Source organism: Olea europaea, unplaced genomic scaffold (assembly GCF_002742605.1).
Source record: "Olea europaea var. sylvestris unplaced genomic scaffold, O_europaea_v1 scaffold602, whole genome shotgun sequence".
In the NCBI taxonomy this organism is placed as follows: domain Eukaryota; kingdom Viridiplantae; phylum Streptophyta; class Magnoliopsida; order Lamiales; family Oleaceae; genus Olea; species Olea europaea.
Genome location: NW_019264368.1, coordinates 236774 through 303692, shown reverse-complemented (window position 1 = coordinate 303692; position 66919 = coordinate 236774). Strand labels below are relative to the sequence as shown.

At 36.3% G+C, this 66919-nt stretch overlaps 4 protein-coding genes across 5 annotated transcripts in view; 1 reads left to right on the top strand and 3 right to left on the bottom strand.

The window, feature by feature from the left end:
• Positions 1-2608, top strand: part of LOC111389621 — a 5430-nt gene extending 2822 nt beyond the window's left edge. The window contains exons 6-10 of the mRNA XM_023014547.1: positions 3-182; positions 259-328; positions 821-945; positions 1755-1861; positions 2298-2608. Of these exons, the coding sequence (XP_022870315.1) occupies positions 3-182; positions 259-328; positions 821-945; positions 1755-1838 (459 nt within the window). The 3' untranslated portion in view covers positions 1839-1861; positions 2298-2608. The remainder of the gene's footprint in view (positions 1-2; positions 183-258; positions 329-820; positions 946-1754; positions 1862-2297) is intronic.
• A 157-nt stretch (positions 2609-2765) lies between these two features.
• Positions 2766-7111, bottom strand: LOC111389625 (vesicle-associated protein 1-1-like). The gene is made up of 8 exons (XM_023014553.1): positions 6701-7111; positions 6443-6513; positions 6232-6313; positions 5914-6029; positions 5589-5756; positions 5428-5469; positions 3856-3933; positions 2766-3163 (listed from the first exon to the last, which is right to left on the bottom strand). Exons 1-8 carry the CDS (start codon positions 6750-6752, stop codon positions 3053-3055), a joined length of 720 nt encoding a protein of 239 aa, XP_022870321.1. The 5' UTR covers positions 6753-7111; the 3' UTR covers positions 2766-3052.
• A 37307-nt stretch (positions 7112-44418) lies between these two features.
• On the bottom strand, positions 44419-48432 carry LOC111389628 (titin homolog). Its single transcript, XM_023014560.1, has 7 exons — positions 48184-48432; positions 47578-47693; positions 47360-47478; positions 46941-47103; positions 46628-46848; positions 46127-46442; positions 44419-45904 (listed from the first exon to the last, which is right to left on the bottom strand). The coding sequence occupies exons 1-7, from the start codon at positions 48340-48342 to the stop codon at positions 44548-44550; spliced, it is 2451 nt and encodes an 816-aa protein (XP_022870328.1). The 5' UTR covers positions 48343-48432; the 3' UTR covers positions 44419-44547.
• A 1046-nt stretch (positions 48433-49478) lies between these two features.
• Positions 49479-54252, bottom strand: LOC111389624. 2 transcript variants are annotated; one of them, XM_023014552.1, is made up of 3 exons: positions 53632-54252; positions 52326-52369; positions 49479-51204 (listed from the first exon to the last, which is right to left on the bottom strand). In XM_023014552.1, the coding sequence occupies exons 1-2, from the start codon at positions 53956-53958 to the stop codon at positions 52337-52339; spliced, it is 360 nt and encodes a 119-aa protein (XP_022870320.1). In that variant the 5' UTR covers positions 53959-54252; the 3' UTR covers positions 49479-51204; positions 52326-52336. The 2 variants fall into 2 exon arrangements, with proteins under 2 accessions (XP_022870320.1, XP_022870319.1); XM_023014551.1 differs by lacking the exon at positions 49479-51204 and having other exon boundaries at positions 52112-52369; positions 53632-54251.
• Between the last annotated feature and the right edge of the window lie 12667 nt (positions 54253-66919).

Sequence of the window (66919 nt, the reverse complement as noted above, 5' to 3'; positions counted from 1 at the left end):
ATCATTATCTTCCTATGCAGGCAATTGCTCTATCCCTGAAAGATTCAGCAGGGTTTTTGGATGTGCCAACCAGCGTGCCTTCTCTAAGTCCTGGAGCACATGCAGTTGATAAAATAAGTAGTCATAAAGAAAGAAATTCCAATAGTCAAGACGATGTTGAAAAGAGAAAGAGGAAAAAAATGGTTTGTGTTGCCCAGGATTTGTGGTTTTATTTAACATTCTCTTCCTTGCTCATACATTTTTTTTTTATCCACTCAGGGGAAGCCGATAAATAGCCGAGTGCAAATGACTCTAGATGAAATGGTTATACACTTCTTTCACTTTGATGGTAATGACTAATGAGAAGTTTACTTATGTGATTTTTGCATGTTCCTAAATATATTATACTTCTAATTAAGCGCAAGAATAGATTGGGTGAATAGAAATTACATGATATGGAAACCTGTACCAGCTTATCACCTGTTGTGGTGTCATTGTTGATTTTCCATTGCCCTACCTAAGTTCAATTTGCTCGTCAAATGCAACTTAGGAAGATGGCTTCTCAGTTCTCAGCTAAGAATAATTAGTGTTAGAGGTTTACATCCATGTATCCAACAAGGAGATTTTTCTTCTTCACAATTAGCAAATAGCATAAAAGTGATAAATAATTTTACCTTGACATTCCTTACAGCCTTTCCAAAAAGTTGTGTATGATTGGTCCTCAGTAGTATTGCAAATTTGATAATAGACTTGTTAAAATACCTACATATGATCACAAGGTTATTTTAATTTGTTATATTGTGATGTCTGATCATTGATGAGTTCAAATATTGTATTGCAGAAGTAGGCAAAGGGAACATAACTCTCAGAGATATACAGAGAGTAGCTACAGCACATGATTTCACGTGGTCAGAGAAGGAGATTTCGGACATGATATACTGCTTTGATAGTGATGGAGATGGGAAGGCTAGTACAACTGACCCATTTATACTTTTTATGCCTCGTTGTATGTTTGAATTATGAAGTAAAAAATTAGGGTCTAAAGATTACCTCCGAATGATGTTGTGTCAGCTAATAAATTCGCGTATAATGTTTTTGCTGCTCATTAGAATATTGACCTAAGAAATCGACATGAGATTGTGATATAACAAGTGATTGAAATACTCAAAACATTTTGGTAAATGGTTGAAAATTGGAAAACTGTTTGCAGAGCCGAGCACTTTGATAGTTTGACAGTAAATGTAGTGCTGTCCTTTGTAATTTTGTTGTCATTTTTCTGTACACTACTATCTTTTTGTATGAATATGCCGAAGGAGTTAGTGTGACCTTGTATAGGAAGTCATGACTTTTTGTCGATATATCAATGCAAAGAGTTCCTCTGAGTGTTCGTACAAGATGCTCAAAGCTTTAGGAATGGGATGGATTTGCTGCATCAGACCATCCAAAATCTCAACACGACTTCTCAATTGATGAGAATATTATATTTTTGTCCACTTATGCTTTAGCATGAACAATTTGCATTCTGGCTAATTTGTCTGACTTTTTAGTTCTACATACACGAGTTACCTATTTCTCCAAACTCTAGACTCATTTATCGTTTATAATCATTTGCTAGAATTTCCGTTTTTGGAGTATAAGATTCTGTCCGTGTTTGTTCACAATAATTTTAAGTCATTTAGATGGTTCCCATGTCTCATAATATTCGTTAGATAATGAGCATTTTTCGTTTTTATTTATATCTTTAGTTTGTTCTTAACATGTAAATGGATTTTCAGCTAAACCTTGATGATTTCCGAAAGATTGTTGGTCGATGCAACATGATAAAAGATTCGGACAATGGTGCAAGGCGTGAGGCATGACAAGACAACGTGATATATTCCTGGTATGATATCTAGCAGCTGATGTTACAATACGTCGTATTGAGCTTCTAATGGTCATTGCTAAGCCCATAAAAGATACATAAGAGAAAGAAATGGAAAAATGGGATGGAAATCGACGGTTAAAATAAGATCCAGATTCTTTTATTAGATGAACTTATAAACTTCTTCTAGTTTGAATAGATACTCTTTTAAATCTAAATGCTTTCAATATTTTCTTACCTCTTTCCTGATCCTGGCCTGCTTCTATTCAAGCTATGCATTTTCTGTTTTTGATCACATAAATAGGAATATGTTTTCTTCATACGCTGAATAGTACATTGACCACGATTTTATCTGCTTTTCTTCTTTGTTTGTAACTGTAAAGTTTATCATTCCAAACGAGTCCTTACTCTGTTGTCTTGAGTGACGCCTTCATACTTTTGTCTCATTGGCTGACAGGTTATATATTTTGGGCACATGCTGTCTTACTCATCTCCCAGTTGCCACGTTACAAGACCCTCCAAAGCAATCAAGCTGCAAGCCTTGTGACTTAAATCTTGAAGCCAAGGATCGTGAAGAATTCTATACCAATTGGCTTGTTGTATAACTCTTCATTTGGTCTGGATTAACCTGTCAGTTTGAGCTTATTTCTCCTGTGTTAATGTCTTTCCCCTAAAAACTTGTAGCAAATAAAATAGTATTTATTGTTGATGATGACCCAACGGAAACCTAGGTCTCGTAATTCTTTAGAATAATGCTATTTAATACCATTGGTGCTTAAAAACCATTCTACAAGGCAAGGAAGCCCACCTAGTTTTGTCCAATAAATTATAATGTATTTATAATTTGTTAAAGAAGTTTAAGTGGATTCTATTGAGCTAGCCTCGCAACTTTGGAGCTTCTCGATCAAGGTGAAATGAAGCTAGCTTTTCAATAAGAAATATGGCAAAGAAAACAAACTTCCACAAGATAATAGTATATCTTTGTAAGTTACAGAGAGAAGCAAGTTAAAAGCAATTAGTCACACAATGAATGCTTTTAGAGCCTCACAAAGCCCCATTAAAAACCTAGTTCTTAAAAGGTTTAAAAAAAGAAGAAACTAAAATAGAACACACAGCTCTTCCCAATCAGTCATGCATATGTCCTCGACGTCCTACACTTTTTTAACAGCTGGAGCAAGAAATATAGCAGAAATGCAGATCAAGATCCATTGATCATGTTTTCTTCAACAGATATCCCAACAGCATGCCAACCAAGCCAACAATAATAACGTATAAAAATGGGATACCACCTCGGTTTCTGCTACTTCCCCGCCTCAAGATCTCCTGCATAATATAAGCTCATGAATAGTTGAATGATTAAGTTCTGTCATAATGTCACACCAGCATTTTTTAGGATTCCAATAAAGAATATGGAGAAAGTTATTCTTCGATGGCATCAACCCACGTTCCATTATGGAAAGTTGGGGATTCAGCCATCTAATGCAGTATTTGGGCGACTGACGGAGCTTGGTGATGAGAGAACCACCCTCAACCCACCACACCCTGCCCCATGCGAAGTAAGGACAAAGAAGAATAGGTGAGATCAAATAACGAATGAATACATGACGGAGGTAGAAAGTGCAAACTTTGTTTACAACCATTACATCTGTACAATTATCTCACTTGAAATGACTAACACAAGGTAGGCCAACTCCTCTACTTAAAGCTAAATTACCATTTTCAGAAATTTAGAAGTTATATTAATTTTTCAATTTCAGCCTTCTGAGCTAAATTAATATGCCATGAAACATTGCCACCCTTGAGTGCAAGCCATGCGTTGCTTTAACAGCCCTCTTGGATGGAAACATCTAAAGGGACAAACTCGCCACAAAAATTGAGGGCCGGGGCCACATTGGCCAAGAAACTATAGGAACCCTAAATACACATTTACAAATAGCTTACAGGTTCTAGGGCAATTTTACCTTTTCTAAATGTCATTGTGGATACAATAGAAGGTGATCACAAAATAGGCTTACCAGTTCTTGTTGAAGCTTGTTATTTTGCTGAATAACTGAATTTTTCTCTTCGGTCAGCTTAGACACGAGAGCCTTAACCTGCATTTGAAAAACAAATTGCTTATCATATGGCAGCGACCTCCACATATAAAATAATCTTTTCTACGGATGAGCTCCAGGACTCATCAAAAATACGGGTAGAATGACTAATCATACCCGGGGTTAAAAACTCAAAAAGTACACGAAGACCCATTAAATTTAACAGAAACCAGAAACGAACAAATTAAAGGACACAAACATTGTTTTAGATACATCTGCAAGGCATCTCAATTTATGCAGACAACCTGAAAATGTTTATACTGAATTTTCGCATATCATAATAATTTAGAAAAATTCATCTCCTGTTCAGTTCACTATTAATGAGATTTTCATCAAGAATAAAGAAAGAATGATACAAGAGTTTTAGCATGCGAGGCATCGTATAGAACAAAACCAGCTAGTCAAAGGAGTTTTAAAGCTAAACTACGATGACATCAAGTTTCTATTACTGACCTCCTTCGGAAATAGAACATGAATCAGGAAAACAGAGAAAAAACAAAAATAGAACGAAAGCCAAAGTGAGCATTCAAAAAGCCTAGAAGCAGCAGCAGAAATATCAAACCACCACCAACATTAAAGGTGCAAAGCATTTGCTACACCCCCATTTTATTAATTTAAAGAAGCTACTAATAGTGTTGCAAAATATAATGGAGGAACAACCACGCCAATGATAAGCTAAGCCTGCTCCAAGTGAACTTGCACAAAATACCTCCTATATCATTAACAACTAAACGATCCCTAGTTAACCCATTTCAAGACACTAAAATCTCAGGTGTATATTCCGCAACTGTTAAAATAAAACATTTTCCCCTCATTCAATTGAATGTTTCCTTGCACATGCAAAATGATACTTCCATCAAACCATGGTACGACGGTTGATAGGAATAATTCCTCGCATATTGATTTTTATAGGAATATATGCAAAGTGGGGTTTATGAACTACTTCATCAGAGTATGTTTGTTTGGCAAAGCTATTCTTTTATAATAGTGGGGTCAACATCATTCTTATCCACACATTTTGGAGGACCCACGACTTTTACCCACTTACTGATCACGTATTACGTAGGATTGTAGCTTCTACACACTACCAAACAAGCACATATGAATAGATCCAGTACTAGAGAAAAGAACATCTAAACCAATTGGACCAAAATCAAAGCAACAATTTGCTTTCTTATCAGCTTGGTCCCACGTATTGCAGAGCAAAATCCATATGCCCAACTTATAAGCCAGACAAGTTGGGAATTTCAAGCTTATTGACTTACAAGCCGTGTTCATGGGTTTTGATCACAAAATATGTGCGACCCTGGCTCATTAGAAAGCAACTTTGCTAAAAATGCTCATATAACCATCTAAGAGTAAACAAAAAAAGAAATCTAAGCCAAATAGTTGCAAATTGGCCACCAATAGATGAAGCCGGGGCAATAGAATATAAGATAAAGCATGCTATCAACTATCGAAAGCTTCATAGGTTCTAAGAAAGTAGGATATAACCTCTGTTGTGTTCTCCTTAGGCTCAACATATGCTCTTGAGAACTGCAACAAAAATTTAAAGAAAAAAAGTATTTTCATATTACCCTTGATTTATATATTGTATTGGAGTGCAAAAAGAACACAACTTTTGCAGTGAAATATCACGTCACCCCAAAACTCACAGTTTTATGTTCAGAAGTTTGATTTATTGTCCCATTGTCCGATACTGAAGCCCTGGGTGAGGAGCCTTCCTCTGATCCCTCTCGCACTGGTGAAGGTGGCCGTGGGGGTGGAACATAGACAACTCTCAACTTGCTTTCTTCAACACGATTCCCGGATTCTCTGTTGAACTGAAATCCAAATAGCATGTGTGAACCTTACCTCTTTTACTTGATAAAAACCAAATAGCACGTGTAAACCTTACCATTTTTTACTTGATATTTTAAAACTCAATTATTCTATTCTATAGTAAATGCTAAATAACTAGTATAAGTACTATGTAATTACCATTTCAGGAGTAATGTCCTTAGTTGTCGTTCCTGGGCTAACAACTGCAGTCTGGAGGAGGAATTTATCCCTGCATTGCATGTCTTCTGGAGACTCCTTTTGTGCTTGCATTGTGACTGGACAAATATAGTAATTTAAAAATCAGCCATCAATACTATGCACACCAAGCCTACACAAATCGATTAAATCACATGCATTCCTTTTTCCTTTTCCAAAATAATTATAACTCAGCAAAAATGAAAATTAGTCAAGCATATAATCCCAGAAAAGTATGCCAAAGAGATGAAGGGGGAGAGATAGAGAAAGAAAAGATAAGACCTATGACATCACAAGTAGAGTGAGGCAACACCACCCCAGTATTCGGCCGCACACAATACTTCTTCGGATTCGTGGTCTTCACCTGATAATTCAAAAACATAATTATCAAAAATCAGATTTTGATATCTCCTAGGGTACAAGCAAACAATGCCCACGTGTTGGTTCGAATTCATGTATAAGTGTGTGTGTTTTTAATGAATAAAGTTATTACCTTGAATGCGACATAACTATCCGTTCTGTTGGTTAGTTGCATGGAACATGAAATCTGCTTCTTCAATTCAACTTTTCCAAAACACAGAACAAACAAGTTTAATAAAAAACGCCAAAATCAGGGAAAGAAAACTAAAAGGCGGATCTAGGAAACAAAAACAAATTAAACCCCCCAAAAATGATTTTTCTAGAAGTTCGCATCAACAAAAGTCTAAAACAAAAATACACAGCTGTTCCGGAGAGAGGGACAGAGAGTTACATGGAAATTGAAGTTCTAGGGGTTCGATGCGGAGAAGCTCGCCGTTGCTCATTTCTTACCGGGATCGCGTAATTATTTGCCGGAAAAATTGATTGTAAGAAAGTTTCCGGCAAAAATTGAGCGGTTTTCCGGTGCGGCGATAGATTTAACAATGGTTTCACGCCAAAAGGGTAAGATATTTTGAGATCTGACGGTTCCAACTAATTGAAATTTTTGGTTTGTAGAGAGAGACGAGAGAGAAAGGTAGTGAAGATAAATAAAGTAGAAACTCGAAAGTGCAGAAGCTCTCAGCGTCTTCGATTTGGTTTGGGTCGATTTCGATTTTAATTCGAAATCAAAATTAAATTAGTGAATTTGGATGAATTTCAATGGAAACTAATCCACTTTTAACTCTTAAATTGAATCAAACTCGATTTGATTAGTCAGTTTGAACTTTTAATTCAAATTGAATTTATTTTTTTAAAAAGTGGAAACTACACCAAATCAGAATTTTCAAGATTCAACTTCAAAAATCAAATTTAAAGTTTTTATATACAAAAATCAGATTATATTATTAAAAATATTAGTCCTTGTTTTATAGGAATTTTGATAATTAATTTTTTGACCATTAGAGATAAAATAAGCCCTAATTGTAAGAAAATAATTTAAAAATAACAGTTAAAATAGTGAAATAATGGTCAAAAAATTTATTATAATTGACTTTTAAATTGTATCAAACAAGCTTATAATATTACAAAAATTAATTTTTTTTTTACATATACACCCAACTATGATCTACTCTTCCAAACCTTAATTATTTCCCAATTTATTATTTCTCTCTCAGGCACCCATCCATTCTCTCCTCCTCCCATTTCTCTCTACCCTCTTTCTCCAAGAATTGCCCACAGTCAACAGTCGTTGTTGCCGCCGGGCCAACCGGAATACATCTCCCATTGATTTGAAATCTCATAGCATCTATTTTTCCACTCTCTATACCAACGCCCCTTCCATACCATGTTCCTCTCCCATCTCTCTCTACCCTCTCTCTCCGAAAATTGCATCGTCGTGTCGTTGTTGCGTCGCCACCATGCCTACCGCAATGTGTCACCCTTCACAAATCGACGTGGTAAAGATGATCTTTTTTTTAATTTTTTTTTTGGTTGTTGGATGGGTGTTGGTGGTTTTTTGGAGTTGTTGGGTGAGGCGGCGACGGCGATGGGGCGACGACGAAGCAATGGAGTGGGATGAATAGTGTTTGTAATAAATTATTTGAGTATTGTAACTAATAAATTGGTTTATTTGTGACCAAAAAGAATGGGTTTCTGTCAGGAGGTGGTGGTGGCATTATTGGTGACAGTGGTGAGATGGTGGTCGCAAGTATTGGTGGTGGTTACAAATTATTTGGTTAACTATGACCGTTAAATCGGTTAATTTATGATCAATACACAATATGTGACCAATGAAAACGATAAATTGTAACCAATAAATAATGTGTTACTTAAAAAATTGTTAACTTGTAACCGATAATTTGGTGATTTGTGACTATACAATAAGTTCGATAAATAAATTGTGACTTATAAATTTTTGATTTATGATCGATGAACAAATTGTAACCTATAAATTTTTTGAATTGTGATTGTAAAATAATTTGTGACATATAAAGATTATGATTTATGATCGAAAAATAATATGTGACTAACTAAATTCTTAATTTGTGACCAAATTGGATATATATGTGACCTTAATATATTTAATTAATTAAATATATAATTAATTAATTAAATCATGAATAAAATTTAATAAATATCTGATTTTTGAATTTGAAACCTTCGTTCTTAGTTTTGAAATGGATGATACTTAACCTTTTAGTTATGAATTTTCCTCTCAATTTTTTTTTCGAATATTGGGCCCATTTATATTATAAAAACTAAAATAACTAAATAATTTTATATTATAAGAACTATTAACTAACAAATAAAATTAGATTAATAAAGAAAGATACTAATATAAACATAATGAACTTGTGAAAGGAAATTTTTAGTATTATTACTTACCGATAACATCATTGATGGAGGGAATCGAGATATAGTTATGAGATTAGAGTTTATATTTATATTTTTCTTAAATTAAAAAAAATGGTTCGATTAACTAACAATTTGAGATTTCAAATCATAACTGAACGGACCTACTATATTTTTATTTAAAAGAAAATCAAACCAAACAATTATCTGTGTCAAACCGACCCAAATTGACCCAAGTTGATTTGATTTGATTGGTTTAATCGATTTTTTTACCCAAGCAAGTCCAAAATATCACTATTGGGAAAATTTCAATGGAAGTCACCCAGCTTTATATATATAAGATTGATGCAATTCATTATTAATTGTGATGAACACGCGTCTATGTGATAATTTTTTATTAACTCATAATGTTGAGATGCACTATTTATTGGACAATGTAACAGTGATTACATTGTCACAACTAACATAGTTTAGGTGGCAACCCTTGTTTTAAAGGAGAAAAAAGATAGGGTCTAAACACCGAGTGAGAAGAAGGCTCCTACATATGGAAAATGTGCGAAAAAAGCGACCAATCCTACTTTGAATGCCTTTAAGGTGTACATGTGCGCCAAACTGTACAATTAATGCGAGCTTAAGCATAGAAGGTATATTGGACTTGTAAAATTTGAGGTTCGACCTTATTACATCTTACACCTTTTAAAACCTTGCAGATGACAGTAAATCATAAATTTTTTAAATGTAAGAATTTGAGGCACATTAATTGGACTTATTCCTACATTCAACACCCTGAGTAATATCACATGTTAAATACAAGAATTAAGTTACTTGTATATTTCATTTGTATATCGCGATTCACATTCCATGATGAGTAAAAATCGAGGTCACCGATTGTTTAAGTTGATGTTAAAATCAAGAACTTTACTATATGTACATCAATGATTACATTTCACCGATCAATTACATAATGCCACTTTGTATATTATGTAACCAAGGCATGTAACATTTGATATGCAAGTAGAATAACCCTTGAACCAATGACAAAATTGTGTGCCACATCACAAAATATCAACCATGATGTCAATCAGAATGTAAGTCTAACAAAAGTGTAAATTCAAACGTGCTAGATACTTTCCTCAATAATCTCTTATATAAAATGCAGAAGTATAAGCAAAAGCCAAACTGACCCTTAATATTGGACTCACTCAGTTACATAAATAGTTGAACTGAAGTCGAACCAGTGATAAACTACATATTAAAATATAAATAATTTTTTTTAGACGAACAAACTATTCCATGAGTGAATCGGCGAGTTTGTGGGTTGTCTTAAAATGTTTTCACTTTTTTTTTTTTTTTGACCTTTTACGTATAATCACGCTAGTTTTCGAATTGGTCATTAGTTTTCCCTGATTTTACAGAGTGGTTAAAATAAAACAAGTTAATAATGATAGAATGTGAAATAATAATAATAATAAATTGAACTTGGACGATTTGCAGTTGCGTGAAAATCTAATCCTATATTTGGCTCATGTTTATAAATATTCAAGTGATTTTAGATTCATACATTTTAATGAATGTACAATTATTATTCTTGCATTCGTAATTTATTTTATTTATTTATAATTTAAACTATTTATAAATACTTCCAAATATATTTTCCAATCTCAGTGGCATGGGTTTGTCATGCCATTTTTGCTCAAATGGGAGAAAACAGTAGGAAACGTGAAAGAGAGAGAGAGTATTGATTTATCTACACTTTCTACTAGGGATAAACACGAGTTGGTTGGAGCGATTTATGATAAATTTTCAAATCAAACAATATAATGTGGTTTAAAATTTTTCCAAACCAAAACAAGCTATTTCAATTTCTAAACCAAACCACCTTTTCAGTTTTGGTTCGATTTAAAATCACGTAAAATCATAAATATTAGCCTAAAATTTCACGTAAAAATTATTAGTATCGTTACAAATATTACAAACAAAAGTTCTACACTTATGATCATTACAATATAAACAACTTGATAGAAACAGTTTAGTTTTAACCTCTTAGTCGATACTAATTAGCGCAACATCTCCGATTGTAACACATAATTCATTCTATGCATAAATATAAGAATATATCGAATGTATTTATTAATTATAAGTAAAAAATATATAAAGCAATTAATAAAAGAAAATGAATACAAAGATCAATTATGATATTACTTTCTATAATTTTTTCTGAATCATCCAATACTTTTATCTCATTTAAATATATAAATCACTATACATTCTTTGTTAGAATGCAACCAGTTTTTTTTTTCTTTTCTTTTCTTTTTTCTTCAAATCACTGCATCAACAATCTTTGAATCAATAAACTCAAAGAATCAAGAATCCAACAACTAGTAGAGAATACTTACTCGGAAACAATCATGAATACTTGAATAGCTAGCATATCTTTACCAATTTGGAAGACAATTTGTACTTATTTACATTCAATTTTAATCAAAATAATATGTCAAAAGTTTAATTGGACAAATCTTCAAAACGGCCATTCAAGCAATCCAATCATTCTAACAATTAATAGTAAAATCTAGTAACTAAGAGTGTGTTTGATTACATTTATTTTCTATGGAAAATATAAGTTTTCCATCCAAATTTTCACTTGGAGTGTTTGATTGCTATTTTTTTCCTTGGAAAACATTTTCTAACTTTTGAAAATATGTCTAATTTTCCTTGTTTTTAAGGAAAATATTTTCCTTGGGTAGAGGTGATTTTTATTTTTCACAAAAGATGGAAAATATTTTCTTTTCTAGGTAATATTTTCCATGTCAATCAAACACACTCTAAGTTAAAAAAAAATAATAATAAATTGAGTTACCTGACTAGAAATTGAGACACAGATAAAAAAAAAAAAAAATATTTCTGAACTAAAAATTTAAGGAAGTCTGACACAAGTTAGAATAAAACAACACATATACCAATAAAATATAACAAATAATTACTGAAAAATAAGAAAAATGGATTGACCCGGAATTCTTGAAAATTGTTAGTAGAAAGAAAATAAATGGTGTGAATATGAATTAAATTCTAATATGGAGGTATCTTTTAATGGTATATGTTGATCTTTACTTGGCTTAGAAAAATTTAAATTAATTTATTTTCAGATTTTCCTTAAACGGTTTGCAAACGTTGAAATCTAACCAAAACCATTTGAAAGCGATTTTTTAAGATTTAAAATCAAAACGTCGACGGTTCCTCATGAACCCAAACCAACGATTTCAAAAAAATGGATTTCAATTGATTTTAAATTTTAACGATTTCGTTGTTCAGCCCTACTTTTTACCAAGAAAATGGTTCAGACATTTCAATATGTATGGGTCAATAGCAAATAAAGGAGTATTCTCAACTCTCTCTGCTATTTTTTTTTTTTGATATCCAAGTATCCCAATTTACACCAAACTAAATCCTGGATCTCCAAGATCCATGCCCCTAGAACCTTGGAGGGGGTAAATCGCGGGTTATGCCTCAACTGGATCACAGATTCCCCCCATTGACTGTACACTTCTGCGCACAAGAGACCCTCCTCCACGGTGATTGCTCCATACCAAATATTTGGCCGCAAGTTTCCACCAGGAATCGAACTCTCCACCCTACCGCTGGAAGCAAGTCAATGTTGATTGATCCACCAGTTGAGTTGTGCCTCGAGAGTGCTCTCTCTGCTATTTTTAAATCAACTTTGGATGGTTAAAGTTGAGTTTATTATATTACCCTTTAAAAAAAGCACTCATAAAATCGGAGCGTTTTTATTTTTCACTTGCATGGGATTCACATTATTAATTTTCTCCAATCGGTAGTACTTGAGTGAAATATTGATAATAAATAAATTAAAAAAGAGAAAATTTTTATTTTTCAAATATCATTTGGGGAATGTTTCCCTTCTCAATCTCATTTTTTATAACTATTCTTGCAACCCTACTATATGAACAGGTTTAGGGGCTGTCTGGTAGAAATTCTCTCAAAATTATTATCGAAAATCCTACCGTTGTAAAGGTCTGCTGCACAGACTTCAGTCGCAATAATTGACAACAAGTACCGGCAGCCATCATCTCATTATTTCAATTGTCAAAAATGCACTCATTTAATAATATTTAATGCATTTATTGAGGGGCACTCTCGTCTTTTCGTCAAATAATTTAATTGAATGGTACGAAGGCAGTCAAAAAATGCTGCTACAGTGGGGTCCCTTTTCCTGTATAACGTTCGGAATTATAATGAAAATTTTGGGATAATCTCTACCAGACAGTCCCTTAGTGACATAATTTAAAAGGGGAGACACGTGTCATTTTTTCATTAGACAGTTGGAAAAAACAGCCGCACAGGTGCTGCCACCTGTCATCAAAAAACCCTTTTTTCCTCCCTTTTGAGTAGCTTTATTCATTATTTATAGATAGAGGAATATGTTAAAGGGCGTTGAAAAATGCAGTCCACTCATTTGGTAATTCGACAAAATATGCAGTCCATTTTGATGTGTTAGTAGGAAAAAGAATTGTAACATATCTAATTGACATATCGAAGAATCAGTTTGGAGGCTAGAATAGAAATTTGATGCTACAAACTCTTACGATATTCTTGAATTAAATTTATCTCATATGAAATTTATTAAATTAAACAGATTGACGAGACTGCGTTATATCTTGATAAGCGATTTTCGGAACTCAATTTTACAATATTGTTCATGAATGGTGGAGACAAATACAAGTTTAAGGAAATTATCACTACAACCCACTTGAAATACATTTTAATTTCTTGACGTGAAGCCTGATTAGTCATCTCTACCTTAACTACTGATTATTTTTAATTTCCGAGTAAGAATGTGTCAAATTAGAGGGGAAGCTAGCAAGCCTAAATTTAACTCTGAAGTAATTCCATTCTTTTTTATTGGTTTGATGGTCGACTAGAGCTTTCCAGATAGATGGGAATTATCAAATGAAAATGAGAAAAAATGCAATAAAAAGTTGATAATTATTGGTGTCATTTCACTTTAATCTTTATATTAAAGCAAATCATAATATTTTGCAACAAGGGATATGGAAGACATTGAAAGAAATTAATATTATATTCGTAAGGTAGAACTTAGAAGAGGACATGTTGTCATCTTTTTGAATTTTTATTTTCTTCTCATTATTATTTTTTTGCCATCATGTTGTACACAACTTACTGTTAGGATTGTTTGGTACTGATTCTTAAAATCAATTTTTTAACCGTTAAAGAAAAAAGTAGGTCCTACAAGTTAGTGAAGAAGTCAAAAAATGACGATTGACCATGTTAAATAACCGTAAAAAAAATTGATTTTTTGGCTTGAAAAATCAGAACCAAATGGGGGCTTAGTGTCAGTTTATTGAATACGTGTTATGTTTAGTGAATTTTTGCTTGCTCTAAATCTTGATGTCTACTTTTAGAATTCTTGGATGTGTCATTATCATCTTGTTATGATAGAATCCTGGATAAGTGCTTTCAGTTTCAGTTCAATAGTTTTACTTGGGTATTCCTAGAAAAATACAGGGTGCTTGAACAGTACTGCTAAGTCTCAAATGTTCTTGCTATTTTTTTTTAATCGGTAAATAAATTATATTGATTAAGTTTGGTGAAAAGTCCCATATCTAAATGACACACTAACAGCTTCTTTAGTGTCATGGAACATTTACTTGTAACACTTCAAACCAATGGGATTCTTGTTTTGACCACTGTTATATATTTATGGTGTAAATATAAAATGTGAAAGAAAAAATCAAATTAGATAAAGTGCCAAAGTAGTGGAAAATGTGACATTTATGTAGGACGTCAGGAGTTCGAGTCACTCCCCACGCAGATGTTAAAATGTCTTGATTGGGGCCTTGGGCTTCCTTGACTAAAATAAATATTTTTTTCTTTATTATTTAATAGGTAAAACTAGCCAGTATTTTCTGACTGTTTGTTTTTGTAACAACCCACTAATAGCCATTAAAACACCCACTACTCAGTCATTAAAATTCTGGATTAACATGGTGAAGATTGTTACTACCATCTTGCCTATATAAACCCATATTTCGTTTTGGAAAAAATACACACAAAAAGACAACAGAAAAATCATCTTGCATCAACCCTCCTTTTTATATTCTGAATTTCTTATATTCGGATTTTTACATTTATTCTGGAGTACAATTGAGAGTTCTAGAAAAACCATTCGTGATTGCTGCACAAGTGGATTGTTGTATCCTGGGAGTGATTATCCACGGAGGTCGTAGCAATTATTGACGGGCAATTTCACTTTAGGATATCGTGCTGTTACGAGACTCGATTGGACGATAAGTTTTATATTTTTGCATTATATTATTCAGATCACTACTGCAACTAATTAATTTTTTCCAACAATCTAAAGTGAAATTATCTTTATAATTAGTTGCCATGTCTGCCATAGATATATTTGTTCCTAAATATTCTGAAAAGCCTGAGTTGTTTGATGGAAAGAATTTTAAGAGATGGCAAATGAAACTTCGATTTTATTTGACAACACTTAAAGTCGTTGATGCTATTGAATCAGATAAACCTGGTTTTGCAATTGCTGATAATCCTACTGATAAGGAAACTGAGGATTTAGTTAATTGGGAACATAAGGATTATATGTGTTAGAATTATATTCTGAATTGTTTGACTTTAGATCTGTATGATGTTTACTACTCGTGTAAATCTGCAAAAGAGTTATGGAATTCATTAGAAAAGAAATATGCTACAAAAGATGTTGGAACCAAGAAATTTGTTGTGGGAAAGTTTTTAGACTTTAAAATGAATGATGTTAGAACTGTGGTTAGTCAAGTTGAAGAATTGCAGATTATAATTCACGAAATTATTGCTGAAGGATATAAAATCTGTGAGGGCTTTCAAGTGACAGTTATAATTGAAAAATTGCCACCTTCTTGGAAAGAGTATAAAAATAGTTTGAAGCATAAGAGAAAAGAAATGTCCTTAGAGGATCTGATTATCAGGATTAGAATCGAGGAGGACAATAGAATGACAGAACGTAAGGAAAGACCAGACTTTAATACCAAGGCTAATCTTATTGAAGGAAGTTCTGGGACTAAGAAACCAATTGAAAATTTTACAAGGGGTCAGAATTTTAAAGGCAGAAACAAGGGAAAACAATTTATAGGAAAGAACAATCGGTCTAAACCCCAGTTTAAAAATAAAATTGTTGGTGACTGTTTTGTTTGTGGTAAACCAGGTCACCTTACAAAGGATTGCAGAAATAGGAAAGGAAAAGCTGTGAAGCATCAGGCACATGTGGTAGAGGATGGGAATTTCTCTACTATGGTGACAGAAGTGAATCTAGTAAGCAACATGACAGACTGGTGGGTAAATTCTGGAGCTACCAAGCATATTTGCTACACGAGAGGTGCATTGTCTTCATTCACTCCCGCTAGTGATGGAGAATGTTTGTTCATGGGCAATGCTTTCTCCTCCAAAATCGAGGGGAAAGGAACTGTGACACTTAGATTTACTTCTGGAAATATCCTTAATTTGAAGGATGTCCTTTATGTACCTGATATTAGGAAAAATCTAGTATCTGGATCTATCTTAGTAAAAAAAGGTTTTAAGATTGTATTTGAAAGTGTTCAAGTTGTACTGTCTAAGGGTGGTTCCTTTGTTGGGAAAGGGTATACAGATGAGAGTCTGTTTAAACTCAATGTCTCTGTGATTAACAATAAAGTATCTAGCTCTTCCGTTTACTTGTTGGATTCTTATGATTTGTGGCATGCTAGACTTGGACACGTTAATAAAACTTCTATTAAAAAATTTATGACTTTGGGAAACATTCCTAAAATCGATAATTGTCCAAATTCAAAATGTGAAACGTGTGTTGAATCTAAATATTCTAGAAAACCATTTCCTCGTGTTGATAGGACTACTTCGGTCTTAAGTTTGATACATTCTGATTTATGTGACTTAAAAGGATATGTTACTCATGGTGAAAATAAATATTTCTTAACTTTCATTGATAATTATTCTCGATATTGTTATATTTATCTACTTAAGAGTAAGGATGAAAGCTATTTAAAATGTATTTCCTATAAAACTGAAGTAAAAAATCAACTAGACAAAACTATTAAAGTTTTAAGATCTGATAGGGGAGGAGAATATACAGGAGATTTTGATAAATTTTGTGTTGAGAATGGTATTATTCATGAGACTACTCCACCTTATTCTCCCCAATCTAATGGTGTAGCTGAAAGGAAAAATTGAACCCTTAAGGATATGGTCATATCAATGCTAAGCTCTTCTGGATTACCTTTTAACATGTGGGGGGGAAGCACTTCTTACTGCATGTTATATTCTTAACAGAATTTCTAGTAAGAAAAATAATAAGTCACCTTATGAAATGTGGAAGGGCAGAACACCTTCATATAAATATCTTAAAGTGTGGGGATGTTTAGCTAAAGCTTCTATTCCAGTACCTAAGAGAACTAAACTTGGTCCGAAAACTGTTGATTGTATTTTTATAGGGTATGTTTTTCATAGTAATGCCTACAGATTTTTAGTCATTGACTCTAAAAATAATTTGATTGAAAAGAACACAATATTTGAAGTTAGAGATGCCAAATTTTTTGAAAATAGATTTCCGTTTAAAGAAAAGTCTGAAGGATCAAGCAGTTCTTTTAGTATTCCTCCTAGTGTTAGAGGGGAGCCATCTTCATTAGAAGAAGTTGAAATTAGGAGAAGCAAAAGACCTAGGACCACTACTTTTTTCGATCCTGACTTTATAACCTACTTAGTAGAGGATGATCCTAGTACTTTTGGTGAAGCTATGTTTTCACCATATTCTATATTTTGGAAGGAAGCTGTAAATAGTGAATATGATTCAATTATATCTAATAATACTTGGGAGTTAGTGGACGTACCTCAAGGATGTAAGGCAATTGGGTGTAGATGATTGTTTAAGAAAAAACTTAAACCTGATTATTCAATTGATAAGTATAAAGCAAGACTTGTAGCTAAAGGCTATAAACAAAAGGAAGGAGTTGACTTCTTTGATACTTATTCACCCGTTACTGGGATTACCTCTATTAAGATGTTAATTGCAATTGCCTCACTATATGATCTTATTATACATTAAATGGATGTCAAGACTGCATTTTTAAATGAAGACTTAGAAGAGGAGATTTATATGGATCAGCCTGAAGGATTTGTTGTAGAAGGCCTTGAGGATAAAGTATGAAGACTTAAAAAATCCCTTTATGGCCTTAAACAAGCTCCTAAGCAATGGCACGAAAAATTTGATACAGTTTTGACATCAAGTGGTTATGTGATAAATGAAGCAGATAAATGCATATATAGCAAATTTGAAAATAATTGTGGTGTGATAATTTGCTTATATGTTGATGATATGCAAATTATGGGAACTAGTTTAGATGTGGTTAATATGCTGATTATGAGAACTAGTTTAGACGTGGTTAATAAAACTAAGTGGTTTCTGAACAAGCACTTTGAAATGAAAGATTTGGGTGTTGCTGATGTTATTCTAGGAATCAAAATAGTAAAACATTCTGAAGGAATTACTTTAACCCAATCATATTATGTAGAAAAAGTGCTTAAGAAATTTAATCAATACAACTGTATTCCTGCTAAAACACCTTATGATGCAAGCCGTCATTTGAGAAAACATTCAGGTCCTAGTGTTTCCGCTTTAGAGTATGCTAAAGTAATCGGCAGTCTCATGTATCTCATGAACTGTACAAGACCTGATATAGCATATGCTGTCGGTAAACTTAGCAGGTATACTAGTAATCCTAACAATGAACATTGGGATGCTCTTATTCGAGTCTTGAGGTATTTGAGATACACTCTAGACTAGGGAATACATTATACCAAATTCCCTGCTATACTTGAGGGATATTGTGATGCTAATTGGATTTTCGATACCAATGAAAGTAAATCTACAAGTGGATATGTATTTACATTAGCAGGCGGAATTGTCTCCTGGAAATCCACTAAGCAAACCTGCATTGCTAGATCTACTATGAAATCTGAGTTCATAGCTTTAGATAAGGCAGGTGAGGAGGCTGAATGGTTAAGGAATTTTCTTATGGATGTTCCTTTGTGGCCTAAACCATTTCCAATTATTTCAATACATTATGATAGTCAAGCAACTATCTCAAGAGCTCAAAATTCATCCTACAATGGAAAGTCTAGACATATTCGTAGGAGGCACAATACTGTGTGTCAGCTGCTTAAGGATGGGATTATAGCTATTGACTATGTGAAGTCAAGTGATAACATTGTTGATCCATTAACCAAAGGATTGGCTAGAGAGCTAATTCAACAAACATCGAGGGGATGGGGTTAAAGCCTATTATGTATTAGATCACCTATAATGGAAATCCAACATTGCAATTGGAGATCCCATGGTCAAGGTTCAATGGGACAACAAAGTTATTGGAGTGGTCTGTGGGGGTACTACATTGGATTTATTCCAAACCCCTCCCTATGATGCGTAGTACCAACTGTATTGATTAGAGGATGAGCTAATACTCTTAATGCCTACTATAGCTGATATTCAGTGGGGTGTTTAAATACAGTGCACCCTTTATAGTAGCACCTATTTGAGTGTGGAAGTGGGGCCGCTTTCTATGAGAATTGAGGCGAATTCTCTAGAGCACTCAAAGAAATTGGGAAAGTTCACGGCCGAGATGAACACAACCGCGAGAACTCAATGACTGTTCTAGAAATCATGAGTGTGTTCTATTGTCTCAGTTTTTAACTATAATTGTAGAGTTCAAGACATAGTTCACTCTACAGTTAGTAAGCTCGATAGAATATACAAAGCCAAGGTTCAAGTCGATAGACACCTAAGCCTGCATGATTTCTACCGTACTCCAGAGTAATATTTTCATTTATCTTATTTCTTTCATGTGGGGGATTGTTATATATTTATGGTATAAATATAAAATGTGAAAGAAAAAATCAAATTAGATAAAGCGACAAAGTGGTGGGAAATGTGACATTTGTGTGGGACGTCAGGGGTTCGAGTCACTCCCCACGCAGATATTAAAATGTCTTGATTGGGGCCTTGGGCTCTTGGGCTTACTTGACTAAAATAAATATTTTTTTCTTTATTATTTAATGGGTAAAACTAGTCAGTATTTTCTGATTGTTTGTTTTTGTAACAACCCACTAACAGCCATCAAAACACCCACTACTCAGTCATTAAAATTCTGCATTAATATGGTGAAAACTGTTACTATAAACCCATATTTCGTTTTGGAAAAAATACACACAAAAAGACAACAGAAAAATCATCTTGCATCAACCCTCCTTTTCATATTTTGAATTTCTTATATTCGGATTTTTACATTTATTCTGGAGTACAATTGAGAGTTCTAGAAAAACCATTCGTGATTGCTGCACAAGTGGTTTACGATCGTTGTATCCTGGGAGTGATTGTCCACGGAGGTCGCAGCAATTATTGACGGGCAATTTTACTTTAGGACATCGTGCTGTCACGAGACTCGATCGGACGATAAGTTTTATATTTCTGCATTATATTGTTCAGATCACTTCAGCAACTAATTATTTTTTTCCAACAACCACTTGCATAACATTGCTATATTTTCTGTTTATGTTCACAGTGCCCAAACCATCTTTACATTTTAGTATTGAAACCAAACCTCGAAGCCAATAAGGGCATATTTTTCGCAACTTGACACAACGATGGACAATATTAGCTTCATTTTCTTTCTTAATTAATTACCTGATCCATTCTTTTCAAGATCTGTTATGTTTTTTCAAGATCATATTGCAGCCGACTGTAACAATTCAAGTTGCTTTATGTTGGAATGAAATCCATGACCTTCCTATGTTGGATTTCTCCTTTCGTGCTTTCTCACATGCAGTAAAGTAGCTCGATAATATATATCAGCTTTTTCATTCTTCTGGGACTTGGGAAGTGTGGCTTGGGGTTTCTCAGAAGAGACTAATTTGTATCAAACAACAAGCTGTTATTACATAGCTCACAACCAATATGATATATGAATATGAAAAATCACACCTAAATTCACACAAGTTATGTTGGAAAAAATGAGTAATAGCTCATTTTTGGCAAAATTTTCGGTAGGACCCGTTGGTCCAATTTGGAATATCAAAGTTGATATGTGTTCTCTTTTGTGAGAGCATCAAAATTATATATTTATTTGTCAAAAATGAAGTTTGGGTGAATGAGAAATTGGAACTTAAAGATGACCATTGGAAGATGGTTCTGTGGGAAAAAAATTGAAGTTAGTCTCATATAGGAAAAATATGAAAGTAAGAACCACTTTATATAGAATTACACTTTGGAATGGTGTAATCATGTGTAGCATAGAGGTTCTCTCCACGTGCGCGCGTAGGCAGAGTAAATCTCGAACCGAAATTACTTTCGGACCTTGAATTTGTGTGCGTACACGAATGTCGGACCGAACGGAACAAAAATTGACCCCTTTGGAGAGCCCATTTTTTCGTGCTTTCTCCACTGACTTTTGAGTTTCTGAAACTTCCAAAACTCCCAGAAATTGAAGTGACTCCAATATTAATGGCAGATTTATGCTATATTAAATCTCAAGTTTTCCAACAATTAAAGATATGAAAAATCTCACCAGAAAACACATGAAATTCTCTCTGTACGAAAAATTCCCAAATTTTGTCATCGTCTTCTTTCTGTCCAGTGAAGTCCTCGTGGTAGTGATATTGTTCAGACGCTAAATCAGTTTGCCATAGTAGTTTCTGTAATGCTCAGATTCTACTGGTTTTGTTGTTGTATCCTGAGAAACAGACGCTCGAACTAGACCTCAAGCACTTACGGTGAGGGGGCGATCTGTTTTAAGGAAACTGTGATTACACAGGCCTCGGGTTAAAAGTCTATTTTTAGATTTATATGCTTTCCAGTTTAAATCTCTGTGCATTTATTTATTTGCAGATTTACAAGCTTTCCAGATTTATTTAACTTTCAGTTTAAATCTCTATTTTCGAGAATTTATATTACGTCTGTGTTTATGCAAATAATATAATTGTTGTGCTTATTCAAGTAGTTTAATTTGTTTTAATTCTCATAATTTAGCTAATATTTTGTATATACGAACCAAGATATGAAACTGTGTTTATGGAAATTCAAATTCTGTGTTATTTAAATTATTTTATGAAAACAAACAGTTTGTCTAAAATTTGTGTTGTTTAAGTTATGCCAAATACGGTGAGTTGCCTGGCATATAAGGTAAGTTGCTCTATACAGTGAATTGAACTGCCAAATACAGTAGGTGTAAATCCGGTGTCTAAATCACATATACGGTATATGAGAACCTGATTCCACTCCATATACTACCAATTAAATTTACCAACAAACTTAAAACAGATTCCTAAAGAAAAAAATTGAGTTCTTATACCCTTAATTTTTGAAAACTAATTTTTTTGTTTGGTTTTCAGAAATGGCAACCGAATCGACCAACATGGATGTGACCCAAACTGTGCCTACTGGAAATCAGGCTATGGGCTCAATTGTGGCTCAAGGGCCAAGCTCTGTTGTGGCTCAGATTGTGGCTAAATTGTCAAGTCATGTTGTGAGTCAAACAGTGGCTCCAACAACTGGCCATACCGTTAATGTTCCAGTTCATCATGGAGAAAAATTGGAGAAATTCAATGGCTTGAATTTCAAAAGGTGATAGCAGAAAATGTTATTTTATTTGACCAATTTGAAACTTGTGAGATTTTTGACTAGGATTGCTCCAAAACTCAATGAAAGTGAAGGAAATGTTCAAGCAATCAGTGCACTTGATGCTTGGAACCACTCGGATTTTCTGTGCCAAAACTATATTATGAACAGTTTAGCAGACGTGCTATACAATGTGTATAGTAATATGAAAACTGCTAAAAAATTGTGGGAGTCTTTGGACAGAAAATATAAAACTGAGTATGCCGGGACTAAAAAATTCATTGTCGGCAGATTCTTAGACTATAAAATGATGGACTCCAAAATAGTTATCAGTCAAGTGGAAGAACTCCAAGTGATTCTTCACGAAATTCATATCAAAGGGATGATTTTGAGTGAAACTTTTCAAGTGGCTGCAATTATTGAAAAATTGCCCCTCGCATGGAAAGATTTCAAGAATTATTTGAAACACAAACGAAAGGAGATGAATGTCGAAGAACTAATTGTTAGACTTCGAATTGAAGAAGACAACAAGAGTTCCAAAAAGAAGTGGTTCAATCCTGGTGCTGCTAAAGCTAATGTTGTGGAGCATGATCAAAGTAGTAAGAACTACAAAAACAAGTCTGGGCCATTCTGTGGCAAATGGACCAAGCAAGGACCGAAAGGTTGAATTTCTAAGAAGAAATTTCAAGGAAAATGTTTCAATTGTGAAAAAGTGGGCCACGAGTCTTCGGAGTGCAGATTGCCAAAGAAGAAGAAAAAAGTAAATGTGGTTGACTACATAGCACAAGATGAGTCGGAGCTGAATCTCTCAGCTGTCATTTCTGAAGTGAACACGGTGGGTTCAAATCCTAAGAAGTGGTGGATTGACATAGGAGCTACGAAGCATGTGTGCCATGATAAGGAGTTGTTTGCAGCATTCAAAACAATTGTGAATGGGGAGAAGTTGTTTATGAGAAATTTGGAAACTTCTGAAATCAAAGGTCAAGGAAAGGTGGTTTCGAATATGACCTCGGGAAAAGAGTTGACTCTTAACAATATGCTATATGTGTCGAAAATTCACAAGAACCTAGTGTCCGGGCCGCTTTTGAATAAGCATGGCTTTCGCATTGTATTTGAGTCAGATAAAGTTATTTTGTCAAAAAGTGAAATGTTTGTCGAAAAAGGATATATTTTCGACGGTATGTTTAAACTCAATGTAATGGTGGTTAAACAAAAAATGAATAAAGCAAACTCTTCTGCTTATTTGCTTGAGTCTTCCAATTTGTGGCATGGTAGACTAGGACATATTAACTATGATAATTTACATAGACTAGTCTTCCAATTTTTGCCATCATGTTGTACACAACTTTTAGGGCCTGTTTGGTACTAATTTTTAGAATCAATTTTTTTGACCATTAGAGAGAAAAGTAGGTTCCATATGTTAGTGAAGAAGTAAAAAATGACGATTGACTATGTTAAATAACGATAAAAAAATTAATTTTTTGGCTTGAAAAATCAGAACCTTGGACGTGTCATTTTCATCTTGTTATGATAGAATCCTGGGATAAGTGCTTTCAGTTTCAGTTCAACAGTTTTACTTGGGTGTTCCTAGAAAAATACAAGGTGCTTGAACAGTATTGCTAAGTCTCAAATTATATTTTTTTAATCGGTAAATAAATTATATTGATCAAATTTGGTGAAAAGTTCTATATCTAAATGACACACTAATAGCTTCTTTAGTGTCATGGAACATTTACTTGTAACACGTTAAAGCAATGGGATTCTTGTTTGTAAAACGTGCTTGCATGGTTGTAACCAAGTTCCAAGTTGTGATACTTGTTGACCCCAAAAAATGTTGCCAACAGATGTCAGAACCACCCACGTACACGTGAGCGAAAGTCCAACATGTTAAGGCACTTGGACGGTCTAAAACGGACAGATCAAGGACGTGGGAGTAGCTCGACGACGCGTGACGAGAACGTTCGGAATCCGACGGGATTTTCGTAGATCGATTGTACAATAATTACCAATCGATGTTTGTAAATATGTATCTAAATATGTATGAACACGTTTGTGTTGCAAGATAATAAAAAAGAGAGAGAGTTGAGTAAAGTATGATTTCTTGTATTGATTCTTGCATTAGCCTTTGTAAGGGGTACATGGGGGAGTATTTATAGTGTCATAAGTTAGATCGTGACCTTTGGTTCGGGGTACATGTAGTCTCATCCAGTTGATTTACATGTCAAATTGTAGGCGTCAGCCGCACCTAGCCTGCTATACATTTATTGATTGGTAGAGCCGCCTCTATTAATGACAAGACTTAACATTTACACTCATGACAAACGTCCTATCAATCATTCAAGTAAGATCTTTATGCAGAGGATCTCTTGGGAGAAGTGTCTACGGAAGATACTGTTACCTCGGCTACAAAGCTTTGGCCAACAGGGCCTTGTCAACCTTTAAGGGGCCTCGGCATATGGGCTTTGAAAGATCCTCGAGAGGCAATGATATATGGGACTCGGTATATATGGGCCTAGACTTTTGTGGACCTCGACTATGTAAATCACTTCAACTTGAGTGCCACGTGGTTTGGCATGAGTTGGCTGTAGGCCCCGGTGGGTTGCCCAAGTGTGCAAACGCGTAACAATAGTCCCTCAAGTCCAAGTATAGTCATTTATGTAATACGAGAACTTTGATGAAGTAAAGCCAGCCAGTTAAGTTGAAAGAAATTTTTGAAATTTTTTGTACCCCAAATAATAGTCCCCCAAGTCCAAGTATAGATATTTATATCATGGTTGAAATTAGAAATGTGCTCTTGTGGAAGAATGATGAAGTCGAGGTGGTTTGAGAAATCGAACCTGCGAGGCTTGTGGAGGCTGAATTCTAATGAGGAAGCCGAGGTGGTTGAGAAATCGAACCTGCGAGGCTTGATGGCTAAATTGTGATGAAGAAGCTGAGGTGGTTAGAAAACTGAACCTACGAGGCTTGATGGTTGATTTTTGATAAGGAAGCGAGGTGGTTGGAAAATCGAACCTGCGGAGCTTGTGGAGGCTAAATTCTGAGGCTCACTGGTAATGATTGTTCCTCGACAGTTGTACCAGTGATTTGATGTTTTACGCATATTTTTGAGGAAAGGTGGCTGGAACGTTCAACTTCCAAGGTGTCTGCTGCCGTCGAATTAAAGTCGTAATTATGAGCACAGCTGGAGCTTCTAGAAGTAGACGCGTTTCGGGAGGTGCGTGAATGACACGCTTGAATTTGAAGCGTAGGTTTGAAAAATCGTTTGAATTCTACGCATCGGATTTGATTTAGAATGAAGGGTCCAGATTCAGTAGGCTTTGATCAGACGGCTAGGGTTCGTCCTGACCTTTTATAAAAGGCGAGAGACCCCCATTTTTCTGGATTTTCAACCTTTGCAATCTGATTTCTTCTTAAAAACTCAATTTTTTCGGCATCCAAACAGTCGATTTTCTCATTTTTCGGCGTTAATCCGTTCACGTAGTCATTTCCTATAGGTATTTTCACAAAAAATCCCTTGTATGGAGTTCATCCTTTTCTGATATGGAGTCCACATCGGGTAGAGAATTAGTAACTGTTGCGTCATTCGGCGAGGGGGCGAGTCACAGAGGGGTCCCCGAGGTCAAGCAATATGCTATGATCGAGGAGCTAGTAGATTATAGTGACGAGTAGGAGGCATCCAAAGTGCCTTCAAATATGACCTTGAAGAGGCCAGGGGAGATCATGGAGAGGTACTGTGTACCTCATTATGTCGAAATGTTGGTGCTCGAGGCTCATGAGCGCGCCTGCTATCTGAGGTCCGGATGCGTGGCGGTAAGTGAATACCTGTTTAAGGCATGTATGCGTCTTCCTTTGCACCCCTTCTTTAGGGCGGTGCTGAGGAACTTTATGTTGTCATCGACTCAGGTTCTGCCAAATGGGTGGAGCCAGTTGGTTGGCTCGTACTTCCTGTGGAAGAAAGTGTCATTTGGGGAGGACATGCCTCTCCACATCTTCATGACCCTAATCCAGCCTAGGTTATCGATAAGGAGACAAGGGGGTGGTATTACTTAACTACATGGGGGGCTCACGCACCATTTGTAGTAGAGCTGCCTTTTTCCATCAATGGATGGAAGGAATCGTGGTTCTGGGTGAGGGACAGGTGGCAGGCAGTGGAGGGGAACACAGCCTTGGCTTGTACAGTACCGACCCAGTACTACGAAACTCGTGAGTCTTCCAGCCTAAGTAGTTTACATTCTGTATTCAAAATTTTCTTTTTCTAACTGTTGAGTCTTATCGTGCAGATAGCAGTACGAGGTTCGAGTTAAGCAAGGAGAAGTTTGAAGTGATAGGGGATATTTACAAGAGACCTCTGAAACTTCGACACTTCAACCACCTCATCAACCGAAGCCACTACTTCATTGACTTTGAATTGATGGCCTCCAAAGGTAAGAGGCTTGTATACTTGTGTATTTCTTACTTTTTGTTTCGATGCTAATGTACTGACATGCTTTGCAGATATGTTTAAGAGGAGGGAGTACCCAGCCCTAGACATGGCCTCTATCCTTAGGACCACATCCAATGTGATGGCGAGGCCCCTGAAGCCGGGGTCAAGTGGTGCCAAGGAGGTCCAGGGAGGGTGGAGCCCTTCTCCAAAGATAGTAGTTCTAGGGGTGCTGAGGAGATGACCCCCAGAGGTCGAAGAATGCCAAAGAGCCTCGGGGAAAGAAGAAGGTCCTCGAGAAGCAGAATAAGAGGAAGTTAGTGCACGTCACCAGCTTCTCTGGGAAGTTTGGGACCTCTATGTCCCATGAAGGAAAAGAAGCCCCTCAGCCGAAGCTCCTGGAGACCGCCTCAAAAGCGGTGAAGATTGAAATGGTACGACGCGTCGAGGCTGAGGCAGCGAGAAAGGCGGCTAAGAAGGCAAAGGATGAAGCTGCCAGGCAGAGCCCCACAAGAGTACAAAGAAAATCTTCGAACTTCCTTGTCGGGAAAGAGGAGGTCCTGGCCCCGGCGTTGGTGGAGGCTCTGCCAGTCGAGATCCGAAGCGCTACTGAGAGCTTTTACAAATTCTGGATGGACCAGTGGTAGTTGCATGCCTCTTCCTATAATGCGGTGAACTTGACAAGGGCCCTTGTGAGCCAAAGTGTGAGGACCTTTTGGCCTTGCATTGGAGTGCAGGGAGGCCCTTACTGATTTTTAGACGAGGACCCAATCCTCGGAGAAGAAGGTGACCTCCCTCGCAAAGGAGTTGAAGAAGGCCAGGGCCGAGGCAGAGGAAGCGAGGGCCTAAAAAATCGAAGACGCGGCCAAGCTGGAGTATGCTTTGGTGGCTCAGATTGAGGCCTTGAAGAAGAAGGTCGATGAGTCCTAGTACGAGGTAGCTTCCCTTACCAAGAAAGTGGAGGTCTTCAATGACCACCAAAAAGTGACTGCTGAGGCCTTGGAGAAGGCCAATTTGGAGCTAGTTGGGGCCCAAGACGCCTACAAGTTCTTGGAGGGCCAAATAAAGTGGCATGTGGATGAATTGGCCAAGGCAAAGGAGGAGGCTAATGTGGCGAGGGAGGAGGTAGTCAAAGACTACATTGCCAACTTCCACAATACTGAGGAGTACAATGGCTTCAGCATCTACTGGAGAAATTATGCTTATGCCGAAATGATGGAGAGGGCTAAGGAACTCTACCCAAATCAAGACCTGTCATAACTGAGGTCGGAGTTTGTGGATGAAGTGCCTCAGACCCCAGTTGATGAAGCGTTTGGGGATAAAATAGCGGAGGCAAAAAAAGGGAGTTCTGATGCTCAGGCTGCGGAGGCACCTCCACCATCATCCGAAGCTTAGGATAGTTTACTTTTCAGTTAATTCCGATGTACTGGCTCCAGGCCCTCCTTTTGTAACTGATTGAAAATCAATATAATCTCTTTCATTCAATGTTGTTCTTCTTCCAAGTGCATTGACCTCGTTAAGTAATTAAACTTAAGATTGATTAAAGAATTAAATAACCTTGACTTGATGTCCCAACTCCAATCACTTAAGCAAGTAAATTGTACTTAAGTCATACGAACCATGACTGATATTGGACTTAAGCAAGTAAATTGTACTTAAACTTAATAACTGTAACTTGAATAGATCCTAAGACTGGACCGTCTTTCAACTGAACTGAGAACATTGCTAGGTTTGATTGAAAAGGTAGTTGCGTGAAGCTCGTAGTGGTTGAGCCTGAATCAATGGGTAAAGAAGTTTGATCCTCATTGAGGTATCTCCCCTTGGCTTTCAGTCTCGTTAAAGGGAGGCAAGTTGCGTGAGCCTCGGAGTTCAAGCGAGGTGGCCCAGAGATGGGATGCGGACCTCTCCTCCGAGGTGACGATGCTTCCCAACATGATGGATGATTCATCCATGTTGAGTCTTCTCCCAATGGCGTTCAGTCTCGCCAAAGAGAGACAAGTGGCCTGTGCCTCGAAGTTCAAGCGAAGTGACCTAGAGATGGGACGCTAACCCCTCCTTTGAGGTGACGATACTTCCCAACATGGTAGATGGTTCATCCATGTTGAGGCTTCTCCCAATGGCGTTCAGCCTCGTCAAAGGGAGGCAAGTGGCGTGCACCTCGAAGTTCAAGCGAGGTGGCTCAGAGATGGGACGCTGACCTCTCTTTCGAGGTGACGACGCTTCCCAACATGGTGGATGGTTCATCCATATTAAGGCTTCTCCCCCTGTCGTTCAATCTCGCCAGAGGGAGGCAAGTGACATGCGCTTCGGAGTTCAAGCGAGGTAGCCTAGAAATGGGACACTGACCTCTCTTCCGAGGTGACGACTCTTCCCAATATGATGGATGGTTCATCCATGTTGAGGCTTCTCCCCCTGGTGTTCTGCCTCTCCAAAGGGAGGCAAGTGGCGTGTGCCTCGGAGTTCAGGCGAGGAGGCCCAGAGATGGGACGCTGACCTCTCCTCTGAGGTGACGACGTTTCCCAACATGGTGGATGGTTCATCCATGTTGAGGCTTTTCCCAATGGCGTTCAGCCTCACCAAAGGGAGGCAAGTGGCTGACCCAGGGATGGGATGCTGATCTCTCTTCCGAGGTGACGACGCTTCCCAACATGGTGGATGGTTCATCCATGTTGAGACTTCTTCTCCTGGCGTTCAGTTTTACCAAGGAGAGGCAAGTGATGTGCGCCTCGGAGTTCAAAAGAGGTGGTCCAAAGATGGGACACTGACCTCTCTTCCGAGGTGACGACGCTTCACAACATGGTGGATGGTTTATCCATGTTTGGCTTTTCTTTCTGGCGTTCAGCCTCGCCAAAGGGAGGCAAGTGGCGTGCGCCTCAGAGTTCAGACGAGGTGGCCCAAAGATGGGACACTGACCTCTCCTCTGAGGTGACGACGTAGTGCGACACTTGAATTCAATCATGGATAATTCTATTGAATCATGAAAATGTTACATGAGCTGGAAAATATCGTCCAGCGAGGTAGTACATTCATTAATGATAGATTCGGAGGTGCTCAATGTTCCATGGACGGGGTTGTGCCTTGCCGTCCATGTCTTCAATCCAGTATGTCTCAAGTCGGATTTCCTTCTTGATTCTATACGGGCCTTCCCAATTCGGACCCAAGGTAACGATGCCTGGTTCCTTGGAGGAGAGGAAGACTCTCCAAGGATCAGATCGTTGATTTGAAATGACCTCTTCTTCACCTTTGAGTTGAAGTACTTCGTCATCTTTCTTTGATATGTGACGAGCTTCAGCTGGGCGTCATCTCTTCTTTCCTTAATGAAGTCGAGGTCGCACCTCCGAAGCTCGTCGTTTGTTATTTCACTGAAGTGTAAACGTCGTAGAAATGAAAGTTCGACCTCGATGGGGCTCATCGCCTCAGTTCTGTATGCCATGAGAAAGGTGTTTTCCCTATGGGGTCCTCGTAGTCGTTCGGATTGCTCAAAGCACTTGTGGCAGCTCATCTACTCAGGCCCCTTTTGATACATCAAGCTTTCTTCTCATAACGTGTTTGATGGTCTTGTTCACAGAATCAACTTGACCATTTGCTTGTGGGTAGTGAGGTGTAGAGAAGTGCTTCTTGATGCCAAGTTTTTCACACAAACTTCTGACCTTCTTGTTGTCGAACTGTTTACCATTGTCTAGGATGATTGAGTAGGGAATCCCGAATCGGCATATAATGTTCTTCCACAAGAACTTGGAAGTGTTTGCTTATGTGATTTTTGCCAGTGGTTCAGCCTCAACCCACTTCGTGAAGTAATCAATGGCCACAGTTGTAAAGCTCGCGCCTCTTCTGCCTTTCGGTAGAGGACCTATGAGGTCCACACCCCACTTCGAGAAAAGCTAGGGACTGGAGATCGTGGTCAAATCTTGCAATGGTTGTCTTTGGATAGGAGAGAATCGTTGGCATTTTTCACATTTTCGTACAAACTGGAGGGCGTCCTTTTTCAAGGTAGGCCAATAATACTCCTGTCTCAGTACTTTTTGTGCCAAAGATAGACCTCCAGAGCGGTTGCCGCAAACACCCTCGTGGACTTTCCTTAAGATGTAGGTAGCCTCTTTTCCTCCCACGCATCGAAGGAGTAGAGAGGAGAAGCTCCTCTTGTAGAGTACATCGTCAATGAAGAGGAAATGAGCTGACCTCCTCCTAAGCTTGTAAGCTTTATGCTTATTAGTAGGAAGTACCTGGTCCTTTATGTAGGTTATGATGGGCTACATCTAGGTCGGAGTCCCGGCCACCCACATCACATTAGGGGCCTTGGTTGATGGTATGAGGAGGTGCTCTATTGGGACTACTGTGAGTAGGTTGGAGTCCTTGCTACTTGCAAGTTTAGAGAGTGCATCCGCATGTGCATTTTCAATGTGGGGGATCTAGATCAACTCAGACTTTTCAAAGGATAGGATGAGGTTCATCACCATTTTCAAGTAGGAGGCTATGGTTTTGTCTCTGGCTGAGAAGTTGTCGTTCACCTGGCTAACAACCAGTTGGGAGTCACTACTGATAAGTAGTCTCTTCACTTGCATTTCTCTGGCTAATCTGAGGCCCGCAAGAAGCGCCTCGTATTCTGCCACATTGTTGGTGGCCTTGAACTCGAACCTCACAGTTGAGTTCAACTTGTGACCTTCCGAGCTGATGAGGACAACTCTGGCACCTGAATCGGTATCCCCAACCGATCCATCCATGAATAAGTTCCACATAGGGGGCTCGGCATGTTCCATGATTTCATCCACCTCGGGTAAATTAACAAATTCTGTTACAAAATAAGTCAAAGCTTGGCCGTTGATGGCCGCCCTAGCCTTGAACACGAGGTCAAATTCACTTAACTCCACCGCCCATTTCAATAATCTTCCTGAGACATCGGGCTTTTGAAGTACCTACCTCAGGGGAAAGTTTGTTAGCACATGTATGATGTGGGCTTGGAAATAGGGCCTCAATTTCCTGGAAGCTGTGGTCAAGGCCAAAGCGAGCTTCTCCATGTCGGGGTAACGGATTTTTGACGATATGAGTGCTTTACTTGTATAGTATACGGGGAGTTGGGTGGTCCCCTCTTCTCGGATTAGAACCAAACTGATGGCCTCATTGGAGACGGCCAAATACAGTTGAAGAATCTCGTCGGGCTTCGGTTTGGAGAGGAGGGGGCCTACCCTAGGTGCTTTTTTAGGCCCTGGAAGGCCTCTTCACATTCCTCGGTCCATTGGAACTTCTTCGCAGTTGAAAAAAGGGAGGCACTTCTCTCTAGCTTTGGAGACGAAGCGACTAAGTACGGCCACTCGCCCAATTAAGCTTTGTACATCCTTTAGCTTTTGGTGGGGCCTCATCTCGCATAGGGCCTCAATCTTCTCAGGGTTGGCTTCAATTCCGCGTTGGTTGACCATGTATCCTAAGAATTTTTCGGAGGCAATCCCGAAAGCACATTTGAGGGGGTTGAGCCTCATCCTATACCTTCTCAAGATTTGGAAGGTGTTGTTGAGGTGCGTTATGTGGTCCCCATCTTCCAAACTTTTCACAAGCATGTCGTCTACGTAGACCTCCATTGTCTTGTCGATGAGGTCCACAAATATTTTATTAACGATCCTTTGACATGTGGCCCCAGTGTTTTTCAACTCGAATTGCATCATCTTATAGCAATAAAGGCCTCTGTCTGTGAAAAAAGAGGTGTGTTCCTCATCGATCGGGTGCATGGAAATTTGGTTGTAGCCGGAGTATGTGTCTATAAAGCTCAACAACCCGTTCCCAGCCTGGAGTCTACCAGTTGGTCAATCTTTGGGAGTGGAAAGCTGTCCTTCGGGTAAGCTTTGTTGAGGTTAGGGCAATCAATGCATACCCTCCATTTTTCATTGTGTTTTTTCACTAAAATCGGGTTAGAGACCCATCTCGTATAGGTGGCCTTCCTGATAAAGCCATTTCGGATGAGCTTCTGAACTTCTTCCTTCAGGGCCTCATATTTCTCAGGGTTAAGGGCTCTTCTCTTTTATCTGTGCCGAGCAACCTTAGGATCAATTTTCAAGTGGTGGCAACTGACCTTGGGGTCTATGCCTTCCATGTCCTCATGCTTCCAAGAAAAGACATAAAGGTTCCTACTTAGGAAATCCTTGATCTTTTCTTTCAAAATGTTGGACAAGCCTTTGCCCACTTTCAACAATTTGGATGGGTTTCGGGTGTCCATCGAGAAGCTCTCAAGTTCCTCAACTGGGGATGCTTGAGGTTCGTGTTCAATTATGCGGGGGTCAATCTCATCAATGACCAATACTTTCGGAATGGGTGGTGCGTCGATCATTTACACATCTTCCGGTTCGGAAGGAGCATCACCTGGGACATCAGCCATGACTATGTCGACGATAATCACATGGTCGTCCTGGGGCTCTACCTTTTTGATGGAGCTTAGATAACACTCTCTCGAGCCTCTTTGGCCACCTCTCACCGTTGCCACCCCATTTTTCATTGGGAATTTCATGCATAGGTGGTGAATGGAAGTGACGGCTCCCAATTCCTTTAGAGCTGGCTTACCCAATACTCTGTGGTAGGCTGATCGACTGTCAACAATGAGGAACTCCATGAGGATCATTGTAGTTCGGGGAGACTCTCCCATCTCCACTGCAAGGGTAATCTTTCCTCTCGGAGTGATGCTATCTCTGGTAAATTCGTATAAGAGAGTGAAGGTGGGTGCCAACTCATGGTCCAGTATCATCTTGTCGAAGGTGGACCCAAATAGAATGTTGACAGAGCTACCGTTGTCAACTAACATTCGTTTGAGCCCATTCCGGGCTATAACCGCTCTCACCACAAATGCATCGCAATGGGTTAGTAAACTCCTTCAGCGTCCTCCTAGGTGAAGACAATAGGTGGAACTTGATTTCTCCGGGAGTTGTGGTCCACAATATAGTTGGTTAGCGGGGGCTGCTTAGCCTCTCGGGCGTAATTCCTTTTAGTGTTCCGCATTTCACCGCCCACATATGGGCCTCCAAATATAGTACCCACCTCGTGGATAGGGGCCTCATCCTAAGTTTGCTAATTTCTTCAATGTCTGGGCCCTTCCCTGGGCCTCTCTACATTGTACTCCTTTCGTCGTGGGGAAACATCCCTTTGACGGGGAGCGACCTCTTCACGCCCAGGTCGGTTGTCATATTTAGGTGGGGGTCTATTTCGCCTGGGATGATTCATTTCTATCCCTAGAGGGTTCTTGTCCGGTATGGTGAGCATAGTCTCGACAATTTGCTATGTCGTGTCCATAGGACCGGTGGTATATGCAGTATCCTAGGAGGTTCAGATTTGACCTATTTCTAGATCCCAAACCCCGGCCTCGACCTCTCTCCCTACGGGATCCTTGCAGAGTTCCCATCTGTTGGGTGTTAGTGACTGGGTTGATATCCTCATATGCCAAGGTAGGAACTGCGTTCAGAGTGGTAGCGGCAAGTGCTTGCCCATAACTCTCATTACCGGCTTGGTTCATTTAGTAATCCATCAAGTGGGAGGTCGGCCCTCTAGCACGCTGTCTTTGCAGAGGTGGAAGGCCTCTACTTGCCCTGTTCCTATGCTTAAATAATTCTTCATTGATGATCTTCCGTCTCATCATCTCGAGTAGGGCGTCATAGGTGGTGGGGTCTTGATTTTACACGTCCCTCCAAAATAGGGTGTTCATGTTCAGGCCTCCTCTCAGTGCAGATAACGCCTCACGGTTGGTGACTTGCACACAGTACATCATCTCATCAGTGAAGCGTGATAAAAAGCTCTTCAAGGACTCCCCATATGCCTATCTCATATCTTGGAGACGTTAGATGGGAGTCTCTCCCTCTTTGCTCACAGCGAACCTCTTCAAGAAGGTGGTCTTGAATTCGAGCCACCTTCTTATGCTCTCAGGTGGTAACCTACTATACCAAATTTCAGCTGTTCCGCTAGTGTTAAGTGGAAAGCTCTACATTTCACAGTTGGGGTGACGCCCCTTAGGCTCATGTGAGTTTTGTAAGCATTTAAGTGCTTCTCCGGGTCATCTCTTCTGTCATACTTTGGTATCTTGGGCATAATGTAGTGGTTCGGACCTAGACACTCCTTAGTTCCCTTGAGAATGGCAGGTTTTCATCATCATCATCCAAGTCATAGGACCTCTACTGCTCATATGAATCATTTTCATCGGCCTCATACCTTGGTGGTTGGTGAGAGATTTCGGGACCGTTCCTAGCCTCATCTTCCCTCCTTTAGCGCTTATTTCTAGGCGGTGTAGCACGAGGAGCATTTTCATGCCTTTCTTCTGGTTGTTGAGGCATTGGAGGTGAGGATTGTGGCGTTGTCCAAGGCTCGCGAAGCTGTTGTTGCCTAGGCCTCAGTTCTGCAGGGCTGATTCTGTCAAATACACTACCTGACCTCCTATGTCTTCACTCTTGCTCATATGGAGATGGGAAGTTATCATGATTTAAAGGGACCTCGGTGGGTCGCCCGGAAGCGTAGTTGGAAGAAACATCAACTTTCACTTCCCTTTCAAATGGGCTTCTACCTTAGTTATATTCTAGCGAAGCAACCCTTTGACTTTGAACTTCATCTTCTTGCGGCTAGTGCCCTTGGGGAGCGTACGGAGGAATAGGGGAAGCCTCACTGGCCTTGCATTTGGGCCATGAGTTCCCTCATAGCCATAGCGGCCGTTTCTCTTGATAGCCGGACTGTCACTCACATTTCACATCTTCTATGGTGGTGGTGGTGGAGTCGGTGCCGAGCTGCTTGGACAGCTGCTGGAGGGGCCACACCTGCGTTTTCACTTGCCCTCCTGGGAGATGTATCTTCGTTTGAACTCATTTTCTTTGTTTGACCTTCAGATTTTTGCTAAGTTGTGCAGCTTCCTCTTGTTCTTTTTCAAGAACAAATCATTTTTCAAGGGGGATGTCCAAATATTCCTCTTCAATAAGCTTTTACCACAAGGTTGTTCGTGGTTATTGTATGGGTTCTCACAAATGACGCCAATCTGTTGACCCCAAAAAAAGTTGCAAACAGATGTCGGATCCACCCACGCACACGTGAGCAAAAGTCCAATACGCCAAGACATGTGGACGGTCTAAAACAGACAAATCAAGGGTGTGGGAGTAGCTCGACGGTGCGGGATGAGAATGTTCGAAATTCGATGGGATGTACGAAGATCGACTGTACAATAATTACCAATCGATGTTTGTAAATGTGTATCTAAATATGTATGAACTCGTTTGTGTTGCAAGATAATAAAAAAGAGAGTTGAGTAAAGTATGGTTTCTTGTATTGATTCTTGCATTAGCCTTTGTATGGGGTACATGGGGGAGTATTTATAGTGTCACAAGTTAGATTGTGACCTTTGGTTCGGGGTACACGTGGCCTCATCCGGTTAATTTACAGGTCAAATTGTAGGTGTCAGCCGCACCGAGCCTGCTATACATTTATTGATTGACAGAGCCGCCTCTACTAGTGACAATACTTAACATTTACACTCATGACAAACGTCATATCAATCATTCAAGTAAGATCTTTGTGCAGAGGATCTCTTGGGAGAAGTGTCTACGGAAGATGATGCTACCTCGGCTACAGAGCTTCGACTAACAGGGCCTCGTCCACCTTCAAGGGGCCTCAGCATATGGGCTTCGGAAGATCCTCAAGAGGCAATGATAGATGGGCCTCAGTATATATGGGCCTAGGCTTCTGTGGACCTTGACTATGCGAATCACCTCGGCTTGAGTGCCACGTGGTTCGGCATGAGTTGGCTGTGGGCCCCCGTGGGTTGCCCAAGTGTGCAAACACGTAACAATACTTACTTGAAATCACAAAATCAAGGTTGAATTACTTGCCTTTATTTCGCTTGCTTTCCACACCATCTTGTACCTGCCTCTTGGTCAGAAGTTCGATCACAATGGAAGGAATTTGATAGCCACAATCCAAGAACCCAATTTGAGATGTTATCTTCCTAAAATCAAGCCTTCACGCTCATTTCTTTTTTCCCCCTGAATAAAATCTGAATTCTATTTTTTTGTTCTTTCTTTTGAAGGATGAATAATGGAAGTTGATGGGAGTTATTGGAGGTGGGGAGGTTAACTTTTAAATTCAATTTTTTAACTCCTCCCTCCAAAACCTATTTTCATGCAAATCGGATCGGGTCAACCCACATGGGCGATCCGTTTTCTTCCAACATCTTCCACTCGCATATGATGGGCTTGACTTGATTCTAATATAATATCAATTATATTAATCTCAACATCTCCAAGTTCATACAAGTAAATGGATCGTGCGACCATCGAGTTAATTTAAGAGCACACAACACTATACACCTGTTAGGGATTTATAGCAACTCTAGAAGAGAAATTATATTTCTCGCTATACCCCAGATATATTTTGTAACACTAGTTCGAGTATTTTTGACCCCTCAATTCATTTTAGAACATACTCAACTTTCTCATTTATATTATATTCACAATTGTGTCACAAAACTCAAATAATTAACACAATTGTCTGGCCGGTGAATACAGCTTAAGGTGTTAGTTAAATAATCTTCCTTTCCTACTTGAATCCCTTCATTTCAAGTCAACTGCTTTCCTAGGCATGTCCCATCAAACCTAATCAATCATAGTTATTGACAACATACAAAAGTAGCAACACTGAAATAAAATTTTGAGAAACAGTCAAAAGTCATAAGGGTATATATAAGTGAGGTCAAATGTGCCTCAGAGACTCACACAATGAAGAAACATGGATCAATTCTTTCATTTCTCATTGGTCGTTAAAGCACACGTGGTATGAAACACGTGTTACGATATTTTCTCCCTTTCTTAGGGCGTATGTCTAATCTTGTAAGTTAAATACATCATACAAATCATGGTTCAGATATTTCTCGATATATAACTTGAGTTCTCCTTATATTTATTCCTCCAGGCATTCTCAAATCGAGAACTCGATCTGGCTACTAAATGGGTTTAATAAATAGCAAAATCCATTTCGATTACTTGTTGTAATCTCATCTTGATATCTTATCAAGGCAATTGGATCATGTACACAACATGATCACTATCAAGGTGACACGATCATGTACACAATATGATCACTTTTCGTATCTCAGCACATCTTAAAACGTCTAAGGCGATTGCTTGTGTGAGTGAGCAAATCTCAACCCGTTTGACATACTTTATATGTGTATACAAATCATTTATCTCATAATCCCAACATTGGATTACACATGAATTCAAAATTGTTCGTCTATGGGCAATCAAGAGTTTTTCTGATACACAAGTATCATATTCTACGAAATTCTAGAGATTCCATATTATCAACAAATATATCTCTAAACATCTTCAGAGTATGATGATTATATATCATCATTTACGTAGATATATCACAAAGACACTTTCTTTGCTAATGTCTCTCACAAAATTGCCATTAATTGTTTGGTTCCGTGTTGATACTTGAGATCTTAACATATAAGATAGCTGCGTAACTATCATGAATCTCATATTCTCAACCAATATAATTAGATGCTCAATACATCCATACCAAATAATTTCTTTAGCTGCCAAGATATACATTACAACATATGCTTCTTGCTACTCTATATAGCAAAAGCACATAAGTCAAATAACTAATTATGCTCGACTAACTCTCATTCTTAGCCAATAATTGTATATCTATTCCAATCACAAGTTATTCATTTGACAACGAAATAGATTAATTGATAGCAGCACCCTTCAGGTATCACAATACATTTTCTAAAGATAATATTGATACCTATTGATTAGATCCATGGCATGACCATTGTTAGGAAAAATATATATCATAGTATACTTCTATCTCATAACTCTTAATCGTACTAGATATGGTTCTCTGGATATTTCTTTGTGCACTTATGAAATCTTTGGACATTTATGAAAACTTATATGATCACAGTTGTAATTCCACATGAGCATTTATAGTATAAAACTCTTATGATAGAGCAAGAACATACGAAAAGTATTCTTAGCACAAATCATATAGTTTGCTAAACCCATGTCTTTTCTCTCAATAATTGAGGACAATCATTTCAAAATGGTCTCTATATACTCCTTATCATACTTAGCCAATCCAATGTCATCAATATCAAAGTTAGAATTACAACATATCATCAAACCTTTTCACAAATATAGTAATTTTCGCCCATTTGACAAAATTCTTGTATGAGATTTAACCCTGTTAAAAACTCAAGTACGACTGTCAAGCTGACTGTATTAGATCATGCATGTAACTATAAAGTTACCACAATAAAAAAATACTTTATATGTAATCTAAAAGTCGATTCATGTTGATATCTTTACTCATTTCTCAATTGAGAATAAAAATATAGTCTCTAGGTTGATTTGGTGTAACTCTAAATTTAAACATACCGTCACGGCTAGCATTGATGTACAGAAGCAAATCCCATCATTATGAAAAAATTTATCCAACTCAATATACTCACATTGAGTATAACCTTTTTAAAAAATTAGCTTTATCAGAAACTTATTAGTCTTCCACTTAACTTTCAAAAGCCTGAATGTTCTCAGTAAACATAATGTCTAAATAGAACTTTCACCATATCTTAGATTACGTCGAAATTCTATACTCTATATATATACTTCCATCACTTTTCTCAAAATTCATCTTCTAATTTTTTAAACCAAGAATCATTGGCATTAAATAGCTCTTAGATCCAACTCGGAATCAAGAATCATTAAATTAGATAGTTCTTGGATGGCTCCCACTCAGATAGATAGCTCCTACTTAGAACAAAAAATCATTGATATTAAATGGTTCTTAGCTCCAACTCGAAACCAAGTATCATTGAAATTAGATAGTTCTTAGATGGCTCCCACTCGAATAGATAGGTCCAACCCAGAATCAAATTACTCCCACTTGAATAAGAAGTTTGAATATTCACTTATATATTCAAAACTGATTCATCAATACATATGATATCAATTTCAACGATATTCTCCAATCTTTTCTCTCTTACTGAAAAATATGTCAAAAGTCACTTCTTTTGACTCGATATCCATCCAAAATTTCACTTAAGTACCTTTTTGAATTACATGTATGTCATCGAGACACATCTAGTTTTCAATAAACTCATGTTTCTACACTCGTTATCGAGAACATATATAATCCACTAAGAGTCTATGATAACCCATATTCGGTTATTTATGTGTCCAAAACTATTGAGAGAACTCTATTAATTGATATGTTGTAGTTAGCCAACACTCTTTTCAAAAGCAAATACGTAAATTGTACTACATATTTTGAACTGCATATCTTGAACCTCATCAGTCATCATATTCAGCAATATTTCATTCTTTCAATCCAATACACCATATAATTATTGGATATTAAAGAATAGTCAATCCAATAAGATTTCCTCTCATTACATAGATCATTGATATCTCGTGATACAGATTCACGCTGTCAAACAGTTCTTAAAATCTTCACTTTCATAATCTGATTTTCTACTCGACTTCTTAAAAGTCTAAAACAATACAATATCTTCAACTTAAGAAAATCGATCTTATAGCTGAAGTGCATGAATCCATCTATAAATGTAATGAAAAGTAAACTTCCATCTCTATATCTCTTGATCATGGCCCACAAAGAAATTTGGATGGATTTATTCCAACTTTGAATGGTTTTCTCAACTCAAAACCTCAAACCATTGCACAAATATCTAGAACCATAATAAATATCACCACTGTGAGTACGATCAGAAATATCGCGTACAAGTTCAAGTAAGAGACCCCTCTTAGAAGAACAATAATTGAGATCAAATTTAGTGGAGTTTTGATACTATCTCAATATCAAGTAAGGGGTCAGTTTCTCTACTTTGCAACACTAAGTGGCAACATCAGTGATATAAACCTCCACTCCATCTTCATGATTTGTACATATCTATTGCGTATCAAGTCAAGTACTTGACAATAGACTAATATACTTCTTGATCTCAAATGAAGTGGGTTTTTAACCCTTGAATCCATTATCTACACAAGTTAATATCTAATTTGTATAATGTTGATACGTAAACAATACTAAGAGGAATATATTCAAGTGCAATATACTTTAGTTTAACCACTTTCGAGCTAAGAGATTCAAACCATACAGTTGAAGCACTTGAACCTTTTATAACATTAATCCTTTACCAAAATCACTTTCATTCACTTACTATATGAAGTTCTTCTTGATCCCTTTACCAGTCTCCCACATCTATCCTGCATTTGTTCTAGCTCATTCAATGCTTAAGATTCAAAGTCTTATGCAAGCTAGAACATTGCTACACAAGCATGTTCTCGAGACTTAACAACATCAAGTCGCACATCTTTTAACTCACATAGCGGGTAGTATCAATAGAAAAAAAAATTGACACGACACTTCAATTTGTAAGTCACAATGACTTTCAAAATTTCATATATTAAAAAGAGACTAATTTGAACTTGCTACTCATCTAAAATTAATGTGACCAATGAAAATCTTAACACTATGCTAACCACCAACTAAGTCACATTTGAGAAAAAAGATCATTTATAACATAACTTAACAATTTAAATGCTCGAGTACTAAAATTCACATTTTCCCGTACTCGACTAAGTTCGATTCTGATCTTTATTCTCTAGAGTAGTATGACCTACATAAGGTCTTCTATTACGTGGTTGATGCTCTCTAAAGCATCATGCCCTTCTAGTACATTTAAAATCTTATCATACCAAATGTTATCGCATTTAGTTTATCACCTTTATTAGGGTTAACTTTTATAGATATTGATGTCATGATCTATCAGAATTTTAGAGCCATGTTATTCTTAATCAATGCTCATTTATGCACGTATTTAATTTTGCATTAACGTAAATTAACATCTATGATAGTTCAACTAGGCACAGAATCCAAAGTTTACTATGTTCCCAATCATCGTCCGCAATCCTAATGTTTCACTATCATAAACTTAATTTAATAATGCAAAATTCCGTGGGTTCTAAGTGAGAACTGCATTAATTCTTCCAACTTCAGAACCCCCACCCAGATGGTGAATTAGATAGTTCTTGGTGAGATTTTCTCTAAATCTTCCAATCATCGAAATTTCACTTAATTGACAATCAATAGGTCTAAGTAAACATCTCACTAATTTTACGGACATTAGCATTTATAACAATACACGAGTTAATGGATATCATGCATTTTCATAAATATGCACATTTATCTAATAATGTAATTTCATAATGTGCAATTATGACACATCTTGATTATCAACCACGCTTTAATATTAGTTGCAACACAATCCCAACAAATGGGAAGTGACATCAAAATTTTCATATTCTTCTTATCACCAAAAATGTCCCCAAATAAATTCACGTATTCCATTAGGTTATGTTTCAGATCCATGTATTTTTTAATTATAATAAGCACATAACTTTTTAACAAGTTCTATAACCCTTGTTACTCTAGCATTCCCTCTAAGGATGCTATAAATGTGTATAGATGCAATAATATATACACAAAATTTGAAACAAGTCACAAGGAATCAAATAATCTAATCAAGACCCACACAACTCATGAACTTTATAAAATGTGGTATTTTAAATACATTTGGAGTATTTTTCATTTCAAAAAAAAAAAAATGAAACACTTAAAAAAAAATAACTCTTACTGGGCAAATACCACTTAACAAATATTCTTGACTTTTATAAAAAATTTCAGAATTTAATTGAGTCAAAAAAATATTTTTGATCATCTGAAAATTAATTTTAATTGCACGCAAAAATCAAGAATATATGAAGGATCAAGTTGTAATTTTCAGAATTGAAGTCAGGTCTCGCATGCATGACCAATTTATAATCTTTTTAAATTGAATATCGAATAATCAATTTCCGAAAGAAAATAATTTTGGGACCAATATACAACTTTTCAAATTTGTATTGGAATAAACAACATCCAAAAATAGTTTGGGACCAACATGCAAATTTTCAAATTACATTTGAAAACATTCAAAAGTGTGGTGACTAACATGCAATTTCTCAAATTGCATTTGGAATAATCAACATTCAAAAAAATTTGGAATAATCAACATGTAATTTTCAAACTGCATTTGAAAACATTCAAAAGTGTGGGGACTAACTTACAATTTCTCAAATTGCATTTGAAATAATTAACATTCAAAAGTGTGGGGACTACCATGAAATTTCTCAAATTGCATCTGCAATAATTGAAGGACCAACATGCAATTTTCAAAATATGAATCCCACTTCACAGCAATAGTTTCAATTTTTTTTTCCAGTTACTGTTCATTTTCCCAAAAAAAAAGTTTTTTTTTTAATTCAGATTTATGCTGAAATTTTGGAAGACCATAACTTCTTCAATTTAAGGTCAGAATTTATGTTCTTTATATCGTTGAAAAGGTATCGAGAAGATCTATCCAATCATATAAAATGGACAGTGTGAAACTTAACGTGCAAGAAATTATCATGCGATGAAATTTCGATTTTCTCAACTAGGGTTCAATTTCCTCCCAAAATACAAAGCCAAATAACATGAAATTTTCTAGATATGTTCTCCACAATATCATGAACATTCATTATAAATTTCTTGAATTAATATGAAGTACACAAAAAGTTGTCATTAATGACATTCAAGCTTTGAAAGAAAAACTGAAAGTCATGAATTTCAATCATTCTATGACATTTTCAACATATGTTTAAGCAAGAAAACAACCTACTTAGACTCTGATACCAATGTAAAACGTGCTTGCATACTTATAATCGAGTTCCAAGTAGTGATACTTACTTGAAATCATAAAATCGAGATTGAATTACTTGCATTTGATTCGCTTGCTTTCCACACCATCTTGTACTCGCCTCTTGGTCAGAAATTCGATCACAATGGAAGGAATTTGATAGCCACAATCCAAGAATCCAATTTGAGATGTTATCTTCTAAAAATCAAGCCTTCACCCTCATTTCTTTTTACCCCATAAATAAAATCCGAATTATGTATTTATTTATTTATTTTATTTTATTTTTTTTGAAGGATGAATAATGGAAGTTGATGGGAGTTACTGGAGGTGGCAATGTTAACTTTTAAATTCAATGTTTTAACTCCTCCCTCCAAAACCCATTTCCATGCAAATCGGGTCGGGTCAACCCACATGGGCGACCGTTTTCTTCCAACATTGTTCTAACCACTTGCATAACATTGCTATATTTTCTGTTTATGTTCACAGTGCCCAAACCATCTTTACATTTTAGTATTGAAACCAAACCTCGAAGTCAATTAGGGCATATTTTTCGCAACTTGACACAACAATGGACAATTTTAGCTTCATTTTCTTTCTTAATTAATTACCTGATCCATTCTTTTCAAGATCTGTTATATTTTTTCAAGATCATATTGCAGCCAACTGTAACAATTCAAGTTGCTTTATGTTGGAATGAAATCCATGACCTTCCTAAGTTGGATTTCCCCTTTTGTGCTTTCTCACATGCAGTAAAGTAGTTCGATCATATATATCAGCTTTTTGATTCTTCTGGGACTTGGGGAGTGTGGCTTGGGGGGTTTCTCAGAAGAGACTAATTTGTATCAAACAACAAGCTGTTATTACATAGCTCACAACCAATATAATATATGAATATGAAAAATCACACCTAAATTCACACAAGTTATATAGCCAGACACTCTCAACAAATAATACTATAGCAATCACACCATATAAATTATACACCTAAATCTTCACTGCTCTCTTTATTGTCTTGATTGATGATTTAATGAAGCTGTTACGGGCTACGTGAACATCATCGACATCATTGTCATCAAGTACCAAAGGCTTTTTCCTCATGCAATCCACTTTCTTTTTCATGCTCCCCAATATCAGAGATGGAGAAGATGGGATTCGCCGAAATGCCCTGGCACTCTCTGACCTCGAAAGGTCCCTTCCCTTTCCACTTTTTCCTGTTCTTGCATTCTTTTCACAGCTACCAGGTTGTCCAACTCCTGTACCAGTCGAATCTGATTCATTCGTGTAGCTTCTTCTCTGTGGTTCGAGTCTGTAAGGAGGGTTCTTTAAGGGAGTGTTTTTATTGGTCTCATTAGCAATTGCATTCATTTTCCTATCCTCTTTTTCGTTGTTTGATAGCGACTTCCTAGCTTCCATCCTCTTTATCTTGTCCAACTGTTCCTTACTCTCTTTAGGTTGTGGTTCCTTGGCTTTAGAATCTAAGATCTCCCTCTCTGGAGATGAGAGATCCAGCCTCCGGATTAGCTCTTCAGTTTCATTGTCATTGGCAATTTTAGGATTTAAGACATCATCTTCTTGATCCGACTGTTCCATAGTCTCCTTCTCTGCAGACATGAGATCCAGCTTCCGAATTAATTCATCAGTTTCATTCTCATTGACATTTTTAGGATTTAAGACATCATCTTCTAGCGTATTTTCCAACAGCAACTGAAGCCACTTCTCTATATTTCCTTTCCCTTGTTGTTTTCTGCTCTCTTCGTCCTTCTCTTCATCCGGTTCATAATAAATAGGGAGTTGAATGTTGCATACTGTCCCCCCTTGTCGTCTATCCAACTTTTCTAGCATTTCTTCAACTGGATTACCATCTTCTTCCACAACCATGGTTTTGTTACCTTTCTCATGCTTCTTTTTGCTAATTTTGTCACTGATTGCACTGCATTCCTTGTCGACTTCTTCTTCATCATCTTCTTCTCGTTCTTTAATCATTAGTACACTTGCATCCAAAGATTTTTGTTCTTCCTCCAAGAATTTCCACAGTTCCTTGTGCAAAGGGGCCGAGGAATCATTCATCTCAATCTGTAGTTGCATTTTTGCCTTGTTATCTGGCGAATACAGAGCAAGCCTATTGTCCTTCTCTTCTTCGAGGGTATCATCCATTCTTGATCTCTTCCTTGCCTGTTCCCATTCGGGTCTTATCTGCTTCTCTAGCTCGTCTCTTTGTTTATATTTCCTTTGTAGTTCTCTTTCAGCAGAGTCGCAAATTGCTTTCTGAGCTTCAAGTCTAGCTAAAAGAGCACTAGCTGCTGCTTGATTCAGCCTCACTTGTTCTTTATAGACAACACTCCTGCGAGAAGAAAACAATTCAAATTTCATTTTGATAAAAATTTCATTCAAATACTCCTTGAAGGAGAAAAAATTCAAATAATGGGGTTAGAAATACTATTGGTCACTAAATAATAAAGCGAAATTTCTCGGTTATTAAACTCTATTTTATTCCAAGTTGGCGCTCAAATTATATTTTGTTTCAAGATACTAAACTTAAATGTTTGTTACAAAATGATCTTACTGGTGCATTGCATCTCGAATCATCTTCTCTAACATTGCTCTGTAGGAAGATTGTGCCTCAGCTAGCCTTCGACACTTTTCAGCCCGTCTTCTTCTCTTTATCAGTGTTAATTCCAGGTCTTGGATGGTAACTTTCTCCTCCGACTTCTGTTGCAATTCATTGACTTCATTATCTAATTTCCTTATTTCTGCTTGCATCTTTACTGTTTCTTCTCTCTGTTTCAATGAATCTCTGGCCATAACAATGGCCTGATACGGGTTGCTCACCATATTCGGATCTTCATTTTCTTTCAGAAGAGGTTTCAATTTCCTTGCAGCTGCCATTATCAAGTGAAAATGTGAAGCAATTATAGCATGTTGATAGGGAGATTGGATAAGAGTAGACTACGCAAAGAAAGTAAAAGAATATAAAATTGTAGTCCATTCTATATTGTGTACCAAACAATATATTTTGCTATATTCCCAAACGGATTAGGTAAGTTTTTTTGTTCACTCTACTAACCTATGATCGGGGTACTTGATCGTGGTCTTTTGTTCAGATCATTTGATTTCCATGGAGCATCGTAAGATCCCCTTCGAGATAGTACAACAGCAGCCGGTGCCAAACCTAGCTTTTCTTTCGATTCCATGAAATGTTGAGGGAAACAGTGTGAATCAACTGTCTGTGAAGCATTCAGTTCTTCACTTTCACCCTCAGAAAATAACCATGAAAATGCCCTGTGCCTATACATACAAAATATACATACACATGAATCATCATCATCAACATCATCAATAGTACTTGGTATTTGCATCTAAAGTTGAAAACTACCAACCTGAAATCTGAATTTGATGAAGCAAAGATGGACATGAACTGATTAATTGAAATGCCCAACTGGAAATCCCACCATGGTATAAGATATTCTAGTTTATTATGTTTTCTCTTGCACACTTGCCATTGCAATATTCTTAGATTGCTTGGAACAGTTAAACCCCCTCCTGTAAGTTTTTCAGTTGAAGTCCACAAGTTAAAACTCTTTCATATACCTTGTTGGCATGTTCGATAATGAGGATTGGACAATATTAGAGAAAAAAAAGTTAAATTATTCACTGAAATGTCCAGTATTACATACGGAACAAGTCACAATTGGATAGTACTGGAAGACATCAAGAAATAAAATAAGTTAGAATTTTTAATATCTAATACTGCATGTAAAAAATCACTTATAAGCATAGACAACTAAGTAGTAATTACTTGAGCAAGGGAACCAATGGTCAATATCCCATGCAAGAGGTGATGCTGAGTCTGCATGATAGAATAGAACATTTCCATATGGATCTACTCGAAATGTTTCTGGATCAAAACCAGCATTCCTGGAATTTCAAATTATAAGCAAGTGTCAAAAAACCTTAATTTTTCTGTATTTACAAATTATTGTCAAAGAGTAATGTAGCAAAATGGAATTTGTTTACCCAAGATGATTAAGATTTTTCCACAGAAGACTCTGAAAAATCTTGGGCTTTGTTGTGGGTTTTGCTTTTGGATCAATGATTGGGAACATCTCATCCAATTCCTTTGCTCTTGAATCCTGTCACAACAAAGGGTGGGAACAGGGGAGGAGATAAAAGTTTTGAAAAAAAATAAAAAATAGTAACACCAGAATTTAAGAAATTTAATAATACGTACTACTTAACATTGTTCATTCTTAAATTTGGTTTATGAATCTTTTTATTACAACTCCGTTTGGTTCATTATTATATTTTCTTCTTTAAGTGAAAACTGGTTATCTGGTTTGGCAGTAAATGCTACTCTAACATTAAAATAAGTAACTTATTGAATTACTTATTTAGCAATTCTTATACAATACATTTCTAAAAGGCAAAAGAAACTGCTCTTTAAAACCTGAAATTTAAGATTACACTCAGATGCATCCTTAAATTCTAAAGTTTAAAAACCAACCAAAGCCTAGAATAGTACTTTTTTTTTTTTAATTTTTGGTTGAATTAAATGTAAATTATGTCTAAAAATCACTTATGACTCCAAAACAAAAAGTAAGTCTAAATCCCATAGATTGTTACCTCTTGCTGTTTGAGAGAATAGGGAGTGAAAGTGAAAGGAGGGCCATGGCTGAAGGGACTGAAACTCCGGTCTTGGCAGAGCTTAGCATAGGATTCTGGGTACCCGAGTGCTTGGTCGATCGACATTTTTTCGTCCCTGAACACGGATTCAGTCGCCATTCAGAGAAATGTATCAGCTACTTCTTCCAAAAAATCTTGATTATAGAGGCAGATGTAGCAGGAGGTATTTTTGAATAGGGAATTAAATGCTTAACGGTCATTTCCATTTTTAAAAGATTTTGTTATGTGTTTTTTCAAATGGTAGATAGGTGTAACGGCTAGGTAAGGTGACCCAGCTCACATGGGCCACCACCCAACTCATTAAAGCGTCATGAAAAGACCTATGTGCCCTTGGGAAGAAATCTGGACTAATCCATAAATTGTCCATTCGACCCGCTCTAACCTTATCATAACATATTTTTTCGTGACATGGTCGACTCTTACAATAATCGGATCTAGACATCTAGTTGATGGAAACTCTACGTTTATATTTACAAGTTCTATTGTTTTTCCTTGTTGTCATAGACACAAACAAATTCATAAATAAACTTCAAAAAACCCATTTCTTACCTTCAAATCTTCCGTAATCTCAACTATCTCTCAGTTATCAATATTCAGCGTAAATATTATTAGAGGGAAAAATCAGATAATTGTCAGAGAAAACTGCTCTGATAAAGGGTAGTTTAGTTATTTTAAAATTAGATGAAATATTAATAGACCTCCTATCCAACAAGAATAAATGCGGTCTGAAATCAATTTTAGGTAGAAAGTGTGAAATGACAGATTTTAAAGAATACAAGTAAATAATGATTTCTAGCATCATTGCAGTTTGAAAATGGAATAAATATTTGACCAACTTTTGTTGGTAAAATTAAAGTCTTTTTAAGTTTTTGGCCGTAAGTGCATGAAAATATTCTGACAACTTTGGATAATGGCCCGGCATGTTGTTAAAAGGTTGAATTCCAACCTTAAGGTCTCCACCGTCCTATCTCTGGAGAATTGTGAAAGAGTTTAATCGCGTGATGTGTCCTAGCATGTGAGAGAACAAGAGTTGTCCGTACACTGATAACCATAAAGAGTTTCAATCCATATTTTAGGAATCGAATCCTCACATTATGATTGTCAGCAAGATCGAGTATGCCACACCCTTGTCATTTGCACTACTAAGATATGCTCCGGGAGGCGTCATGTTGTTAGTCTCGCCTTCAGATTGTATGGTTAGTGTTTACAAATAAAATCGGTAGCTTCGGCTGTTCCAAACAAGCAAGCAGACGAGCAAAACCAAATCAATAACTAATAGCATGAGAAGGTAATGTTACTCAATTAAATAACAGGAAAACAGATTCGGAATTTCAGTTCCCATAACAAAAAACAAATGACATCATGAGAACTGAAAAATGGATTTAACTGAGCAACTGGCTAGACTACAAAATAAAAATACGAATCAGAATCTAACATCCAATAAGTGATCTATTGACATAACCATATGCTTAAATGTAATGAAACATATATATGTACAGACATGTAGAGAGAGGACTCAAGGAAGACATGCAGAGTGAGAGAGACTCGTGGACAAGAAAAAGGCACAAAATTATAGCTTCAAATAATGCACCAATTGGATAGAGAGGATAGATGGTTAATTTTACGTCTTCAGAAGATATTAACATTATGTTCGGAAGTTTGGAACAGTTGGGGGCGCATGCTGGTCCCTGGATTAGGCACATTTTTACGGGCTGGTTTGAAGCGAAGCGCCCATTATTACACCCCTAATGAGTGGTTGGATAAGTGGGTAGTAGTTGTGGTCCCACAAAATGCATGGATAAGAAATTGTTTGACCATTTATAAATAGTGGCCGAACATGTGCTTTCTAACAATAGATAAACATTGAGGTACGAAATGGTTAAAGCTGTAATAAGAAATAGAGAAAAACACTGTTTTATAATATGAAACAAGTTACTGAATGACAAGTTCAATTCTGAGATCTGAGCCTGGGAAGCATAAATATATTACGTGGCCCTTTTAAGAGTTGAGCAGTGTACCAGACGTGAAGATATTGACTGTCGAGTCCCACTAATGACAGATTTCAAGGTGAATTTCTAGAGTGCTAATGACTACTGGGTAATTTCTTAAGAGCTTAATACTACTTTCTACCAGTTTTCTTGCCATGAATATTCTTAATCCACAATGTGCTAATCAAATGCAAAAGAAAGCTAGGTCATTGCAATTATACAAATATTGACTATATAAACAATTCAACTACTTCAAAAATAAATTAGATTTCATTAGTTGAATATCTTCATTCAAAAATCCTCTCGATTCTTCCTATTAGGGCATGCATACACATGTAACCTTTTAAGGAAAAATAATTTTATATGGGCATTTTTTTTTCCACTTTATCAATGTATTGGTTGCGTTAACATCCTTTCATCAATTAATCTCCAAGATATGAGGTTGTGAAGCAGATCAATAGCTTTTTTTAATGGGCAAGGAGGCAAGAGCCCATCCTTTTTAGAAAGATGATATTCCTAGTTGATAAAATGCACAGTTTTAATTCTTGTAGTATATATAAAGACACTATATACTCATGTTACAATCTTTTGGTCCAAACCAGTTCAACTCACAGCCAATTGCAGAATGATTGACCCACATATAATTGCCAGCAAGAATTTTTCAAGCATCCATCTCCCTTAGCAAGGAAGGTATAATACTTCACAAGAAATCTCCATATAATAATCCGCATAAGGCTCAATGCCCGTCTTCCATACCACCAACCAAAAAAAAACAAAAAAAAACCCATAAAAGGCAGCACATCATTTACTTCAAAGCTCTTACCAGATTCATCTTAGAGATCATCTACAAGAAGAGAGTTTGGGTGCCTATTCAACATTCAACTGCACACAACACTATGTAATGTGACCTAACGAGGCCATACAGCTAGGCTCCAAGAAACAAAGAAGTAGCTCAATGTCCTCTACTCATGAGCTGCAGATCAACGGTGTTAATGCAAAAGAAGTGATTTGAGGAATTATAAAGCATTAGAGCCTGTATACCAACATGGCCAACTGAACTCTAAAGCAATTACCATATAGACATAAAGCAACTACTATTTAGATGTACAAGTCATCCTAGCCTCAATGTGGCTGCTTTAAGAGGTTCACTGGCCAAGTTGACATTATCTTCTTAAAAACTCATGAAATAGCAAAACCAACTAAGAAGCACGGACACGTTGTGAATGCGCAAGTGTCAGTGTTGGACACATATCGGACAAACCAGCACACATGCGACATATTCTCATAGACCATGTGATGTGTCCTTTTATATTTTTGTTTTTCAATCAGCAACACAGCAGCGACACATCCTGACACGAGAACTTAAATTAGAGAAGGAACAAATAAAATCAGGCCATAATCGAAGCAAGAATTTCCAAAAGGAGAAAGTCTAAATGCCCAAACGAAGGAAGAAGGTGGAGATGGCAGATTCACCATGGTTGAACCATTTGAAAGCCTAAAACAAGCATGACTATGAAACACCTCTCGAACCATACTTTTCAATGTCAATAGGTGAGAGTAAGAGTGACAGAAAAGAGGAACTTGAGGAAGATGGAAAGAAGGGGAGGGAGCGTGGCTTCAGGGAAATTGAAAATTTTGTGGATGTATGCAGAGGTAGGAAAGGTCAAATGGATTTCAAATTATTCATCCATTGAGTTAGTTGGGTTTGGTAAGGGGAAAATGGACCAAAAAGCTCTCGGTCTGTTCTGGGCAAATGGACTTGAAATGGACAATTCGCTTCAATGGGAGGATGCTTTTGGATCTACACTTCAATTGTTATTTTAATTGAATTAATTCTTCTTGATTAAAAATATGGGAGAAATATTTTTTTATATAAAAAAATAAAAAAATAATTAAATAATAATTAAAAATTTTTATTTAATGAACGTGTCCTCGGAGTTTCTATGTTCTACTTTTTTGAAAATTCATGTGTTAGCGTGTCATCCATGTACGTGTCATGCTTCTTAGACAACCAATATGCTGAAACCTATTGCTAAGGAGCAGGCATAACACCACCTGCAACGGAAAAGGGAAAGCAGAAATGCATAAACTCACTGGCAAAATCTTCAACCAGGCCTGACTCTTGTGACTAAGCACGTCTGCAAAGCATAAAAACAGATTTAAGCAAAGCTATAATAAGGCAATAGAAATCTCAGTACGCTGTCCAAGCTTGATTTGGTGAGACACTATAGCATTTAGCAAGCTGGTCTAGCTTGAGTTTGAGCCAAGGCAATAACTATTTAGTATCTTAGGCTCAAGCTCACCTTTCCAGCTAAACAATGGGCTATTTAGCTCAGCTAATGATATTTTTCAGGTATGCTGTTTCATAGAAGCTTTGAAGATAGATTCAACACATTCTCAATTTGAACCTTCCCAAGTTCCTATCCAAAGCTCATATAAAACAGTATAAACTTGTGTGATTTAAGGCATAATTAACTGAGCAGAAAAGTGTCAATTCAGAGTTGCTCAAGCTCTGTTCCCTTAAGCAAGAGACCAAGCTTAGAACAAATGAACACATACCAAGCTCATGCAGTTATATTCGACATATCATGTTCATGAAAAAGATGTTATAATTTCAATCGATATAATATACCATAGTATGAATGTTTATATATATATATATATTGAATGTAGGCAGGAACACATCCATACTCCTTCCAAAACAATGAGCAAGCAATCACATATTCAGATTCGCATATGGTAGTGTATAAAAACTGAAATAAAACAAACCATGTGACTTCCGGCCGTAAGATAAGAATCAAGAAAAAATTTCATCTCTTAATAAAATATGTAACAAGAAGTCACTTACTACACCCATAGCATTAGCGTTCTTTAGTAGATGAAGGTATCAAAGACAAGTTCAACAGATTCTCTCATACCACATTATACACATTCTTACTGAGAACCATTTACTCCAGATCTTATGATACAGTTCTAATCTCCTTTCTACATAATTAAAATCGTGAATACCACAATGGTGGCTCTTTCTTATCTATAAACCACTAACTTAATCCAAAATTTATTCCTCTGTCTACGTTTACTAAGACTACCTGCACATCTAGTCACTGGTCATTCCATTTACCCAAATCCAATTAATAGCAGAAAGTGATAAAAATGCAAAATTAAAGGAGTAATTAGCACAAGATATAGTAATATACGTGCAAATGCCCACTGGCAGGAAAAATATTAATATTGTGACAAAATAAGCCGTTATATTTCTAGAGAGAAGAAAACCAGAAAGCCCATACAATAAATCAATCCAGGAACAAATAACAAAAAATTAAAAAACTACAATTATCTTATACCTATCAGGCATCAACTAAGATCCACCAACGTGTACATATATAAAGTAAAATCATACCGGTTGGTGGGACTCAGTGGGCATTGCTCCAACTCCATATCCACCTGTTCCTCCTTGTTGCGGATCCATATTTAAAGCAACAGCATGTGGGTAGTAATAAGAATTCTGGGATTGTTCTGCGGCTTGTTGTGTTACGGGCTGCGGCACTGTAACCCCAGGTGGGGTGGGTTCTCCTTGTTGGTGGTGCTGAGGGTAACCGTAATAGGCGTGCTGCTGTTGATTACCGTAATGATGGTAAGCATAATAAGCTTGTGCGGATTGATCGTATCCTTGGATTTGAGATGAGGGATGGTAAGCCTGTTGTAGGTAATTAGCAGGGTAATCCATTGAAGCTTTGTGATTTTTGTTCCTACTGTGAATTTTTGTTTGTGTTTGTATTGAGATGTAGGGTTTCGTGATCAATTTGCAACAAAATCTGCAAATTGCAAAACGGAATTGTTCTAACTCTTCATTTGTTGTTGAAAAATTAGGGACATTGGAATTTGCTCCGATATAAAGATTTGTTTGGAAGCCTCATCTTCTAGGTTCTTGCTTTATTTCCCTTTTACCATTTTTTTTTTTAATAGGAAAATGCTTATGCATCATTTACACAATCTTCTATAAATTAGTGATGAAGTGTCAAAAAGAAGGGAGGTGCTTCACGTACAAGGAGGCAATTACAGAGGTTGGTCAGGATAGACACAAGGATGGGACTCGCACAAATAATTATTTTTTTAATACAAGTTGGTCCCCACTGACCTGCAGCTACAATAAGAGGGCCTGTAAACCCCATGTAAAACAATGTCATGTATACAACGCATTGTTCCAAAAAGAAAGTATCAAAAAAATTTTATTTTATGGATAAGATTTTAATTCAATCATATTTCGTGCACATCATCTATTTACAAAATAAGCCTCGATTTGAGTCCAATTATTTCTTACTACATTAAATTAAATTTTTCTCTCTCCTACTTTTAATAAGGTAATTTTCAATAAAATAATATTACACGTAAATCAAACAAATTTCAACCACTCATTTTTTTTAAAAAAAAGCACTATTCATCTCATTATAATCTATAAATAATGGGGCTCAAAAATCTATAAGTTGTGATATAAATGTTACCCAATAAATTTTTATATTAGAAGTAAATAGACAAAATTGAACATTGGTCCTCTATATCTAACCAAGAAAAATGGCCATGTTGGGCTTGGCAATCAATGTTTTTATAATAGATTTATCCAGTTTCAAATGACTAAAAGCGTTCAATCTCTATTTAAATGTAATGTGAGGATTATATGTTCAATTATAAGAAATTAAATTTTGCTTGGATTATTGTACCTATTTAATTTTGATAAAAATCAAAATTTTAGTACGATCATGGTACATGTACTCACACTTTTGTACAAAAAATTTTACTTACACTCACAATAAAGGTTGGGACCACACAGCCGGCATTTTTTAATTCACGTGGGGTTCGCATTTTTTTTGTGAGTGTGTGTAACCCACTTTGTCAAAGTTTATAAGTACATTAACATATATATTAATCCATTTTAGTATCTTTTAATCAAATCTTATAAAATATGTTATTGAAATTAATTGTTAACTTTGATTTAAATTTTTAATAAAACGTTAAACCAACTTCAATCAATTTTCATCATAGATGGCACTATAATAAATGATTGGGAACCATATACAAGGTTCTCTCAATTAACCTTATGTTTTCTTTTGAATTTTTAAAATATCTTTGTTGAATCATTTCAAGATCAATCACGCCTTCTCTCGATTAGTTGAGGATTGCAAAATTTCTCATCACAACGAGTCATGCAGCCAACAAAGAGGGAAATCGTGAAATATGGCCTTTCCCTCAAATTTTCCGAACCCACTCCACAGTCTTTTTATTTCATTTTTCAATTTAGTTCGTAATTAAAGATATATTAATCATTTCTCATTTTGCCCTGATATAACTGTTCATTTTTTTGCCCTCGATTTCACATCTAACCAATCCCACTATTGTTTAGTTCTCAATTGTTCGTTCATAAATATCTCCAATTCCTATAAAACAACCTTACCTTTACCTTTCCCTTTCCCTTTCCCTTACCCTTTCCCTTCTACTTTTACTCACCTCTTCCCTTTCTCTTTCCATTCAAGGACAGCTTCCTATTAACACGAGGAAATTGTTAGAAATGACCAGATAACCCAAGTGTCCAAAATCACATTTGACAGTCTTTTTAATTTTAAAAAAAAAGAAAATTGAATTTAAAGTTCAAAATCCCAAAATACCCTTCGGCTATCATCTTTCCATTTGTTGAACAGTCGCACAAAACAGAAGAAAAAAACGGTCGATTTTCCAGTCGGTATGAGAACTTGCTAGTTCATCGCCGACGAACTACTTCTTGCTAAGGTAACCTTTATTATATTGAATATTTGCTTGGATTAATGTTTAGATATTAATAAAAGGTTTGAATGATTCATTTGTGGGAGTTTTTTTTCAATATATTGTTATTTATATAGGTAATATAGGGTTTAGATAGTGTTTTAGTGGTTGGTTTTGTAAATTTGGAAGCTTTTCTCGTCGAAAATGGAGATTTTTCGGCGAGAAAAGGAGATTGCCGGCTGCTTTTTTCTTTGAAATCCGACTGTCAACAGTCGGGTTAACCCAACTGGGCAGCCGGCCTAGCTTAGTGGGCTGACTGTCAGCCCCACTGTCGGCCCACTCTTTTTTTTTTCACCCCAATTTTTTTTACATATATTTAATAATTTAATTTGAAACAATTTTTATTATTAGTTTTTAATAAATAATAAATTATTTATTTGTCGAATTTAAATAAAATTTTTACATTTAATTTTTGTTTTAATATTTATTTGTATTTCCTCATTTTTGATAAATAATAATTATTTCGTTCATCGAATTGAAATAATTATTTTAATTGTGAACTTAAATTTAATACTTATTTTTATTATTAGTTTTTGATAAATAATAATTTATTTAGTCTTCGAATTTAAATAAATTTTTTACTTTTAATTTTATTTATAGTTTTGGATGATATTCTTTTCGTTCATCGGATTGAATTAATTTTTTAATTGTAATTTGAAATAATTGTTGGAAATATAATTTGAAATTTAATATTTATTTTTATTATGAGTTTTTGATAAATAATAATTTATTTAGTCGTCGAATTTAAATAAATTTTTTAGTTTTAATTTTATTAATAGTTTTGGATGATATTCTTTTCGTTCGTCAGATTTAATTAATTTTTTAATTGTAATCTGAAATAATTGTTGAAAATTTAATTTGAAATTTAATATTTATTTTTATTATTAGTTTTTGATAAATAATAATTTATTTAATCATCGAATTTAAATAAATTTTTTAGTTTTAATTTTATTAATAGTTTTGGATGATATTCTTTTCGTTCATCAAATTTAAATAATTTTTTAATTGTAATTTGAAATAATTGTTGGAAATTTAATTTGAAATTTAAAATTTATTTTTATTATTAGTTTTTGATAAATAATATTATTTAGTCGTTGAATTTAAATAAACTTTTTAGTCTTAATTTTATTAATAGTTTTGGATGATATTCTTTTCGTTCATGAAATTTAAATAATTTTTTAATTGTAATTTGAAATAATTATTGAAAATTTAATTTGAAATTTAAATAAATTTTTTAGTTTTAATTTTATTAATAGTTTTGGATGATATTCTTTTCGTTCATCAAATTTAATTAATTTTTTAATTGTAATTTGAAATAATTGTTTAAAATTTAATTTGAAATTTAATATTTATTTTTATTATTAGTTTTTGATAAATAATATTCTTTTCGTTCATCAAATTTAAATATTTTTTTGAACTTCAATTGATTAAAAAAATATTGATAATTGGGAAAAATTGACATTATTGATAATAGGATACAAAAATTTACATTACTGATGATTTTAATTATTATGAATCTGCGTCTTGCGTATTGTAGTTATAATTTCGTTCGCTAAATTTTCTATTATTATGTTTTATTCTATTATCACATGTACAATGTTATAACATTTTGAATTTTTACAGGATGGATTATCATTTTGACGCAGAGTTGAGACAGATGTCAGGCAAAATTACGTGGAATAGTAGCTTTGATAGATTCACTGTTGTGTTAGAGCCGCTTGATGATTAGCATGCTGATATATTGCGTCAATCCTTCCTGTGGCCCTTGTACCCGTTGAGAAATTTGCAGTACTTGGGTCAGATTATTGATGCACTTCTATGTCGATTGCTGAGTCCAATCGACAGCGATGTCCTCCACTTCGCAGTCGGGGGTAAAGTCGCTAGTTTTTTTTTCGTTTGAGTTTGCTCTAATCACAGGATTAAAGATTACAGGCGATGAAGCAGCTGATGATGGAACTAAGAGAAGAAATAGGCTTCATGACGCTTACTTCGAGGGATAGGGAAATGTGCTTCTTACACAGCTGTTCGACGCAATTAGGAGGTGTGATCAGATGTTAAACAGACTGAAGTTAGGTCTGATCTACATCCTTGAGAGCATGGTGCGGTGTCACCACAAGAAGACTGCGATCGACCTCTTCCATCTGAAAATCGTTGACGACATCGATCATTTCAACTACTATCCATGGGGTCGGAGATATTTCGAGGACACCATACACGTCTTCACCATATCGCACTCGAAGCCGAGGGGAGCCATGCGTAAGTACAACACCTATATATTGTCCCTGGCGGTGCAGGTAAATGGTTAACATAATAAATGTTAAAATTATCTTCCTAGTCAATTTATATATAATAATTGTATATGTTGCAGATCTAGGCGTATGAGACCGTCCCCTATTGGGTGCCCACTTTGCGAGACGAGGAGAGACACACTGCCCTCAGATGTACCATTGGAGAGCATCTCAATCGGATGGGTGTCCCACTGGGAGACAGTTATCGGCTATCCTCGACGACCCTCAAATGTGTATTATGCATTTGTAATTTATATTGTGTATGACTTAACATCTGATTACATGATCGTTAACTAGTTCAAATGTCAACATGTCAGCTTGAAGTCATAACTGAGTTGACGCCGTCGATGGAGGAGAAGGCTCAGGGTCTAGTGCGTGAATTATACATTTCGCACACCCAAGAATACCAATGTCCGATTTGATCCACGACCGAGATAGGGTGAGCGAATTGAATAAAATCTATTGATTATCATTTTTTATGAGCTAGCAATTACGGATGAAGTTAATAATTTGTAATGTTGTTGCTTGTGTAGGAGCGTGATCCAGTTGATCGACGATCACCTCCGTCGAGGGCATCTCCTCTATCTCTTCTGTCTAGAGACCTTTCCCGTGGATCTCCCGCACATAGATAGGGGTACTATTTTGATGATTTGTATGCCCGTCTTAGCGAATTTATAGCGGAGCAGGTCGACGGACTACATCGAGAGATGATAGAGAGGGTTGACGATCTGGGACGACAGTTGGTAAGAAGGTCCAAGATTTGTCGAATGAGATTGCAGCACTTCGAGGTAATATAGCCAGTAGGCGGTGGGTTGACGAAGACGATGATCGGGGGGGGTGATCGAGAGGATGATAGAGATGGGGGTCTCCGACAGTTATACATGCATGATGATGATGCATGGGAATCATTTATTTTATCCGTGGAACGCGATCGGACGGGAGCGGTGGCAAAGGAGGGGAGCCCGTCGGGGAGGGAGACGGTGGCCTCGTCGGGGATGGAGACGGTGGCAGATGAGGGGATGGAGGAGGTGGTAATGTATAGAGCAAAAAAGCGTGCTGTTAACATGCCCGAGATGGTGGTCGGCAAGAGGTCGAAAGTGCCGTCACAGTACGTCCTCTCTCCTTTCACGGCTGGGACGAAGAGGAGGAGGTTCGTTGACGGAACGTGCCCCAATCTATTCCGGGAGGTCGACCATGCCAAGTAGAAGGCATTCGAGGCTGAGTGACAAAGAATGTTGCCCGGGTAAGTATTTTATGATTTAGTAAACTACCAGAACTCGTATATACTTCGTCTAGCTTTTTTCTATTTTATTTCCAGAGCCACGCACATGATAACCGGAATGACGATATCGGACGCATACAAGTGGTTTCATGATATCACCGCTCAGGGGGCTTGGCTCGTCGACGATATAAGTGAAGCGTTATTGTTACTTTTTGTAGACATTATGTTTAATTTGTTAAATGAAATAAGTGTTTATTTCTTTGTTTTCCTTGATATAGTACATCGACATGGCCATGGACTTGTTGCGTGATCGAGTTGAGAGATATCCACAATTATTTCACAAGCCTGGCCGAAGAATACTGAACACCGAGTTCTTCCGTACTTATCATTGAGCATCAGTCGGTCCAGCTTCTAGGTAACGAGTACGTGCTTCCCACATATATGCTCAAGTGGGTCATCAGGTTGTCACCGAGTGTTGGGGGAAAGTCATGGGAGGGTTGTACGTATTTGTACATTCCAGTGATCGTGAATCAGCACTGCATTGCACTGGAGATCGTGTTCCCTGATTCGACGATACATGTGTACGACCCCAATCATTCATGTCTGACACAAGGGCAGCTCGAGCAGAACTTAGAGCCGGTGACTATGATCTTTCTTTTGATGGCTAGACATGTGGGCTTGACCGCGAAAGACAATCTAGCCATCGTGCGGACACGACGACGGCAAGACAGTCTATATCGTAAATCTTTGTAATCTTTTTTTTTTAATTTAGTAATCAGTTCGTACGTAATTGGAACCTAAGTGACACATATTTGTTCATTTGCAGGGGTGACTGTGGGATTTTTTGCAATCAAATGCATAGAATTTTTTAGTATAGCACATAAGGTTGATGAAATCAACCAGTTATGGATACAGAATTGGCGAAATAAGTTAACGTGTGATTTATACGAATTTAATTGGGATCCATAAATTATGTGTAAATATTTTTTGTAATTAATATTTGTGATTATTTTTTGTGATTATTTATAACTATTTTTTGCAATGGTTTGTAATTATTCATGTAAATACTGTTTATTTCAATATAAATACTATTTATTTCAATGTAAATACAAGCTGATACCTGAATATTGATTATGTCGATGTAAATACTGTTTATTTAAATGTAACTACGAGCTGAAATCTGAATATTGATTATGCGGATGTAAATACTGTTTATTTCAGATCGACAACAACACACAATGCTCTAACTGTTATTTAGGATAACCTGTCTTGTACAAAATTAATGAGTATGTCCTACTGATTTGCACCTGCTACACCTACGCGGTCGGGAAAAATCTACAGTAGATGATATTTTAAGAAGTATTTGAACGTCCAGGACCACGTGGTTCAATGAGAGGTGGCAACAATGTATTGAACAGGGGAATATGATCTGCAACTTCCCACTCGGCTTCGTTTGGAAGCGAAAAGATGGTTTCAACATACGCAACTCTCCAATTTTCAGCAATGTAATAAGGAGAGCACGATGTTCTCGCTGCAAATCCTCGATACATAGTCAACACAATTACATGCTCACATGGAAAATTCTCTAATTGAAATTGTTTGCAAGTGCATGTTTCATCAGCCAAATCTATCATGTATGCCGTATGACGTGCACATTCCACAGAGAAGCGAGACTCGTCTAATGATTCGACATTTAACTTTCTCGCAGCCTCTGCATTCTTGAAGAGCTTTACCTCTTGCGCTGGGGCTAGCACGCTTGTACAATTATGTGATTCCACACGTCGATCGTGAAACCACTACTGCAGTTTCGTATGGATATTCTCAATCAGTACGAAAATGGGTAACTCTCGATCCCTCTTGAATAATGCATTGAGAGATTCCGCGTTGTTTGACATCATCATGTTGTATCAACGTCCTGAAAAATATGAGCACGCCCAATGTTCAATCCCCATTTTCGTTAGATAGTCCGATCCCGAGAATGATTTGCTTCCTATTTCAATCATGTACCTATTACACTCTTCAATACTGTAAGCTTCGGTTGCTCTCCTAAACAATGAAAAGATGTCTTTGCCCTAATACCTGGTCTTCAAGTTGCCTTGTATATAGTATATGCAATACCCATGATGTGCATCAGGAAAAATTTCAGCAATACCATTTATTATAGATTGTCCCCGATCGATTACAAATGCAAGGTCTTCGACTTCCCCGATTACTTCCCTGAGCTTTGTGAAGAACCAACGCATCGAAAAATCATTCTTGTTATCAACTATGTTGGTATCTTGACATGTAGCAATAATCGACCTGCCTTGGTATTTGGATTTCAGAGTTGTACCGTCGACTAGAATTAGGGGTCGCATAGCATTTCCAAATCCCCGAATGCATTGTCCAAGAGCCATAAATAAGAATTTGAAGCAGTTCTCGGCCTCCATCTCAATAAAAAATGCTGAGCCAAGGTTAGTTTTCTCCATGTTATGGCAATACCTGGCCAATTTAGGATATCTTTCCTCTGCCGAGCCCATTAAATCCTCCAACGCGCATCGTTTGGCCTTCCAGGTCTTCTAGTAGCTCATGACTACTCTGTACTCTCAACAAATATTGTTAATCATGTCCGATGGTCTGTAGATTGTCCGTGGATCCTGATACTTGTGCATTATCACCAATAAACCAAGCTCGGGCTTGCCTGTGATCATTGCGACACTTTCTCACTTCACAAGTATGTTCTCGTGTATATTTACAAATTACGAAGCACTCATTCGTGTCCATCTTCGTTGCTCACAAACACCAACTACAACTGTCATCTACGCATGATAGCGTCAACAACGACCTATTTTATTTTTTCACTCTAAACTCGAAGTTGTATTTCAGTACAATTAGGTGCACGGCTTCTTGCAAATATTTTTTCATTTCAAACAGTTGCTCGACACACAAATCCTCATTATCGAGAACCACACGTGATGAGTTAGAGGACAGTCCACTCGATCTAGCCCCCGAGATCCCACCCCACTCATGTCTCCACTGGATTAAAGCAATCAAGTCTTCGTTTGTAAAAGTATTTGCATTTTCATTCTTGTTGTCACGAGCTGCGGAGGGGATTCTATGTGCAACTATCTCTGAAATAACCACATCATCTGCACGAGCTATCTCCACCATATCCCAAAAATCATTAGCATTGTGATCCCCACCTCCCGAGTCTACTTGTTCATTTTCGACGACATCCTTCCTTACTAAAGTCATGCAAAGAGGAGTCATGTGCTTATTGTTCAATTCAATCAGATAATTTACTTCATCAACGGAAGAAATCATTATAGGTGGAATCGGAACGATGCATGCTCGCTGAATTTAAATTTCAATTCCATATTGTACTAAGAAGGATCAACATTCAACTTGTTCTGTAAATCATTATAGAGTTTTGCATACGATGTACCGATGATATGAAACTTGCGATACCACCATGTTTAGCACTTGTCCATTTTCATACTCATTGATCTCTTTTGTCTAATTCGAAATCACCAAAGTAATAAATTGGGACTATAATCATATCTGCATTTCGAAACAAAATTTTTAATTACAAGAAAAATATTAACAATAATAAAAATAACCCAAAAATGGAGAAAATGAAAACAGTTGACAACCAACCGGTCAAACAGCCAACTATTTAAATAGACTGTTAAATAGTCAGTTAAACAGTCGAATCACCGGCACGCACCGGGCCGTTCCGACAATGTATATGCAGATGAATTTTTTCTGGTCAAATACTTAAAAAAAATTACAGATCTATTAAATTTTTTTATCTACATTACCGTTAAATGTCTAAATACAATTTATTAATTTAAACATACAATAATTTAACGAAAATAAGATTAAATTTGCGTATATAAACTTACTGAACCGACGAGATTGATGTCCACAAAATTTTTGACTTTTGATTTCAATAAAATTTTTAGTTTCTGTAGATAAGGATGAGAGTATTTTATTTATCTGTGTTGGAGTAAACAGATAAAAAAAGTAGGGAGTGTTTGGTTTTAATTTGTTAAGTAAAAGGGTATTGATGTCTTTTACAAAAACAAACTTTTGTAATTGTATAATATATTTAAGAGTATTTTTATCTTTTAACATTGGATAGGTCATTTTCATAATATCTATTTGTTGAGAAGTCAATGTGAAATTTAGGTGATTTGACTGAGTCAATTTTAAAAGTATCACACACATTAACACACTGTTGAGCTTCAAAACATCACTTTTTTCATCTTTCACTACATGTATTATTGGCTCTATTTGTTGCCCGGACCTTCATTTACAAATTTCGGCCTTCGGATCAATCAGTTATTATTGGTGGATGTACGTTTTCTTTTCTTGGTTTTTCTCCAAATTTTCTTCAATTTCTCGAAAAAGCCATGCCAAATTTTGTATTGTTTTGGATGTAAATGTGGATTGAGCAAAACAGGTCTGGTGAGATTTTTTTTTCCACAATTTGGTTCTCAATTACATGAAGGAAAACATTTTTAGTTTTCGCTTATAATTATTTCTTGGTTTACCACTTTTGTTTGAGTTTTCCTTTTTAATTTGTTCAATATTTCTTGGTTTCGGTTGCTTTTTGGTGTTTAGGATTCGCCTATTTTTCAGCTCATCTTGTGTAGTTTTTTTTAGATTCATATTAAATTTAAAAAATTGTAGGGCATTTGTGTTGGGTTGTGCTCATATAATATATTTTACTGTGATAAATAATCATTTATAATAAATAAGTTGTGATTTTATTGCATTATTTATTATTGAGCATGCAAATTAAAGTATCTATGATCACTTGAGAGTTGAGATAGTATAAGTTGAGTACTTGAGTCGAAAAGTACAGTGTGATACAACTTATATTTTGATCATAAATAATTTGTTCGCAACCAATGTATAAAGATTGGCACCTTGTACTGAAAAATTGTAGTGTTGACCGATTCACTATTCAGGTTTGTGATTTGTTCCTATCACAAAAATAGTTAAGGTGATACTAGTACACTTGGAGTGTATTGAACGGATCACATATCGAATTTAATTTTATGGCATGATCATGCGGAGAGCTAAATTTCATCAAATCGCCGTATATTTCATCTAAATTCCTTAACAGGATTATATATATTTTTTCATGATTTTAATGGTTCTTTGATTTATTAATAGGTGAGATCAATTTGATTGGTCAAATATCTCAATGAGTTGAAAACTTGAGAATGAGCAACACAAAGAACATGAATTCGTGTTGGGAATCGTTGCCCTGAAAAATGGGTAGAGTGACTACTTAAGTATTTTATATTGAACGGTTAAAATTTGAGCTCAGTATTTAGTGACGACTAAACTTTTACATTTGTGATTAGTTCACAGAACCGTTGAAGAAAATGAAACTTAAGTTAGTGAGAATAATTAGAGGAGCAAAACGGTCATTTATGCTCGTACTTTATTATCGGATCTCGGATGGGGATAAAATACATATATAGCAGGTCAGAGGAAAGTATTACAGATTTACTGGCTTCTGTGATATTATATATTCTGAGAGTTCAGTCTTTTGCCTTTAGTAAAAAAAAAAAGTAAATACTAATAATTAGATTAGGTGGTATATGGTCGACTAGACATGATCTAATTATTAGAGTTTGGGCAATAGATGTCCGATCAGGTCTCTGCGGTAACTCCATAAAGTATTAAAACTTAATTATGATAATTATAATAGTTTTGGATTTAATTGTAATTACAATAAAGTTTTGTACTCAGTTATAATTTCACGAAAGTTGTCAACTTAATTATAATTATAATTAAAGTTCTAGGACTATACATGTAATTAAATGTAAACTAATTGAATTGGACTTTAATTTTAATTAGAACTCCTATTTGAATGTGGAATTATTGTTGTATAAGGATTGGAACTTTTCAATCTCTATAAATAGAGATTAGATGGTAGACATCCTATGGAATGAAATTGTACAACATTCGTAATACATGATTCCATGATGTTCAAATTTTGGAGAGAGAAAAAGGAAGAAAAAATTATTTTTCTTGATTTTTAAATTGTCTAGTTCAAGAATTGATTTCTTGATTTAATTAAAAGAAGGAGCACACTCTCCAGTGCAGTTTTGACTTTGGAGAATGCTATAGAAGATTTGGAGGTTTGAAGTATTAAATTCTTGGAATTAGAAGGTTGGAAGTTTGTGATCCAAAAAGTTAAAAGTTCGTGATTCAGAATTTATTGAAGAATTAATCATCGAATTTAGGTAAAAGTTCGAATTCATTATTTTTGATATAATATACGCGTGAACTTCTAGAAGATCTTGTTTTTGAATTAAAGAAATTTTTAATTTCTGGATAATTCCGCTTCCGTATTCCAACATATTGTTGGTTTCTAGTAAGTCGTAATTGGCATAGGAGTTCAAATATTCAAGGGATCATTTAATAATTAACTTTTGATTTTGTTTAATTCGGTAAATTGAAATTTCCAATTTATATATCAGAAAAGAGGGTTCGAAGGATGGGATGCAGATTCAAAGGGTGGTTGTCTGGACATTGATATGGAAAGATACATCGATCTGAGAAAGTACTTGGTGATCCCTAGAGCTGTCAATGCTTTTCTTTTGGTAGATGTTGAAATTGGGAGGTTTAAGAAACTAGGGTCTGATGAAATTCAATGTGAAGTTTTGTTTCGTTTACATTAGTTTGTGGATTTGGATAAAAACAACCACTGTATACGTGAAAATGAAAATTTTGTTGGAAGAGTGGAGTCATTTCAATTATTGGATTTCTGAACGATACATGGCTAAATTTTTGAGTTTTAAGAGTTATAAAAATTTCAATTATTCCTCTATCAACTTAAATCTTTTGATTTAATAATATTTAAGAATTACATTGTTGCAGCACTATCTCGATCCAATATTTTCATATCCCAGCCTCTCTAACAGTGCTTTAAACTGAATTTGATGATTGTAGATTGATTGCAGATGGAATTGCCAAATTGTTTCCATCCCTATTTGAACAACCATAAAAAATGTTGGTACCAGGTGCTTCAGGTGATACCCCATTGGTTCAAGGCTTGAAGATTGGAGTGATTTTGTCTGGAGGGCAATCTTTGGAAGAACACTAAGTTATTTCTGCAATTTTTGTTTAGGATCTCCCAGTTTCACTATTTGTACTTGCATGTTGGAATGTTTTCTTTCTAAATTCAATGGGCTTGAATTTCATTACTAAATTGCATTTAATGAAAAATTGCTTCTTTATTCGATGACATCATCTCATTCAAACACCTGAATGAATTTGGAATTGAATCTAAATGGATTTTATTTCATCTTTCATCAACTATAAGGTTGAACCAAAAAAAAAAAAAAAAAAAAAAAAAAAAC

Excerpts from the sequence above, each read along its gene's own strand:
- LOC111389625 (XM_023014553.1), bottom strand. The coding sequence starts at position 6,752 with ATGAGCAACGGCGAGCTTCTCCGCATCGAACCCCTAGAACTTCAATTT. Across the intron at positions 6,514-6,700 it reads CCTAGAACTTCAATTTCCAT|TTGAATTGAAGAAGCAGATT; the intron begins GTAACTCTCTGT and ends GTTTTGGAAAAG. Across the intron at positions 5,470-5,588 it reads AAACTTCTGAACATAAAACT|TTCTCAAGAGCATATGTTGA; the intron begins GTGAGTTTTGGG and ends TTTTTGTTGCAG.
- LOC111389628 (XM_023014560.1), bottom strand. The coding sequence starts at position 48,342 with ATGGCGACTGAATCCGTGTTCAGGGACGAAAAAATGTCGATCGACCAA. Across the intron at positions 47,694-48,183 it reads ATTCTCTCAAACAGCAAGAG|GATTCAAGAGCAAAGGAATT; the intron begins GTAACAATCTAT and ends TTGTTGTGACAG. Across the intron at positions 45,905-46,126 it reads ATTCGAGATGCAATGCACCA|GAGTGTTGTCTATAAAGAAC; the intron begins GTAAGATCATTT and ends TTCTTCTCGCAG.
- LOC111389624 (XM_023014552.1), bottom strand. The coding sequence starts at position 53,958 with ATGGATTACCCTGCTAATTACCTACAACAGGCTTACCATCCCTCATCT. Across the intron at positions 52,370-53,631 it reads CCACTGAGTCCCACCAACCG|ACGTGCTTAGTCACAAGAGT; the intron begins GTATGATTTTAC and ends TATGCTTTGCAG.